Here is a 72,089-nt window from a genome sequence, read left to right on the forward strand (position 1 = left end):
GATAAAAGTAATATGTATACATTTTAGAAATTTTAGAAAATAAAAAGAATCTTTAAAAAATAAGCAGTAAGCTTAATTTCTCTTAATAGTTTGTGTTACTTATATGCTATTGATAAAAATTTTATGTGAATAATATTTCTATTTCTTCTTGATAAAATACGATGATGTCTTGATCCTTTTATTTCCTTTTATGTCTTAGTTATTAAAAAAATAGGTTCAATAGAATTTTATTTCAAAGTAAAATTATTCACATTGTCATACTTGAAGGAAATGTTTTCATTTCATTGTTTGTATTTAACATTCCAAATTTATAAGTATTAATTTAAAAATTCTTCCTATTCTTTTTTTTTAAGTTATAATTTGTAAATACTCCCTTCTTAATTTAAAAGAATCAAGAACTGCTGCTGGATTTTCTTATTCACTCTGTGGATATATACATTCCATATCAAATAAAATTATTTTAACAAAGAAATTTTTCTATATCATTTCTGGTATCAAGTTAGTGTGCTAGATGCGTTGCACATTCATTGCTGAGAAGTCACTGACCACAAGCTGCTGAAATTCTGTCAAGTTTAAGAAGTGAAGCCATTTATATACCAGCCCAGAACTCTTAGAAGCAATATGATTTAAAAAACTGCCCCTTAAAAAGAAAGTATCCGTCATCACCCAGAGTTGTGAAAAAACTAATTCAAGGGTGGTAAAATGCAGATGCTTTCTGACATACGAAGGATCATCTTAATTACAGGTTGCCTGCTTTCTTACTCACATTGAAAAGTTGAATGGAATGGTATGAATCACTTATTATACTTGTTTATTACTAGACTGAATTCTTGAAGGTAAAGAGTATCTTTTATTCCTGATAGGCACAGATTATTAGGTACTCAACAATTAGGCTAAAATGTAGAATAGCGAAATTGGTTTCTTAAAATTCTATGATATAACTGAGAATGCCCAAGTCAATCTACATACAGATTTAAGATTTTACAATAATTCAATAAAAAAATTCAGAGTTAGAAGTTATTATCAACTATATTTTAGAAGAGAGGGTAATGTTTTGATAATATGGTCATACATCTTCTTTCTATTTTTTTGGTTCCCATTTCTATCTTTTCTTCAAGACCCAGGTCAAATTTATCTGCTCCATCATGTATGTGTAATCTCCCACATTTAACTGTTGCTGTATTTTATCTGTACATGTTAAGGTCCTATTTTTATTCTTCCCTAAAACTTAGTTTCTTGACTTCATGGTTCTAATTATATTTATTTATTCTCATTTTTGTTTATCTTAGTGTCTGGAGCATCATACAAATTAAGAGTATATGTATTTTATAAGCATATGAATAAAATGGATAAGCATCACCACATGCTCTCTACTACCAATCAAAGAAAGCATTGGATAATGTAACCATATGCTCATTTAAAAAGGCAATGAAATACTTTTCATCATAGCAGCATTATTAAAGAATGGTTTAGAATGACTCAGTGGGATTTTTCTTGGGTCCTAGAATTGTTATCAAAACCCGAAACTGGAGACCAAAGGAAACATATATCCCAATCTGTAAATTCTGAGACCCATTTCTGATTAGGACCAGAAATCTTCTCATAGGATTTGTTGAAACGTGCAAGCTCAGAGAATAAATTTCACCAGGAATGATATTTATTTGTTATCCAGTCTGGCACAGCACTGGCTATCTCAAATGGATGCTAGTTATAAAAAAATCAGTATAGCTATAAAAGTTAATGATGTTGTCACTTTCCCCCTCCAATAATGTCAGGAGAAGATTAGTAGAGCAAATATTAGCCCCGTGCACTGCAATTTCTTCCCATCAAAACTAATCACTTATAAAGACTGAATGGAGATTGCTTTGAAAAAAAAGGCTGGCATTGATTTGCTCATTGACCAGGAAAATTTGTGATCTTCTCTTGTGCTACTTATGCAAGATCAGATGGTAGACAGATTGCCTACAGAATGTGGACTGAGACTGATCCTCCTGAAGTAAGACTGTTGAGAGGAATAGGAGGTGAATCCTTCTCCTTCCCAAAGGTTGACAATTTGACTGTGCAGATTTGATGAGACTGGAAGTTACCATATTGCCAGAACTGAAAACTTGTGTTGTCAAAGAGGTTTGTACACCAGAGAAAGGTGATGTGATGCCACCAGTTTGAAGCCAAGGGAATCCACAGTGCTTAAAGCAGCTCACAGGAATGAACCTCTTTCTCAGCAGGACAAGTTGGCCACCACCTGTCCACATCAGACCAGACAAGAAGAGGAATGCTACTTGATAGGAAACATCTGCTTCCTAATTCTTTGGCTCCCTATTAGGCCCTTATTCTTAACATCTTCTTCATTTCATCTCCTACTGTCTTTGGTTCATCAATTAAGCTTCTCTTGTCCACCAGCCTATCCCCTGTTTTAGGAGACCTAAATGATGCTTTATCTTGCTATAAACATAGGATCCTCCTTTTTGCACATTCTTCTCAATGATGCAACACCTACTACTCTCCATAGAGCACACCTCTTTCTAAATCATTTTTTAAAAATCATTCCTTTCAATTGAAATCAGGCCCATCCACTCATGGCCAGACAGAGAATATGCCAAATTTAAGCACTACCCTCTCTCTTTCTGAGTGCCCTGTAGTCAAAAATCTGCAAAACGGTACATGGTAGGTAAGCTTAAAATGATATAAAAGAAGAAAAAAATGAAAGTCATTCAAATAATCTTCATAAAAACCTCAAATCTATGAAAACTCAGCATTTATTATGAATTATATGATTTTATATATATATATAAAATATATCATATATACAGTTTATAGAAATAGATTATTCACTCAATTAGCTCTTTGGAAAACTGATTTTTGGAGAATTGGTTTTTGGTAAACTGATTTTAAGCCAACTAATTTCCATAGAATTGACCTTGAGCACTGTCTCAACTTCAGAGGTTAAATTAGAGAAGGAGCAGGAAGAAATGCATGCCAGAAGCTCCTGTCTTTTTCACTCCATTCCAAGATGCTATGATCAAGGAGGGATTTCAGGGAAGGAGTAGAAAGAACTTCAGTCAGACATGAGACTGCTATTTAAATAAGGAAGACCAACTCTCAGCAAGTTAAATGAATTTGTGTGAACACTGAAAGAGTTGTAAGAATTATAAAGTCTATCTGAGATACCATTAAAAAAAAAAAAACTATTTAATTGCTATGTAAGGCCAGGAGAACATAATTAAAGGTGATGTCTGCAAAATAATTTAAACTTTCATTTTGTATTCACAAAAAAAGATTCCCCTATAATCAAGAGAAATCATTTGAAAGTAGAAGCAAATGTGATTTGACCAGCTTCAACAGAGCAAAATTTTATGGTCTGTGAAAAACAGCATTTTACATCATTTAATTATATTTTGTTTACAAAACTCCTTCTCTGTAAAGTGTCTCACTTAGTTGCAATTTGAGAATCATTGAAATGTACTTATGAATTCAAGAGATTAGCTAAAATATAGGGTATTTTTACTTAACTCCCTCCTTAAAGCTGAATGTCAAATAACTTTTTTCTTGTGCATTCATCCTTCTGCAGGGTCATGGCAGTTTCTCCCACTGAACAAGATGAAAAGTCATTGTCAGAATGGTCCCCGCTTCAGAAACACACAATGGCCAAGCTGATGTCAGTACTCGTTGGTGCCTTCCATTTCTACAGCACACGACTGTAGTGAGAGAATCATACATGTATTTAGGTAGCACTGTAAAATTCAAGTGGGTGAACATATTGTCATTATAGATTATTGCCTTTTATCTGACTTACTAAAAAATTCACATAAGTATTAAGCTTATTGTTATTTGCTGCCCTAGAATTTTGAAAGTTTTAAATGTTATACTTCGTCCTCACTTCCTTTATATAAGTAATGTAGTCAAGTGAAATCTATAAAAGTTTTATAATTGCTGTCTTGTCATTTGGAAATGCACCTAGGGTCATGGATATGGTTTTGCTGTGATCCTTGCAACTCTCTTGGGGTGTGGATACAGGGGAGTATCAAGGATTTGGAGAGGGAATCCTTTGATTATCTTTATCTGTGGTCTTTTTGTTAGGGGAAGCACACTGATTGAAACTGCCCACTGCATGAGTTGTTTTATGACAGGAGATCCTGATAAGGAATATGGAACTAATAAGCCACCACCAACCAGAAGAGTTCGGGAAAGGTTGAAAGGAGACACTTTGTGTCCATCCACTTCCCAGAATCCCTCTTGCTAGAATCCATTTTGGCTGAGTGATGCGTGCACCACCAGGAAAGACTCTGAATTAGAATGACTGGCCAAAGACCACCTGGAAACTAATCCAATTACCACAAAACCTGAGACTGTGAATCACGGGGCAGAGGAGTTCTCCTGGGTTCCTTTACCCTCCTGCTCTCCACCCAGGCGCCCTTTCCCAATAAAATATCTTGCTTTGCCAACACATGTGCCTCCTTGGACAATTCATTTCCAAGTGTTAGACAAGAGCCCAGTTTCGGGCCTTGGAATGGGTCCCCTTTCATACAACATTTTCATCACTCTAATTCTCCGTTAACAATATCTCCATCCTTGAAATTGACTTCAAAGAATGAGAGAAAATACAACTCACCATTTACCAGTTACCAGCTCAATTCCTCTTGTAAATATTCACATTTGTTTATTTCAGGGAAGTTTTCAGCAACTGTTTATTTAAAGCTTCCAGGAGTAAAACTAAAATTGCATCCTGTAAGGAAACTCAGGTATAAGAGCTTAATATTGGATAGCCACTCTAATGTTTCACCTATAAATGATTATATAACTTCACTGACCACACAATGGAGATGCACACACAGATGTTTTCTTTTTCTTTTAAACGTGAGCCATTTTTAAAGTCTGTTTTGGATTTGTTACAGTATTGCTTCTGTTCTATGTTTTGGTTTTTAGGCTGCGAGACATGTGGGATCTTAGCTCCCCAAGCAGGGACTGACCCAGCACCCCATGCATTGGAAATTGACATCTTAACCACTGGACCTTAGGGAAGTCCCCACAGATATTTTTTAGGCTAGTTAGTGTGTTCCACTTGAGCAGTTCTCTCTCATAGTTGCTTTGCTCAGCCCATCCAAAAGCCCTTCCTTGCTTTTTAACTTCCTTTCACCTCTCTAAAGCTGGCTCAGATGGTAAAGAATCTGCCTGTAATGCAGGAGATGTGGGTTCAATCCGTGTCAGGAAGATCCCCTGGGGAAGGGAATAGCAACCCACTTCAGTATTCTTACCTGGAGAATTCCACGGACAGAGCAGCCTGGTTTTCTTTTATTTTTGATTCAGGCTCTGGTTGCCTGAACATCTAGATAGATCAAGTATATCTTACACAGAACTGATTAGTTTTTTTTTTTTTTTTTTTTTAATAGCAGCGTCTACAATATAGGACTTGACCTATAAGAGTCACAGTCTTTACATATGACTTGCAATCCTTCCGCCAGTAATTGATTTTATTATGTTCAAAGGTTACTGACGTCTTTTCTGACCTCAAGTTCATTTTTATTAACTTTATATTAGAGTGTAGGGACTTTTTGGTGCCTCAGATGGTAAAGAATCTGGCTGCAATGTGGAAGACTTTAGTTCGATCCCTGGGTCAGGAAGATAGCCCAGAGAAGGGAATGGGTACCCACTCCAGTATTCTTGTCTGGAGAATTCCATGGACAGAGGAACCTGGCAGGCTATAGTCCACGGGATCACAGAGTTCAACATGACTGAGCAACTAACACTTTAACTTTTTTAGAATGCACTCTGTCCAAACCTTAATTCTGTCTTTTGTCCCTTGCTCACTATGGAGAGAGAAGGCATGGACTTCCTTCTCTTCTTAAATAGTTAGCTGGAAGAGAGATAGACAATGCTTTTTTTTTTTTTTTTTTTCTAGGTTTCTTATAAGACTGCAACCTGAATTGGAAGTCATGCTGTAAGAAATGACAGAGGATAATCTGATTTTTTCTTTCCTGAAAACAATAACTACTGTAGAGATGCGTGGAACTATGTTAGTCAGCTCAGAGGGAAGACCTTTTTCGCTATAATGCGTTCTCTTTTTAATCTCAACTGCTTACTCTGTATAAAGGTCTTAGTGCCTGAAGAATAGCAGGTCATTCTTTTTTGCTATGGTTTGTTTTATTGTGTTCCTACTTTGAAAAATCATCACTTCTAAAAATAGATATGTTCAGATTTTTCTGATTGAGATAATTTTGTGAGCACAATTGCTTCATTTTCCTTCTTCCAAATTCCCATGGAAATTTCGAGCAAAATATGAATCATGGAAAATGGTGAGATTATAGTGAGTTTTCATGTTTTCTGTGTGTTTTTACATAGAGATGTTTATTTTAAAATTTATAACCTAAAAGTTTGTACTCTGCTTTACCCTGCTCCCTTCATTTATTAAATTGTTACTTGTGTAACATCTTTTTACACAGTCTTGGTAAATCTTATTAATATTATTGTTGTTGTTTAGTTGCTAAGTCATGTCCAGTGTTTTGCAACTCTATGGGCTGTAGCCTTCCAGGCTCCTGCCCATAGAGTTGCAAAGCCCTGTTGGTGGGATTTCCCAGGCAAGAATACTGGACTGAGTTGCCATTTCCTTCTACAGGAGATCTTCACCACCCAGGTATTAAACCCACATCTCCTGTATTGACACGTGTATTCCTTACCACTGAGCCACCAGGGAAGTCCTGTATATTAGGAATTTTATGTTAAAGACTATTATGTCATTACAAGTATACATTTCAAATATTATACTGCTAAATGCCTGAAACAAAATGATTGTATTAAAGCAAAAATTTAAAAATCCAAATAGACTAGAAACAGTAATCCTTGATTTCATATTTTTAATGTAAGTTTTTTCATAACAAAATATAATCTTTGTTCCCAAATGCACAATAACTGTATTATCTTAAGAAATTTAATTTTAAAATTGAATTTTATAAATTCTCAATGTTGTTCATTTCACAGTGTTTTTATCATATATCTACTGATCTTTTCTCATTTTGGTGCCTATCTAATGGCTTTTCATTTCAGATAATTTTTAATTACTAGTTATCTTAATTGATGATTTTTTCTTGTATTTATTTCCTCATTATATATATGTTTTCCTTTATCTTTTGGGGGCATAATTGATGTTTTGTAGTTTTTATTTGATGTTTTTCTCTTTAATTTTAGGTCTGTTTCTATTAACTGATTCTTTTATGACTAATGATAATATTCACCTCCTTTTTGTTCATGTTTAATAATTTTTTAGATATGGAACATTGGTATTATTAGTTTGATGGATGCATTGATTTTATTATGTTCTTCTAAGCAATATTAGAGTTATTTTGGCAGGATGTTAGCTTCTTGCAGATCATCTTGATTCCATCAAAGCTTATATTTAAGATTTGATAGAGAAGTCTATGAAATCTTGCTTTGAGTAAGTTATCCATTCTACTACATTGTGATTCACCTATCTTAATTGAATGATGTAAGTATTTTACTACATATCTTCACTCTGACTCACTATAAATTCGATGTATACTAGCCCTGCATAAGTTTTAGGACCTGCTAAACTCATAGGCATCCATCACTCTTTGTCTGTCCGTGTGGAGTTTTATTCAATATACATGCTAGTGGAATGTACAGTAGACTTACTGTGATCCAGAGGCAGATTTCTGGAGCTTTCTCACAGTATACGTCCCATATATCATGACTCATACATTTTGGCATCTTGGTCTTCCTGTGCTTGATTTCTGTGTCTTCAATTCAGTGAGGAGACACCTTCTGCTTCAGTTACCTCTCCCTACACTGAGGTCTGAAATTGCTTCAAAGTGTAAAATCAGAGTTATAGGACCTATATCATTTGTTTTCTTTCTCTTATACGTGAAACTCTGGTGTTGCATGCTGTCCAAAGCTTGAAAAAGGCTTTTCATATAATTTATCCAATTTTCTAGTTGTTTATGGTAGGAAAACAAATCTAATACCGTGACCATATGCAAAATTTCATAGGTCATTATTTTTTGTAGTAAGTATTAAGACACTGGCAAATTTCTCTGTCATGTAAATTTTATACCAGATGATTTTTTTCATGGGAAGAGAAATAGACACACCTTTCAATATTAGAATCTTGAAAAGTCAGAAGAGACCCACTGAAGCCTATTTGGAAAGTCCTGAATTTGACATATGATTTTATTTTTATTTCTAACATGGATATACAGATAGGAGCTGTATATTCTGATGGATAAGTCTAGATTCACTCAGAAAACAGAAACCCTAGATTAGATTAAACAGGATAAGTTTAATATAAATAACTATTTAAGCATGGTAAAAGTAACCTTAAGAGATAAGAAAACTCAATATAGTATCTTGGGAATGAGGAAGAATATACATGGTAGATTTTCAGAGCTTGTGGGAGAAGGTGTGTGTGGTTCTACTCACTGGAGAGCAAAGAAGTTTGCTGGCTTGGCTAATGTGAGGTTGATATGTAGTTACTGGGTAAGCAGAAAGTGACCTGGGGCACATGTATGGAACAGGGTGGTCAGAAAATTTTCAAGTCACACACAAGGTGTACAGGGCTTATAGAGGAATGGGAACGCAGGGGAAGTTAAGGGAGGCAGGCTGTGAGAAAGCTTGCCATGCTAGAACTCTTGCTATGACTTTGAGTGTTAATATGTAATATGGAGCCGGTTTGGACAACATTCAGAATAACCGTTTGGGATGATGGTTTCTGGGATGAAATTTACTGACTGGTTATTGCCAGACCAAACTGCAAGTTGGGGCTTCTCTGGTGGCACAGCAGGTAGAAAATCTGCTTGAAGTGCAGGAAACACAGGAGACTCTGGTTTGATCCCTGGGTCAAGAAGATCCCCTGGAGAAGGAAAAGGCAACCTTATCCAGTATTCTTGCCTGGGAAATCGCATGGACAGAAGAGCCTGGTGGGCTACAGTCCAAATAGTCACAAAGTGTTGGACACGACTGAGTGACTGAGCTCAATAAGCACTAATTGCACGTTCACCAAAGGACCACCATTAGAAGACTATTCTTAAGGACAAACCTCCACTAGATGTTCTTATACACACATGACAGACTCACCAAGTACCAGACAGAGTCATCAGGGGAGTCTGTTCTTTCTGGCACCTCTTACTTAGAAAGTTTAACATTGTGCTCACTGGAAAGGAGAGATGCTTAAAGGAGTACCATTATACAGGGCATATACTGAAGGGTATTTTTTTGGGGGGGTGGTCCTAAGATGGCAGAGGAATAGGATGGGGAGACCACTTTCTCCCCCACAAATTCATCAAAAGAACATTTAAATGCTGAGTAAATTCACAAAACAACTTCTGAATGCTGGCAGAGGACATCAGGCACCCAGAAAAGCACCCCATCGTCTTTGAAAGGAGGTAGGAAAAAATATAAAAGACAAAAAAAGAGACAAAAGAGGTAGGGACAGAGCTCCATCTTGGGAAGGGAGTATTAAAAAGAGAGCAGTTTCCAAACACCAGGAAACACTCTCACTGGTGAGTCTGTGGTGAGCCTTGGAACCACAGAGGGCAACATAACTGGGAGGAAAAACAAATAAATAATTAAAACCCACAGATTACGTGCCCAACGGTAACTCCCCCAGTGGAGAAGCAGCGCAGACGCCTGCATCCACCACTAGCAAGAGGGGGCAGGGCAAGGAGGTGCGGGCTCTATTGCTTAGTGTAAGGATCTGGCCTGAATGCCCCAAGGGCAATCTGAGCAAAATAACTTGGGCTAGCAAACCAGACTGTGGGATAGCTACAATGCAAAAGCTCTAACTTAAGACACCACCAGGCCCGCTCACAGCGCAAAGGACTGTACAGAGCTAGTCAGCTGCAGACCATCCCCCTCCAGTGACAGGCAGCCAGAGCCAGAAGGCGACAATTGCAGCCCCAGAGAGACATTATCTACCAAACTGCAAGTAGGTTTCTTTGCTAACTAAGACTTCTTGGGGTTCTGGACAGTCAACATCCGCCTGAGAAGGTACGCTGGTTGTACACCCAGAAAACTGAGTGGCAGGGATGGGGGAGGCAATAAGTCGCAGTGACCGCGCTTGCCAAACACCTCATCACCTGAGCTGCTCGGACCTGGGAAGGGCACAAAATGCAGGCCCAACCGAGTCAGCACCTCTAAGGACTTCCTGAGTGCCTGAACCTGAGCGGCTTAGACCTGGGAGGTGCATGCAGCAGTATACTGAAGAATCAGTATACTGAAAATGAGTGTATGACCCAAAGCAATCTATAGATACAATGCAATCCCTATCAAGCTACCAGTGGTATTTTTCACAGAGCTAGAACAAATAATTTCAAGATTTGTATGGAAATACAAAAAACCTCAAATAGCCAAAGCAATCTTGAGAAAGAAGAATGGAACAGGAGGAATAAACTTGCCTGACTTCAGGCTCTACTACAAAGCCACAGTCATCAAGACAGTATGGTACTGGCACAAAGACAGAAATATAGATCAATGGAACAAAATAGAAAGCCCAGAGATAAATACACACACATATGGACACCTTATCTTTGAGAAAGGAGGCAAGAATATACAATGGAGAAAAGACAATTTCTTTAACAAGTGGTGCTGGGAAAACTGGTCAACCACTTGTAAAAGAATGAAACTAGAACACTTTCTAACACCATACACAAAAATAAACTCAAAATGGATTAAAGATCTAAACATAAGACCAGAAACTATAAAACTCTTAGAAGAGAACATAGGCAAAACACTCTCCAACATAAATGACAGAAAGATCCTCTATGACCCGCCTCCCAGAATATTGGAAATAAAAGCAAAATAAACAAATGGGATCTAATTAAAATTAAAAGCTTCTGCACAACAAAGGAAAATACATAAGCAAGGTGAAAAGACAGCCTTCTGAATGGGAGAAAATAATAGCAAATGAAGCAACTGACGAAGAACTAATCTCAAAAATATACATTCAACTCCTTCAGCTCAATTCCAGAAAAATAAATGACCCAATCAAAAAGTGGGCCAAAGAACTAAACGTACATTTCTCCAACTAAGACATACAGATGGCTAACAAACACATGAAAAGATGCTCAACATCACTCATTATCAGAGAAATGCAAATCAAAATCACAATGAGGTATCATTTCATGCCAGTCAGAATGGCTGCTATCCAGAAGTCTACAAGCAATAAATAATGGAGAGGGTGTAGAGAAAAGGGAAACTCTTATACTGTTGGTGGGAATGCAAACTAGTACAGCCACTATGGAGAACAGTGCAGAGATTCCTTAAAAAATTGCAAATAGAACTGCCGTATGACCCAGCAATCCCACTGCTGGGCATACACACCGAGGAAACCAGAATTGAAAGAGACACATATACCCCAATGTTCATCACAGCACTGTTTATAATAGCCAGGACATGGAAGCAACCTAGATGTTCATCAGCAGATGAATGGATAAGAAAGCAGTGGTACATATACACAGTGGAGTATTACTCAGCTGTTAAAAAGAATACATTTTAATCAGTTCTAATGAGGTGAATGAAACTGGAGCCAATTATACAGAATGAAGTAAGCCAGAAAGAAAAACACCAATACAGTATATAATGTATGTATATGGAATTTAGAAAGATGATAATGTTAACCCTGTATGAGAGATAGCAAAAGAGACACAGATGTATAGAACAGTCTTTTGGACTCTGTGGGAGAGGGAGAGGGTGGGATGCTTTGGGAGAATGGCATTCAAGCATGTATAATATCATATAAGAAATGAATTGCCAGTCCAGGTTCAATGCAGGATACAGGATGCTTGGGGCTGGTGCACTGGGATGACCCAGAGGGATGGTATGGGGAAGGAGGTGGGAGGGGGTTAAGGATGGGGAACACATGTATACCCGTGGCAGATTCATGTTGATGTATGGCAAAACCAGTATAATATTGTAAAGTAATTAGCCTCCAATTAAAATAAGTAAATTTAAATTAAAGAAAAAGAGTATTTTGGGGTCTGAGAGAGCATACACTTGTAACTTTCAAACCTGGACACCTGTTGAGATTTCAGATCAAGAATAACATGTTCTCACACTCCCCCAAAAAGCAAGCTTTATGAGTTTGACTGATAGAGTTTAGGCTGCATTTAAAAGTTTTGATCTGCATTTATTTACCAACACTTAGGTTTATCAACTTCCTGTTATAAATTAAATTAAAATATCTGATCTTTCATACTCTTCCTTTGAACATCAACTATAAATATTCAGCATAGGTTTTTCACAATTGAATTCATTAGAAAGTAGATTTTTAAGTGTTTTGCTTTTTTGCATTATTTCAGTTCTTTTCCTTTAGAGGTTGAAATTTCCTCATACTATAATAGTCAAGTTACCCAAATGTTAAGATAGTTTAATTTTCACAATTTTATCTGTAGACACCAAAATTAATTTGTCCTAAACCAAAACTAGGGCTTCCCTGTTGGCTCAGACGATAAAGCATCTGCCAGCAATGCAGGAGACCTGAGTTCTATCCCTGGTTCAAGAATATACTCTGGAGAAGGAAATGGCAACCCAATCCAGTGCTCTTGCCTGGAAAATCCCAAGAATGGTGGGGCCTGGTAGGCTACAGTCCATGGGGTCACAAAGAGTCAGACATGACTGAGTGACTTCTTTCAAACCAAAAATATGGGATTGAAGAAGAGAGAATTTATCTATTTTTAATTTTTCTTCAATTTATTCTTTAATTGGAGGAAATCTGCTTTCTAATATTGTGTTGGTGTTGTGCTATGTGCTCAGTTGCTCAGTCATGTCTGATTCTTTGAAACCCAATGGACTATAGCCCACCAGGCTCCCCTGTCCATGGAATTTTCCAGGCAAGAATACTGGAGTGGGTTGCTATTTCTTTTTCCAGGGTTTGCACAGTACCACACACAATCAGTCATGACTATACATAAATCACTTCCCTCTTGAGCTTCCCTCCCCTGTACCCATTCCACCCCTCTAGGTCATCATAGAGTACCAAGCTGGGCTCCCTGTGTTATAAAGCAAATTCTCACTAGCTATCTATCTTACACATGGTAGTGTATATATGTTGATGCTGGGAATTTATTTTTGATGTTGGTATTTTGAGTTGAGTCTTCACCTGAAAAACATTGAAGTTGTATTCATCAAGGGAACTGAATGATATGGCCAAGTTTTGAAATATGTTATACAAAGAATCATCTAGAATCACTCTAAATAAAAAACAATGCTTCATTCATCAATCAGACGAAATAGTTTTTATTCTTGTTGTTAAAAAAAAACACACACATTTTTCAGTATATCTAAACCACAAAGACACACTTTCTTTTAGGTTTCAGTATCTTCTGTATTAAAGCAAATCTCATTTGATCTTTTGTGTAAAATTGCATGAGACACTTATGTCTTTCATTTCTCACTGTTTAAAGCTCTGTCCTTGGTGTACTGTTTCTACCGAAGATTTTATTCAATATACTGAAGCTCACCTTTCATATCTACTGTAACCGCTAGTCAGATGGCATTTTAGCCAATCTAAGGAAAAAAAAAAAAAATCACAGTTCAGCACGAAAGCTGTCATTTCAGTTTATCTTGCCTTCTCTTTTGGTAGTCACATTTCTCACTTTGTAAAATAAGTCTCTAATTCCTTTAGACAGATCATTAACTTTAACATAGATAGCATTATTAGGATAATTTATCAACCATTCAAGTCAAAGTGAAGTGAAAATCTATAAGAACCGGAGTAGAGTTAAGAAGAAAGGGCAGCTCTAATGAAAATTTATTTGTAAGGTGGGAAACTACTAGATTTTAATTTTTGGATTAGATTTGAAAGCTTTGCTTAATTCAAAAGAAAATGAAAGTAAAACAGAATACTGGCATTACTGGGATAACAGGAATCATTCATTATAGTCATAGAACAAATTTTTAAAAATATTAAACATCTATGGAAAATTTCTTTAAATGGAAATGTTCACTGGAGAGAATACAATGTTTCATTAAAGTATTTCTAATCTAAATCCAGGAATTCTTCAGGAATTTAAGAGCTAACCAGCGATTGCTCCCCATTCATGGCAAACACTTTTTATTTATGTGTGTGTATGTGTGTATCTTTGTCTGTGTATGAGAGAGAGAGAGGAAACTAAAGAGCTAACCAGCAATTGCTTTCCTCTCATGGCTAATAGTTTTTTTTTTATTTGTGTATGTGTGTCATGAGAGAGGAGTGGGGAAAACATTGGATCTTATTTGTGACATCTTATTGTCTGACTTGTGTGGACTTGGACTCTGAAAACTTAGTGGGACCTTCCCTGCCATCCTCTATGGGCACATCATTTAGACATTCATGTCTACTGGGCACTGCAATCACATTGGACTATAATAAAAATTTAGCCATGTGTGGATAGTGAAAATGTTTCTTTCAGCTTCTGCTTGTGTCTCATTTCCTTACATCACATCAGATCTGACTATTCATAGGTACTTTATTGTATAATATGAATCAACTTATTTTTACCAAAGAAAACAAAAATACCAAAGGATAGCTGGGGACCACTCGTTAGGTCCATCATACTGGAAATGTATATTTAAAATAAAGATATAAGTTGGATCTTGTTTGCTCATTTTGCCCCACAGTTGCAAAAGAAAACACTAAGTTTGCCTTCTCTCAGCTCTTCTGGGAAAGAACTGATCTTCATATAAATCCTAGATGGCAATCAAAAATATGTGTGAGTTACAGATGAATAAATGAATTAATGAATGTATACCTAATGTGATTATTTGCATTTTATCTCCATATTAGTAGGGATATTTTTAAACTCATTCATTTACAATGCCATACAATTCATGTAATTGATTGCTTATACTTGAATGTACAGCAGGGTCTGAGATTTATTCTATTAATCAGATTGTAGTGAATTCAACACCTTGAAGTCATTTAGCCTCAGTTGCACTTTATTACTGAAACAACTTTTTTAAAGGAGTATTTTAAACTCTCAAGGTGTCTGAGCATTTCACCAGGATACATCTCATTAATCCTTATCAAAAAAATCCCCACATGATGTAAGGAATATTATCATTACAAATGTGGAAAATATAAAACCCATAAGCACACAGCTTCTATCGTGGTAAATCCTTTATGTGAATACAAGCAACTTGGTTCCAGCATTGCTATGCTAAACCCTACATTGGCAACTGCTTCAGGGAAAGGGTCATGGAATTTCCTCTGAAAAGAGTCACCCCATTAAGTGTCACATGTCAACCTTTATGGGTCTTAGCTGTAATTGGGTAGGCCAGCTCTTAGTCTTACCTCTGTCCTTCTCTAGTTTTTAAAACTGTGACTTCCAGAAATTGCAGAAATCTGAAAGTTTTTTTTTTTTTTTAATTTTTATTTTTACTTTATTTTACTTTAAGCTACTGTATTGGTTTTGCCATACATTGACATGAATCCACCACGGGTGTACATGAGTTCCCAAACATGAACCCCCTCCCACCTCCCACCTCATATCATCTCTCTGGATCATCTCGGTGCACCAGCCCCAAGCATCCTGTATCCTGCATCAAACATAGACTGGTGATTCGTTCCTTACATGATAGTATACATGTTTCAATGCCATTCTCCCAAATCATCCCACCCTCTCCCTCTCCCACAGAGTCCAAAAGTCCACTCTACACATCTGTGTCTCTTTCGCTGTCTTGCGTACAGGGTCGTCATTGCCATCTTTCTAAATTCCATATATATGTGTTAGTATACTGTATTGGTATTTTTCTTTCTGGCTTACTTCACTCTGTATAATTGGCTCCAGTTTCATCCATCTCCTTAGAACTGATTCAAATGTATTCTTTTTAAGGGCTGAGTAATACTCCATTGTGTATATATACCACAGCTTTCTTATCCATTCATCTGCTGATGGACATCTAGGTTGTTTCCATGTCCTGGCTATTATAAACAGTGCTTCAGTGAACATTGGGGTACATGTGTCTTTCTATTCTGGTTTCCTCGATGTGTATGCCCAGCAGTGGGATTGCTGGGTCATAAGGCAGTTCTATTTGCAATTTCTAAGGAATCTCCATGCTGTTCTCCATAGTGGCTGTACTAGTTTGCATTCCCACAAACAGTGTAAGAGGGTTCCCTTTTCTCCATACCCTCTCCAGCATTTATTGCTTACAGACTTTTGGATCACAGCCATTCTGACTGGTGTGAAGTGGCACCTCATTGTGGTCTTGATTTGCATTTCTCTGATAATGAGTGATGTTGAGCATCTTTTCATGTGTTTGTTAGCCATTGGTATGTCTTCTTTGGAGAAATGTCTATTTAGTTCTTTGGCCCATTTTTTGATTGGGTCGTTTATTTTCCTGGAATTGACCTGCATAAGTTGCTTGTATATTTTTGAGATTAGTTGTTTGTCAGTTGCTTCATTTGCTATTATTTTCTCCCATTCAGAAGGCTGTCTTTTCACCTTGCTTATATTTTCCTTTGTTGTGCAGAAGCTTTTAATTTTAATTAGATCCCATTTGTTTATTTTTGCTTTTATTTCCAGAATTCTGGGAGGTGGATCATAGAGGATCCTGCTATGATTTATGTCGGAGAGTGTTTTGCCTATTTTCTCCTCTAGGAGTTTTATATTTTCTGGTCTTAGGTTTAAATCTTTAATCCATTTTGAGTTTATTTTTGTGTGTGGTGTTAGAAAGTGTTCTAGTTTCATTCTTTTACAAGTGGTTGACCAGTTTTCCCAGCACCACTTGTTAAAGAGATTGTCTTTACTCCATTGTATATTCTTGCCTTCTAGGTCGAAGATAACGTGTCCATATGTGTGTGTATTTATCTCTGGGCTTTCTATTTTGTTCCATTGATCTATATTTCTGTCTTTGTGCCAGTACCATACTGTCTTGATGACTGTGGCTTTGTAGTAGAGCCTGAAGTCAGGCAAGTTTATTCCTCCTGTTCCATTCTTCTTTCTCAAGATTGTTTTGGCTATTCGAGGTTTTTTGTATTTCCATACAAATCTTGAAATTATTTGTTCTAGCTCTGTGAAAAATACCACTGGTAGCTTGACAGGGATTGCATTGAATCTATAGATTGCTTTCGGTAGTATACTCATTTTCAGTATACTGATTCTTCCGATCCATGGACTTGGTATATCTCTCCATCTATTAGTGTCCTCTTTGATTTCTTTCATCAGTGTTTTATAGTTTCCTATATATAGGTATTTAGTTTCTTTAGGTAGATATATTCTTAAGTATTTTATTCTTTTCGTTGCAATGGTGAAGGGAATTGTTTCCTTAATTTCTCTTTCTACTTTCTCATTATTAGTGTATAGGAATGCAAGGGATTTCTGTGTGTTGATTTTATATCCTGCAACTTTGCTGCATTCATTGATTAGCTCTAGTAATTTTTTGGTGGAGTCTTTAGGGTTTTCTATGTAGAGGATCATGTCATCTGCAAACAGTGAGAGTTTTACTTCTTCTTTTCCAGTCTGGATTCCTTTTATTTCTTTTTATGCTCTGATTGCTGTGGCCAAAACTTCCAGAACTATGTTGAATAGTAGCGGTGAAAGTGGACACCTTTGTCTTGTTCCCGACTTTAGAGGAAATGCTTTCAATTTTTCACCATTGAGGATAATGTTTGCTGTGGGTTTGTCATATATAGCTTTTATTATGTTGAGGTATGTTCCTTCTATTCCTGCTTTCTGGAGAGTTTTTACCATAAATGGATGTTGAATTTTGTCAAAGGCCTTCTCTGCATCTATTGAGATAATCATATGGCTTTTATTTTTCAATTTGTTAATGTGGTGAATTACATTGATTGATTTGTGGATATTGAAGAATCCTTGCATCCCTGGGATAAAGCCCACTTAGTCATGGTGTATGATCTTTTTAATGTGTTGTTGGATTCTGATTGCTAGAATTTTGTTGAGGATTTTGCATCTATGTTCATCAGTGATATTGGCCTGCAGTTTTCTTTTTTTGTAGTATCTTTGTCAGGTTTGGGTATTAGGGTGATGGTGGCCTCAGAGAATGAGTTTGGAAATTTACCTTCCTCTGCAATTTTCTGGAAGAGTTTGAGTATGATAGGTGTTAGCTCTTCTCGAAATTTTTGGTAGAATTCAGCTGTGAAGCCGTCTGGACCTGGGCTTTTGTTTGCTGGAAGATTTCTGATTACAGTTTCAATTTCCATGCTTGTGATGGGTCTGTTAAGATTTTCTATTTCTTCCTGGTTCAGTTTTGGAAAGTTGTACTTTTCTAAGATTTTGTCCATTTCTTCCACGTTGTCCATTTTATAGGCATATAATTGCTGGTAGTAGTCTCTTATGATCCTTTGTATGTCTGTGTTGTCTGCTGTAATCTCTCCATTTTCATTTCTAATTTTATTGATTTGATTTTTCTCTCTTTGTTTCTTGATGAGTTTGGCTAATGGTTTGTCAGTTTTATTTATCGTTTCAAAGAACCAGCTTTTGGCTTTGTTGATTTTTGCTATGGTCTCTTTTGTTTCTTTTCCATTTATTTCTGCCCTAATTTTTAAGATTTCTTTCCTTCTACTAACTCTGGGGTTCTCCATTTCTTCTTTTTCTAGTTGCTTTAGGTGTAGAGTTAGGTTATTTATTTGACTTTTTCTTGTTTCTTGAGGTATGCCTGTATTGCTATGAACTTTCCTCTCAGCACTGCTTTTATAGTGTCCCACAGGTTTTGGGTCATTGTGTTTTCATTTTCATTTGTTTCTATGCATATTTTGATTTCTTTTTTGATTTCTTCTGTGATTTGCTGGTTATTCAGAAGCATGTTGTTCAGCCTCCATATGTTGGAATTTTTAATAGCTTTTCTCCTGTAATTGAGATCTAATCTTAATGCATTATGGTTAGAAAATATGCTTGGAATGATTTTGATTTTTTTGAATTTATCAAGGTTAGATTTATGGCCCAGGATGTGATCTATCCTGGAGAAGGTTCCATGAGCACTTGAGAAAAAGGCGAAATTCATTGTTTTGGGGTGAAATGTCCTATAGATATCAATTAGGTCTAACTGGTCTATTGTATCATTTAAAATTTGTGTTTCTTTGTTAATTTTCTGTTTAGTTGACCTGTCCATAGGTGTGAGTGGGGTATTAAAGTCTTCCACTATTATTGTGTTATTGTTAATTTCCCCTTTCATGCTTGTTAGCATTTGTCTTACATATTGTGGTGCTCCTATGTTGGGTGCATATATATTTATAATTGTTATATCTTCTTCTAGGATTGATCCTTTGATCATTATGTAGTGGCCTTCTTTGTCTCTTTTCACAGCCTTTGTTTTAAAGTCTATTTTATCAGATGTGAGTATTGCCACTCCTGCTTTCTTTTGGTCTCTATTTGCATGATATATCTTTTTCCAGCCCTTCACTTTCAGTCTGTATGTGTCCCTTGCTTTTAGATGGGTCTCTTGTAGGCAGCATATAATGGGGTCTCATTTTGTATCCATTCAGCCAGTCTTTGACTTTTGGTTGGGGCATTCAACCCATTTACGTTTAAGGTAATTATAGATAAGTATGATCCCATTGCCATTTACTTTATTGTTTTTGGTTTGGGTTTATTTTCCCTTTTCGTGTTTCATGTCTAGAGAATATCCTTTAGCATTTGTTGGAGAGCTGGTTTGGTGGTGCTGAATTCTCTCAACTTTTGCTTGTCAGTAGAGATTTTGATTTCTCCTTCATATTTGAATGAAATCCTTTCTGGGTACAGTAATCTGGGCTGTAGGTTATTTTCTTTCATCACTTTAAGTATGTCTTGCCATTCCCTCCTGGCCTGAAGAGTTTCTACTGAAAGATCAGCTCTTAAAAAAAAAAAAAAAAAAAGATCAGCTGTTATCCTTATGGGAATCCCCTTGTGTGTTATTTGTTATTTTTCCCTTGCTGCTTTTAATATTAGTTCTTTGTATTTGATCTTTGTTAATTTGATTAATATGTGTCTTGGTGTGTTTTGCCTTGGGTTTATCCTGTTTGGGACTCTCTGTGTTTCTTGCACTTGGGTGATTATTTCCTTCCCCATTTTAGGGAAGTTTTCAACTATTATCTCCTCAAGGATTTTCTCATGGTCTTTCTTTCTGTCTTCTTCTTCTGGGACTCCTATAATTCGAATGTTGGAGCGTTTCATATTGTCCTGGAGGTCTCTGAGATTGTCCTCATTTCTTTTAATTCTTTTTTCTTGTTTCCTCTCTGATTCATTTATTTCTACCATTCTATCTTCTACTTCACTAATCCTATCTTCTACCTCTGTTATTCTACTACTTGTTGCCTCCAGAGTGTTTCTGATCTCATTTATTGCGTTATTCATTATATATTGACTCTTTTTTATTTCTTGTAGGTCCTTATTAAACCTTTCTTTCATCTTCTCAGTCCTTGTCTCCAGGATATTTATCTGTGATTCCATTTTTATTTCAAGATTTTGGATTATTTTCACTATCAATATTCGGAATTCTTTCTCAGGTAGATTCCCTATCTCCTACTCTTTGGTTTGGTTTGGTGGGCATTTCTCCTGTTCCTTTACCTGTTGAGTATTCCTCTGTCTCTTCATCTTGGTTATATTGCTGAGTTTTGGGTGGCCTTTCTATATTCTGGCAATTTGTGGAGTTCTCTTTATTATGGAGCTTCCTCACTGTGGGTAGGGTTGTGTTAGTGGCTTGCCAAGGTTTCTTAGTTAGGGAGGTTTGGGTTGGAGTTCTGGTGGGTGGAGCTGGATTTCTTCTCCCTGGAGTGCAATGGAGTGACCAGAAATGGGTTATGAGACATCAATGGTTTTGGAGTAACTTTGAGCTACCTGCATATTGAAGTTCAGGGGTGTGTTCCTGTGTTGCTGGAGAATTTGCATGGGATGTCTTGCTCTGGAACTTGTTGGCCCTTGGGTGGTGCTTGGTTTCAGTGTAGGTATGGAGGCATTTGATGAGCTCCTATTGATTAATGTTCCCTGGATTCAGGAGTTCTCTGATGTTCTCAGGATTTGGACTTAAGCCTCCTGCTTCTGGTTTTCAGTTTTATTTTTACAGTAGCCTCAAGACTTCTCCATCTATACAGCACCAATGATAAAGCATCTAGGTTAAAAATGAAAAGTTTCTCCACATTGAGGGACACCCAGAGAGGTTCACTGAGTTACATGGAGAAGAGAAGAAGGAGGGTTTAGTTAGAGGTGACTGGAATGAGATGAGGTGGGATCAAAAGAGGAGAGAGCAAGCTAGCCAGTAATCAGTTCCTTATGTGCTGTCACAGTCTGGACCACTGAGAGGTTTTCATGGAGTTATACAGGGAAGAGGAGAGGGAGGAAGTAGACAGAGGTGGCCCGGAGGATAAAAGAGGGAAATGAAAAGGAGAGAGACAGATCCAGCCAGTAACCAGTTCCTTTGGTGTTCTCCACCGTCTGGAACACACAGAGATTCCCAGAGTTGGTAGAGAAGAGAAGGGGGAGGGAGGAGACAGAGGCCACCTGGTGGAGAAGAAGGAGAGTCCAACGGAGGAGAGAGTGGTCAATATAGTAATCTCGCTCTCAGGTAAAATTGGGTAGTGAAGTTTGGGTTTTTAAATGTACAAAATTGACAACAAAAACCAAAAAAACAAAGATTAAAAATCTAGAGTAGAGGTTGGATTTTCAAAAATACAATAGTAAAGAAAAGAAGAAGAAGAAGAAAAAAAAAGCCACAAGAATTATTAAACAACAACAACAACCACACATAGACTATATATGGCATTTGCTTTAAAAAATAGGGTCTCTTTTTTTGAAAAGTAATGGTAGGTTATAGAAATAAAAATTAAAGGAGAAATAGAGACCTTAACAATTTTAAAAAATTAGAAAAATAGAAGAAGAAAAAACAACCACACAACAACATCAACAAAAAGCAAACAAAGGAACAAAAACAAAAAAAGGAAAAGAAAAAAAAAAACGAATGATCGAAAAAATAGTAAAGATATATCTGGCCCTTTCTCTGATGGTGTGGGCAGTGTGGGGTCACTTCCAAGGCAGTTCCCTCTGTTTAACCTTTGTTTCCTAGTCTCTTCAGTGTCTGATTTCCATCCTGACACGGGGGGGTGGTGGTCAACACTGTTTTTTTGTTTTTTTTTTTAGGCTCACTTGTTCAGTCGCGCTGTGGGGAGGGAGTGATGCTGCAAACAAATAACACTGTCATGTGCACGCAGTGTCTCAGCCCCTCTGGGCCTGCCCCTGCTCGAGGTGCACAAACCGCTCAGGCTCTACCGTTGCTCCACCGGGAAATGTCTGAGGCCGGCCCTAGGCTGCATGCACCTCCCCGGTCTAAGCCACTCAGGTTCGGCGCTCAGGTAGCCCTCAGAGGCGCAGATCCAGTTGGGCCTGCGTTTCGTGCCCTTCCCAGGACGAGTAGCTCAGGTGTTTGGTGAGCACGGTCACTGCAACTTATCGCCTTTTCTGTCTCTGCTGCTCAGTTTTCTGAGTGGACCGCTGGCGCCCCTTGTGAGGTGGATGGTGACTGTCCAGAACCCCCAGAAGTCTTGGCAAAGAAGCCTGCTTGCAGTATGGTAGGTAAAGTCTCTCCGGGGCTGCGATTGCCCCCTTCCAGCCCTTACAGCTCTATCTGCCTGTCCCCGACAGGGGATGGTCTGCAGCCGGCTATTTCTGTTCCGTCCTTTGTTCTGTGCGCGGTCCTGGAGGTGTCTTATGTTCGAGCTTTTTGCGTGGTAGCTATCCCACAGTCTGGTTTGCTAGCCCAAGTTAGTTCGTTCTGGTCATGTGTGGGGCATTCCTGCCCAATTCTTAAAAAGCACTGCAGCCCATGCCTCCCGTGCCTCCCTGCCCTGCCCCCACTTGCTAGTGGTGGATGCAGGCATCTGCACTGCTTTTCCGCTGGGGGAGTTACTTCTGGGCTTGTAATCTGTTGGTTTTAATTATTTATTTATTTTTCCTTCCTGTTATGTTGCCCTCTGTGCTTCCAAGGCTTGCCACGGACTCCGCAGGGAGAGTGTTTCCTGGTGTTTGGAAACCTCTCTTCTTAAGATTCCCTTCCCAGGACAGGATTCTCTTCCCAGGACAGAGCTCCCTCCCCACCTCCTTTGTCTCTTTTTTTGTCTTTTATTTTTTTTCCTACCTGTTTTTGAAGACAATAATCTGCTTTTCTGGTTGCCTGATGTCCTCTGCCAGCATTCAGAAGTTGTTTTGTGAAGTTTGCTCAGCGTTGAAATGTTCTTTTGATGATTTTGTGAGGAAGAAAGTGGTCTCCCCATCCTATTCCTCTGCCATCTTAGGACCCCTTTTCCTGAATCAGTCTTCTTGACCTTTAGAAACTTAGGCTGTTGTATTAAGCAAGATTTAAAAATCTGTCCATTTATCTTCCTGGGTGTTCTCTAGATAGAATTGTTGTGACTGTGTTAGAAGAATGAGCAGTTTTAGGTAAGGTCTTGTCTCTGTAATTCAGTGAAATCTGGACGGAATGTAGAGACACTTTCTACACCTATTTGTAGGAAAGAATGACACAGTTGGAGAACAGAACAATAACCTACACTGACATAGAATATAGAAAAATAGGTAAATGGCTGCAGAGATTGGGGGAGGGAAGAGGGCCTAAGTTTAATACAACTTAGGTAAAAGAAAGAGAAGAGAGAGAAGAGAGAGAGAATTAACATTAGCCAAGAAAAAATTAAAAATAAAAGTGACTATGATTTCTAGGTTGTAAAATATATGTATTTTTGGTATTTATTTATAAATTTTAACTCAAGGTGGCCAGATTCCCAGAGCCTTGAAGTCATTATATCTGTTCCTCAACATAAAAAGCATGTAGGTTTTATTTCTGGTAGTGAACTTAAGGAAGTTTTATTGAAGGCAGTGTTTCTGTGGGAAATCCTCTGGTGACTTGGGAACATGCTGAAAACCTCAGCAAGAGTCATCAGAACCATACTAATTACCACATTGACCCTTTTTATTTTCTTTTCCCTTAAGATCCAATTGATTGAATAGAATTCCCTCCTACTTACAGCCCCAGGGAGGAGACTAGTTCCTAAAACTTATAGGGTAGTATTTCTGTGCACACCAGCTTTCCACATGGCCAGTAATACAAAACATTCAGAGAATTACTGGGTTCAAAATTGAAAGAAACTTAAAGGGCTACTGAATCAATCTACTTATCAGGGCTAGACTCTGTCCTCAGCTCATGCTTCACACACTTGGTTGTCTTCCATATTTTTTCATGCAGGGAGGTCTTTGTATCTTTGGAAGAGTTTGGATTTGTTGGAAAGATCTTTACCAATTCAATAGAAATCCGCATTCCTATGTGTTGCACTCACTGGCCCTAGTTCTAACCCCCACCAATGTAGGGTAATCATGCTTTTTTGTTGCACCCACCAGGTGTTCAAACATTGAAAATAAGGTATTAGTATAATTTGATAAACATTATTTGAGCACCTTTTATGTGCTAGGCACTGCACTAAGAAACAGGGCTCAAAAATAAAGGTGACACAATCTCTTTCCTGACAGGTCTCTTGGAGTAACATACGAAGAGAAAAAGTGAGCCACAGTGAAAACACAGCAGAGTTTAACTGAGCTTGAAGAACAGAGCCTAGCTCTGGAAGAAGGTAAGGAGGGCTTCTGAGAAGAAAAGAAGTTTGAGCTAAAATGCAGAAAAGTGACCTGTTTAGGCAAACAAGACTAGCAATTGTGTTAATGTCAGAGGGCTTTGTGCAAGAATATGGAGTCACAAGACCACTGGGTTCAGAGTGCTTTGCTGCAGTTTCCCACATTGAGAGAAAATGAACTTAAGGTGTGGTCAGATTGCAGGGAAAAGGGATTATTTTGACTTGTCAAACATTTGTCCTTTGTCCTTGAGGCATAAACAAATTTACATGGTTAAAAGCACAGTAAGGACATGATAAAAATCTACCATCAAATTTCATATCACTTGTTCACATAATCAAGACTTATCTCTCTCAAGTTAGACTTGCCCTGTTCTTTAATTATCCTCAGATGACACAGCTTATCCCTTCACCACCTGGCCACTATTTTGAAAAATTGCTTAGTTTATTCATATCAGTAGTCTAGAAACTCAAATCCCTACCAGGGGCAGGGAAAGAGAAAGTGTATAGTTGCTGGAAATGAGACACTAGAGAGTGATAGTGCTCAAGGAAACCTGGACAGTCAAGGTTGGCAATCTTCACAGGAAGGCATATTTCAAGATTAAAAAATTTTTTTTAAGTTGAAGTATAGATTTATAGTGTTTCAGGTGTATAGCAAATTGATTCAGTTATATACATCAGTATGTATATATTTTTTTAACTTCTTTTTTAGCTTCTTTTTAAGCTTCTTTTCCATTATAGGTTTTTACAAGATATTGAGTATAGTTTGCTATGCTATAGAGTAAGACCTTATTAGTTTACTATCGTATTAATAGTAGTGTGTATCTTAATTCCAAATTCCGAATTTATCTCCCTTTTCCCTTTTGGTAACTAAAAGTTTGTTATCTATGTCTATGAGTCTCTTTGTAAATAAATTCATTTGTATCATTTTTTAGATTCCACATATAAGTGGCATATGATATTTATCTTTCTCTCACTTACTCCTTTTTAGTATAATAAAGAGCTTTTTTGATGAAAGTCTAAGAGGAGAGTGAAAAAGCTGGCTTAAAACTCTGCTTCCAAAAAACTAAGATCATGGCATCTGGTCCCATCAATTCATGGAAAATAGATGGGGAAACAATGGAAACAGTGACAGACTTGATTTTCTTGGGCTCCAAAATCACTGCAGATGGTGACTGCAGCCATGAAATTAAAAGACAGTTGCTCCTTGGAAAAATAGCTATGACCAACCTAGACATCATATTAAAAAGCAGAGACATTATTTTGCCGACAAAGGTCCATCTAGTTAAAGCTATGGTTTTTCCAGTAGTCGTGTAGGGATGAGAGTTGGACTATAAAGAAAGCTGATGAGTGAAGAATATAAGCTTTTGAACTGTGGTGTTGGAGAAGATTCTTGAGAGTCCCTTGGACCACAAGGAGATCAAACCAGTCAATCCTAAAGGAAATCAGCCCTGAATATTCATTGGATGGACTGATGCTGAAGCTGAAACTCCCATACTTTGGCCACCTGAAGTGAAGAACTAACTCATTGGAAAAGACCGTGATGCTGGGAAAGATTGAAGGAAGGTAAGGGGATGACAGAGGATGAGATGATTGGATGCCATCACTGACTCAATGGACATGAGTTTGAGCAAGCTCTGGGAGTTGGTGATGGACAGGGAAGCCTGATGTGCTATAGTTCATGGGGTCACAAAGAATAAGACATGACTGAGCGACTGAACTGGACTGAACTGAGATTCATCCATGTTGCTGTAAATGGTATTTCTTTTTTCTTTTTTCCATTTGAATAATATTCCAGTGGTGTGTGTGTGTGTGTGTGTGTGTGTACCAATCTTTCTTATTCATCCATCTGTGGACATTTAGATTGCTTCCATGTCTTGATCATTGTCAAATATTTTCATTATTTGTTTTTGGCTAAAAAAATGACATTTCTGGGCCAGATTTGACTAGGCCTGATATCAATAAATAGTGGCCCTTGATCTATAATTTTCCTTCATAAATTATGAGACCTATAAAGTATAGGTCTCATAACCCGGCATAATATATCTATTGCAGTCTAACAATACAGACTAAAGTTAGTTCCTTCACACTACCCTATACTTCTATTCATCTATTTCGCTATTAAATTGACATTATACCTTTATATACTATCTAACCTCTTATATTTTGGTTCCTGAAATATGTCTTTCCATGCTGTGCTAGAATAGTTCTTTTTCTCAGGCATAATTCAATCACCAGGTGTGGTGGGAAATCACCTCTTTATTGTACAAAGAACTTGCCTCCAGTTTTGATTCTACTCTTTGAACTTGACAAAAAGGAGTTTGTGATCTAGGAGACACAGACATAAAGAACAGATTTTTGGACACAGTGGGGAAAGGAAAGGATGGGATGGTTTGAGAGAATAACATTGAAACATGTATATTATCATATGTAAAATAGATGAGCAGTGAGAGTTTGGTGTATAACAGAGGGAACCCAAAGCTGGTGCAACCTAGAGGGGTGGGATGGGGAGGGACACGAGGGGGGTTCAAGAGGGAAGAGACATAGTGTGGGCGGCTGCTACTGGTGCACTAAGTGCAGCCGAGAGGAGCTATCCCACATCCAAGGTCAGGGGCAGAAGCCAGGAGAACCCCATGCATGGAGGGCAGAGGCCAAGAGGAGCTACCCAACATCTGAGGTCAGGGGAGGCGGCCGGGAGGAGCCACCCCAAGTCCGAGGTCAGGGGCGGCCAGGAGGAACCACCCCACAGGTGCAGGAGGGCCTAGAAGAGCTATCCCACCTTGAAGGTCAGGAAAGGTGGTGGTGAGGAGATATCCATCATCCAAGGTAAGGAGCAGTGGCTGCACTTTGCTGGTGCAGCCATGAAGAGATACCCCATGCCCAAGGTAAGAGAAACTCAAGTAAGATGGTAGGTGTTGCAAGAGGGCATCAGAGGGCAGACACACTGAAACCATACTCATAGAAAACTAGTCAATCTAATCACTCTAGGACCACACCCTTGTCTAACTCAATGAAACTAAGCCATGCCGACAGGGCAACCCAAATGGGTGGGTCATGGTGGAAAGTTCTGACAGAAAGTGGTCCACTGGAGAAGGGAATGGCAAACCACTTCAGTATTCTTGCCTTGAGAACCCCATGAATAGTATGAAAAGGCAAAATGATAGGACACTGAAAGAGGAACTCCCCAGGTCAGTAGGTGCCCAATATGCTACTGGAGATCAGTGGAGAAATAATTCCAGAAAGAATGAAAGGATGGAGCCAAAGCAAAAACAATACTCAGCTGTGAATGTGACTGGTGACAGAAGCAAGGTCCGATGCTGTAAAGAGCAGTATTGCATAGGAACCTGGAATGTCAGGTCCATGAATCAAGGCAAATTGGAAGTGGTCAAACAGGAGATGGCTAGAGTGAACGTTGACATTCTAGGAATCAGCAAACAAAAATGGACTGGAATGGGTGAATTTAACTCATGAGCATTATATCTACGACTGTGGGCAGGAATCCCTCAGAAGAAATGGAGTAGCCATCATGGTCAACAAAAGAGTCCAAAATGCAGTACTTGGATGCAATCTCAAAAATGACAGAATGATTTCTGTTCATTTCTAAGGCAAACCATTCAATATCACAGTAATCCAAGTCTATGCCCCAACCAGTAATGCTGAAGAAGCTGAAGTTGAACGGTTCTATGAAGACCCCAAAAAGATATCCTTTTCATTATAGGGGAATGGAATGCCAAAGTAAGAAGTCAAGAAACACCTGGAGTAACAGGAAAATTTGGCCTTGGAATGCGGAATGAAGCAGGGCAAAGACTAATAGAGTTTTGCCAAGAAAATGCACTGGTCATAGCAAACACCCTCTTCCAACAACACAAGAGAAGACTCTACACATGGACATCACCAGATGGTCAACACCAAAATCAGATTGATTATATTCTATGCAGCCAAAGATGGAGAAGCTCTATAGAGTCAGCAAAAGCAAGACCAGGAGCTGAGTGTCTCAGATCATGAACTCCTTATGACTAAATTCAGACTCAAATTGAAGAAAGTAGGGAAAACCACTAGACCATTCAGGTATGACCTAAATCAAATTCCTTATGATTATACTGTGGAAATGAGAAATAGATTTAAGGGACTAGATCTGATAGAGTGCCTGATGAACTATGGATTAAGGTTCATGACATTGTACAGGAGACAGGAATCAAGATCATCCCCACAAAAAAGAAATGCAAAAGCAAAATGGCTGTCTGAGGAGGCCTTACAAATAGCTGTGAAAAGAAGAGAAGCGAAAAGCAAAGGAGAAAAGGAAAGATATAAGCATCTGAATGCAGAGTTCCAGAGAATAGCAAGAAGAGATAAGAAAGCCTTCTTCAGTGATCAATTCAAAAAAATAGAGGAAAACAACAGAATGGGAAAGACTAGAGATCTCTTCATGAAATTTAGAGATACCAAGGGAACATTTCATGCAAAGATGGGCTCGATAAAGGACAGAAATGGTCTGGACCTAACAGAAGCAGAAGATATTAAGAAGAGGTGGCAAGAATACACAGAAGAACTGTACAAAAAGATCTTCACGACCTGGATAATCACGATGGTGTGATCACTCATCTAGAGCCAGACATCCTGGAATGTGAAGTCAAGTGGGCCTTAGAAAGCATCACTATGGACAAAGCTAGTGGAAGTAATGGCATTCCAGTTGAGTTATTTCAAATCCTGAAAGATGATGCTGTGAAAGTGCTGCACTTAATATGGCAGCAAATTTGGAAACAGCAGTGGCCACAGGACTGGAAAAGGTCACTTTTCATTCCAATTCCAAAGAAAGGCAATGCTAAAGAATGCTCAAACTACAGCACAATTACACTCATTTCACATGCTAGTAAAGTAATGCTCAAAATTCTCCAAGCCAGGCTTCAGCAATACATGAACCGTGAACTTCCAGATGTTCAAGCTGGTTTTAGAAAAGGCAGAGAAACAAAAGATCAAATTGCCAACATCTGCTGGATCATGGAAAAAGCAAGAGAGTTCCAGAAAAAAACATCTATTTCTGCTTTATTGACAATCCAAAGCATTTGACTGTGTGGATCACAATAAACTGTGGACAATTCTGAAAGAGATGGGAATACCAGACCACCTGACCTGCCTCTTGAGAAATCTGTATGCAGGTCAGGAAGCAGCAGTTAGAACTGGACATGGAACAACAGACTGGTTCCAAATAGGAAAAGGAGTATGTCAAGGATACATATTGTCACCCTGCTTATTTAACTTCTATGCAGAGTACATCATGAGAAACACTGGACTGGAAGAAACACAAGCTGGAATCAAGATTGCTGGGAGAAATATCAATCACCTCAGATATGCAGATGACACCACCCTTATGGCATAAAGTGAAGAGGAACTAAAAAGCCTCTTGATGAAAATGAAAGAGGAGAGTGAAAAAGTTGGCTTAAAGCTCAACATTCAGAAAACGAAGATTATGGCATCCGGTCCCATCACTTCATGGGATATAGATGGGGAAACTGCCGGGTTCCATCCCCTGCAGGATCCAGGGGAACCTGAAGGAAATATGGCGTCAGTGGATGATTTAGAGAGAAATAAGGAAAGAATATTGTAGATAAGAAAATAGAGGAGAGAAAGAGGCTGATATTCCTTGGTTTACATATAAAGCCAATAAAACTTTGAGACAAGAAGTTTGCCCTGTTCACGGAGGCCACTGGTGCCTTCCGATCTCCCGAGGGAGTGAAGATGCAGAACATCTTCCCCTTCAAGTCTTAGAAAGCCGGGCAGATAAGTGAACGCAGGGAGCCTCTATGCTCCAAGAGATCAGCCTGAAAAAGAAAGTAAGAGAGGAAAAAAAAAAAGAGAGAGAGAAAAAAGAAAAACACAGGGTGACCAAGCTTCTTCAAGGAGGGCCCATTGTTTTTATTTTCAAAAGGGTCTTTTATAACTTTACTTGTACCTAGAGGGAAATGAAAGATGCAAAGTCATACAGAGTCAGCCCAAACATTATATCTGTTTTGTCTTTATCAAAACCAGGATTTTTCTGCAAACCTTTCCCATAAACAATATTGTGTACATTATCTTCTGGCCTTGGAGGCCTGTGAACATTTTATGACCCTCTTTTGATAAAGGCTTCTCAACCAGAAAACGTATTTTCCCTTGAAATGATTTTATATATATATATATATATATGTTTCTAATTTATGTCAGCCTCAAAAAGTATTAAACAGAGTTACGTTCTCACAAAGCAAAGGTGCAGTGAGTTACAAGAAAGAACAAATTAGCTCAAAAGCCTGATGTGGTTAATTTCAAGGCTACACTTGTTTTTCTTACTTTCCAACTATGTTTACTAATGCACTCCCAGGTGCACAGGGGATAAGAGATATGGGAACTTAGCAACAAGCATTGGCCCAATAATGAAATCCTACATTAGCACTACTCTAATAACTTTTAACTCTTTGAAAGGCTCTATGTTTTAGGCTTTCTGTGCCTCTCACAGTTGGGAGGCTGTAAATAATCACATGCATAGCTGCAAGAGTCTGGATATATCTGCCAAGCAAGCTAAAATGCTAACAGAAGGATTTTGATTGGAAATATTCTTTTCATGTCCAGGAGACTTATTAGCTATAGCCCTAAGTTGATTTTCTCCAGAGAAAGGTGGTCAGAAATAGCCCCCTGTTAATGTCAGAGGAGTTGGTGAAAGTCATGAAATAGTAAAACAGACAGGTTCTGGTTTTGGGGTAGATGTTCGAGAAAGCCTAGGGAGCCCGTTGAGTTCTGAAGCCTTGCTTAACAGTTCTCTTACACATGATCTTGTCATGGGTGGGATCTCCCGTGGTGGCTCCTGGAAGGAAACAGTGGAAACAGTGTCAGACTTTATTTTTGGTGGCTCCAAAATCACTGCAGTTTGTTACTGCAACCATGAAATTAAAAGATGCTTACTTCTTGGAAGAAAAGTCATGACCAACCTAGATAGTATATTCAAAAGCAGAGACATTACTTTGCCAACAAAGGTCCATCTAGTCAAGGCTATGGTTTTTCCTGTGGTCATGTACGGATGTGAGAGTTGGACTGTGAAGAAGGCTGAGTGCCGAATAATTGATGCCTTTGAATGGTGGTGTTGGAGAAAACTCTTAAGAGTCTCTTGGACTGCAAGGAGATCCAACCAGTCCATTCTGAAGGAGATCAGCCCTGGGATTTCTTTGGAAGGAATGATGCTAAAGCTGAAACTCCAGTACTTTGGCCACCTCATGTGAAGAGTTGACTCATTGGAAAAGACTCTGATGCTGGGAGGGATTGGGGGCAGGAGGAGAAGGGGATAACAGAGGATGAGATGGTTGGATGGCATCACCGACTCGATGGGCGTGAGTCTGAGTGAACTCCGGGAGTTGGTGATGGACAGGGAGGCCTGACGTACTGCCAATCATGGGGTCGCAAAGAGTCAGACACGACTGAGCGACTGAACTGAACTGATATCTGTTTGGCTTAAGGAGTTTCCTTTTATTTATTATTTTTTAACAATAAAATAGAAAACAAAGAATCCTTTTGGCATGCAATATTTCAGGTTAAATAGTTGGTAAAAAAATCCTCCTGCAATGCAGGAGGCCCAGTTTGATTACTGGGTAGGGAAGATACGCTGGAGAAGGGATAGACTACCCACTCCAGTATTCTTCGGTTTTCCTTGTGGCTCAGCTGGTTAAGAATCCACCTGCAATGCAGGAGACCTGGATTTGATCCCTTGGAGAAGGGAAAGGCTACCCACTCCAGTATTCTGGAGTGGAGAATTCCATGCACTGTATAGGCCATGGGGTTGCAAAGAGTTGGACACAACTGAGAAACTTTCACTTTCATATTTATAGAACTTTCTATTTGGGTGATTATTTTAACTTTGGACTTCCCAGGTTGTGCAGTAAAGAATAAAGAATAAAGGTAAAGAGTAAAGGTAAAGAAGCTACCTGCCAATTCAAGAGATGCAAGAGACATGGGTTCAACTCTGGGTCTGGAAGACACCCTGGAGAAGGAAATGGCAACCCACTCCAGTATTCTTGCCTAGAGAATTCCATGGACAAAGGAGCCTGGCAGGCTACAGTCCATGAGGTCTCAAAAAAATCAGACACAACTGAGCAACTAAGCACAGCACACAGCACATATTAAATTTGTTATGGAATATTTAGCTATTGCTTTAGGCTTTTAGCATAAATTCATTCCCAGTATCTTTAAGATGGATTTCTTATTCTCATCAAACCACAAAAAATTGTCATTAAAGAAATCTAGAATAAATATGATATTTCTTGATAGCATTATTTTATTTTATGTTATTGTTTTCTTTCCTTAAAGTTTTGTTTCAAGCTTAAATAAAATAGAAATCAAGTGAAATTATCATAAAGGTTTATTTGATACCTACAATGATACAACTCAGTGAAGGGCAAAATATGCATGTGATTACTGAAGCTAGTGTATTGGTGCGTTCCCCTATTTATACACACAGCAGTTATCTTTTATATTTATAATTTTGTTATAATGCCCTATAGGGGCTATTACAAACCCAAAATATAAATAATTAGATACATTAAGCATGCAATGTCTTAATTTAAATAAATTTCAGGTTTTAAAAGTTTAACTCATATAAATGGTTTCAAATAAGTGTTATTCTTCATTTTCAGTTCAGTTCAGTTGCTCAGTCATGTCTGACTCCTTCCAACCCCATGGACTGCAGCATGCCAGGCTTCCCTGTCCATCACCAACCTCCGGAGCTTGCTCAAACTCATACCCAGTGAGTCAATGATGCTATCCAACCATCTCATCCTCTGTCATCCCCTTTTCCTTTAAACCCTTGAAATTGTAAACAATATAGCTTCCTGGAGCTTGAACAACAAGAAGGAATTCCTAGTTGCCTTCCTGGCAGTGTTCCATCTGCCTGCCTTATTAGAAGGAAGAATTGGTTACACAATACTGATCATCTACATGACTATTAATTCCCACATTTGTTACACATTTAAAGTGAAAAGTAAAAAAGTAATTACCATGCAATCTCCCCTTTCAGTATGTATGTAAAATGTTTTTCAATTATTCTTTTAAGAATCATTCAACAGGAAATGAGCAAAGCACTATTTTATATCAGGCGCCATGGCAGGCATTGGAGATCTTTTCATGAACAAGATACAGTGAGACTGCCATCAAACAACTCACCCCTGGATTAGTGATAACACCATAAAAAAAGAAACACAAAGAGTTACATAAATATAAATTAGGCAAATGAACTTGTCTGAACATTAGAAAGGCTTCTTAAGTAAGAGATTTCTGGTTTGCATTGATTGAAGTTTGGAGGTGAAGAAGGAATAGGTTTTGCAAGTTTTTTGGTATGGGAGTGAGCATAACTAATCTGAACAACCAAAAGAAGCCATGGAATGCATTTGTTCTTCTCTCCAAGTTTTATTTAGCCCCACTTAGGGTCAGCTCTGTGCAAGGTCCTGGAAAGAGGTAGATTATTAACATAGTCCACTGGGGGAAATATATCAGAACATGAACCTTTTCAATTGAGTTTATTTTATTTTTATTTTGGCAGTTTAGTGGGATGGGTATCCTGAATTACCCTCCTGTTTGAAACAAAATGCTGAGCTGAACAGGCACAATAAAATAAGGAAAATTCAAATTTGGAAAAAGAAATGATGTAGCGACAGACTCCTGGGAGATAAATTAGACTCTTTTGATCACTGCATGGGGTAGAAAAAAATGGAAGATAACAATTAGGATGCTGGCACAATGGGGGAAACTGAAACCAGACTCCTACACAGGCAGTAGAAGCTGTTACCCTTGGTATAGGATGAACTGAATCCTGCCAAGTGGAGAGATACAACATGCTGTAGCTTTCAGCTGTGTTGAAGAGATCTATGCTCAGAATCCATATCATTGAGTGTCTTTCATCAGTTTTGGTCTACATTCATACAACCAGAGTAGACTAACAACTTTAAGCTAATAGTTAAATTGGAAAAGGCTCTACATTAGAAGTGTCCCCCTAGACTGGCTGATGAAAGTACAGTCTCTGAGAAGCTCAATTTCAATTCACATCTTCACAAATTCCCAAAAATCAAGTTGAAATGCATGTTTTGCTTAGAGTCAGAAATCACAAAATGAAACTATAAATGAGAATCAGTAGAACAATACAGAGTTGAAATAGACCCATAAAGACTTTAGATACTAAAATTATCAAAGTATGACAGTTACATTTAATATGTTTTAGAGAAAAAAAAAATGAAAGTGTGACCAGAGAATAAGTCACTACCAAAATAAATAAATAAATAACCAAATCAATCAGACAAAGCACTTCTAGAAATGGTATGCATAGTAATTGCAATTAAAAACCCCATGGACATCCCTCTCACTTCCCCCATATGGCTGATTCACACTGTTATACAGCGGAAACTAACACAATACTGTAAAGCAATAATACTCCAATTTATAAAAAGGAAAGAAAAATCACAAAGACATGAAAATCATTAAAGGCTCTGAGAGGTCCTGCAAAAAAAAAAAAAAAAAAAAAAGCAGATTAAACCACTAAATAGAAACAGCTGAAGGAGGAAAGAGCAGACATCTAGTGTTACTATAGCATTCTATGTGGGAGTATATTTATTTTTCCTTCTTTACATGTCTTTCTCTCACCCTTTTATCTGTCTCTGTGATTCTATTCTTCTTTGGATTCAGTTTTATCATGGCTTCAGGCAGCTGCCTTTGCTCTCAGGCATGAGGCTGAATTGCTGAATCAGGCTTGGTTCTGCTCCATTTCTCCTCTGTAATGTGATGCATGGGTGAGTGATACAAGTTTTCTCTAGTTATCATCCAGAATCTGAACTGATGATGTCCCTAGGTGACCAGTGAGTAGCAGAACTAAAACAGTCCTGTGGAGAACCACTCTCTTCCTGTTTAAGTGAGAGAAGAATTTTCATGCTATATGACCTGACAGGAATTTTCCCTCGTAGGGTTTTGAACAGACTGATCTCTGACCCATGGGACGGAAGACTGTGACTGACTGCTGACTCACTGTGGTTCTCCTGTGTTTCCAGTGGTCCAAATGCATTTCATGCTTCAACTTATGCTGAGCTATTTTAAAAATGCAAATAAATAGGACCTCTGTGGGAGGCTTGAGGATCCTAGAAAATAGCATTTTGAATTATTACCTACTTATATAATGTACATGAGTTAATATTCCCCAAAGGATCTTATATTTTTAACTCCATATTTTCTGCTACATTGGAGTCTCCTCTTGCATTGCTACATTTTGTTCTTGGCCAAAAAGATTTGAAACCGCTCTTCACATCAGAGTCCAAACTAAGAGCACCCAGTAATTTAAAAAGCCTAACTTTAATTGGCAGGTACCCATCAGATCCCTTGAAGATAAGATGGGGAATTTTCTTCAGTTAATTTCTAAGCTGATTTACTAATAATGTTATAATATATAAAAGTCCACATCCACAGAGAATAGAATAAATAGAATAGAATAAATTGTGCATGAGTTCATTCATGTACTATGTATATTTCAACTGATCAGGATAACTACAGATTGCTTGTCTTTCAATGTGGATATTTATCAAACTTCTGCTATGGTTCCAAAAAAAAAAAAAAAACACCCTCTTTGTGTATGATTCTAATCGTGAGACATGTGTTAAGCATAGGAAATATCATTACCACATGCAAAATCTGAGTCAGGTACCATAAATGACTCAAGTAGCTGACTAACAGTGGAAATATTTAAAATACATGGAATCAGTAGTGGATTTCAAAAAGAATCATTGTTTTCTCTTTTTTCTCCAGGTACTGTCTTCAATTTTGCTATGTCTAATTCTTCTTATTTTCCTTATAAGTCCATTAAAAATCATTTGGACAAGTCTGGGTAAAAAATGTTCTTTTAGGCAGAAGGTGAGTCAGTATTCCATGTTCTTAGACTAGGATGGATGCACTTGTATTTACCCTCCCTCATATAAGGTGTTTTGCACTCCACCTTCATCCCCCAGCTACATGAAGGAACCCCTAAGGAACCACTTGCTTGTGGAAAGTGGTGTGTTTGCAAGAGGGGCCACCTGGAGCCTTACTTAGGAGAGGTGGTCTGCTCAAGCTGTATCATCAAATGCTGGGTCTCCCTGCTTCCCCACCCTCTCCTCTCATTTTGGGCCAAGAGATTGAAGAGACCTGGGAAAGAAAGGACTCAGAGTACCAAGCATTCTTGATGTGCTGGGAGGCCTGCTTTTTATAATAAGGAAGAAACTTGTTCGCACCACTTATAGACAGGAAGAGCCAAACAGGAGTTACAAGTAGGAAGAGTGGAATTGGAAAGAAAAAAATATTTTTCATGCTTGAAACTTTTCATTCAACCTGCCTAAAATGAAGTGCATGAGCTACACTTGTTCAGAGGCATGCAGCTAGAAGCTGAGTTATCATATAGAAAGAATACTGCAGAGATCCTTCTAATATCATCTAAGAAGGGTCTAGATCAATTTTTCATTTATCTCTGAATTTGAATTCTACACTATCAGATTTTTTAAATGGCATTTGTATTTCTCTTTATCAAAGTCAAAAGCAAACAAACAAAAAAAATCCATAGAAATCTGCTCAAAAATCTCAACTCAAAGATATTACTGTTATAATTGTATACTATTCTATATATGTTTTCTTATGTATTTCAGGGATGCAGAAATACCATATACATGAACTATTGACAGAAAGAAAAATGCACAACACAAAGGTTTTATTTGGGTATCTTACTAAGGACTGTAGCCTGGGAGACACCCTTTCAGAGGAACTGCTCCAAAGAGGTAAGGAGGGAGCCGAGATGCACATGATTTTTGTTGTTGTTGGAAAAAAAAGACACCCAAAGACTACTGCTAATCACAAATAATTTCAAGTTAATGGTTGTAGTGCTTTTCTATATGGGAAAGTGAAAGTGAAAGTCGCTTAGTCAAGTCCGACTCATTGTGATCCCATGAACAGTACAGTCCATGGAATTCTCCAGGCCAGAATACTGGAGTGGGTAGCCTTTCCCTTCTCCAGGGCATCTTTCCAACCCAGGGAAGGTCTATAGAAAACGGAAGATGCACAGAAACATTTTTCTCCATCTTGAGTTTGCCTCAGGTTCATGGAGGGTCAGTGGGTGACTACAATGGCGAATAGCTTGATCCTTATAAAACTTGAATGGCAGGTAATATTTTCTTTTTCTTCTCAAATTGAACTCTCTCTCTTTAATAGGATTTTATTGAAATAATCTTTTTTTAATGTAAGAGACAGTGCACATCTTTCTTGACCAATAAATCAACTCTAACATTTTAAATAATGCATAGTATCTCACAGAATGAGATGATTAAATTTTATTTAGCTAGTTGCTGTGCTTTGTACTTTGACTTTTATTTGAATTTTTTTGCCAGTTGTAATAACAATAGGATTAACATTTTTAAAGGAAAATCTTTAGGTATATACTTAAAAAAATGCAATGGATTGAATTAATTTTCTCCAAATCATTAAAAATAGTTTTATAACTTCAGTCCAGTTCAGTTCAGTCACTCAGTTGTGTCCGACTCTTTGCGACCCCATGAATTGCAGCACACCAGGCCTCCCTGTCCATCACCAAATCCCGGAGTTCACTCAGACTTGTGTCCAATGAGTCAGTGATGCCATCCAGCCATCTCATCCTCTGTTGTCCCCTGCTCCTCCTGCCCCCAATCTCTCCCAGAATCAAAGTCTTTCCCAATGAATCAATTCTTCACATGAGGTGGCCAAAGTACTGCAGTTTCAGCTTTAGCATCATTTCTTCCAAAGAAATCCCAGGGTTGATCTCCTTCAGAATGGACTGGTTAGATCTTCTTGCAGTCCAAGGGACTCTCAAGACTCTTCTCCAACACCACAGTTCAAAAGCATCAATTCTTCAGTGCTCAGCCTTCTTCACAGTCCAACTCTCACATCCATACATGACTACTGGAAAAATGATAGCCTTGACTAGATGGACCTTAGTCGGCAAGTAATGTCTCTGCTTTTGAATATGCTATCTAGGTTGGTCATAACTTTTCTTCCAAGGAGTAAGTGTCTTTTAATTTCATGGCTGCAATCACAATCTGCAGTGATTTTGGAGCCCCCCAAAAATAAAGTCTGACACTGTTTCCACTGTTTCCCCATCTATTTCCCATGAAGTGATGGGACTGGATGCCATAATCTTCATTTTCTGAATGTTGAGCTTTAAGCCAACTTTTTCACTCTCCTCTTTCACTTTCATCAAGAGGCTTTTTAGTTCCTCTTCACTTTCTGCCATAAGGGTGGTGTCATCTGCATATCTGAGGTGATTGATATTTCTCCCGCAATCTTGATTCCAGTTTGTTTTTCTTCCAGTCCAGTGTTTCTCATTATATACTCTGCATATAAGTTAAATAAGCAGGGTGACAATATACAGCCTTGACGTACTCCTTTTCCTATTTGGAACCGGTCTGTTCCATGTCCAGTTCTAACTGGTGCTTCCTGACCTGCATACAGATTTCTCAAGAGGCAGGTCAGGTGGTCTGGTATTCCCATCTGTTTCAGAATTTTCCACAGTTTATTGTGATCCACACAGTCAAAGGCTTTGACATAGTCAATAAAGGAAAAATAGATGTTTTTCTGGAACTCTCTTGCTTTTTTCATGATCTAACTTAGCACTTCTTATATAAAGGGGCTTCCCTGGTGGCTCAGACAATAAAGAATGCAATGCAGGAGACTCAGGTTTTATCCCTTGGTCAAAAAGATCCCCTGGAGAAGGGAATGGCAACCCACTCCAGTATTCTTGCCTGGAGAATTCTGCCTACAGAGAAGTCTGGAGGGCTACTGTCCGTGGGGTCATAAAGAGTCGAACATGACTGAATGACTAACACTTTCACTTCACCTGTATAAAGTGAATTTTTTCCTAAACAGTAAATCATACAGATGAAGGCATCTAGAACTAGCCTACAGACTATTTCATTTTGACTGATGCTGTAAAAGGGAGCACTGTTTTCTCTACTTTTCAACTGCTTGTTAATCAATTACAAGCTGTTTAAATTCCTACTCTCCCTTTTATCTACTAATAGTATCCCTTCTACTCCTTTAAGTTAAATATATTGTTCTCAAATGGCATTGTGTCTAGAATTCTAACTGAAAGCTTTTATGAATAGATATACTATGTCACTCCCTTCACTCAATTCCTGACATTCTGGAAAGCTCTTAACAGGCAAGTTTATATGTTGAACAAAGAAAAATCAATAATAATTTGAAGACTTGAAACTGATTTTACCTTGCTACATTTCTAGGGAAAGCAGCATTATTGACAATATCCCTGAAAGAAGGAGCTTGCATTATAAGAAAGATCCTATTAGGGATTGCTTTATATTTGCAACATTCTTAATTCTTATAACTCAGTCAAACTATTGGAAGCAATTTATAAAATCTTTAAGCATTCAGTGATTACTTTGTTAAGAATGCACTGAAGAGATAGTTGTATGGCTTCTTTCTTATATCGTTAATTCTTTTTATAATATTCTCTCTAGAATTCAGCATGCCATCTTAAGGATCTTTCCCAGTTTTCCTATTTTTTTTGTTTTGTTTTGTTTTGTTTTTGAAAGTGTCTCTTTTTATATATATCTTTAACTTCACAAATTCCATCATCTCATTTTTTCCTCAAAAAAAAAAAAAAAAACAAAAAAACCTTATATCTTTCTATGTTCGGTGAATTCAGGTTTACTTTGTAGGCTGATATATTTCCTGTGGCCATTGTTAATAACAAGCTGAAATGATTACTTTTTATAATTAGGATATAAGTAATTTATTTTTTAAAACTTCTGACAAAAATAGATCTATAGATGCCCAGTGGACTAAGCATAAAGTTGCTAATAAAGACACACTAGTGCTCATTTTCGGAGAAGGCGATGGCACCCCACCTCCAAGTACTCTTGCCTGGAAAATCCCATGGACAGAGGATTCTGGTAGGCTGCAGTCCATGAGGTCGCGAAGAGTCGGACACGACTGAGCGACTTCACTTTCACTTTTTACTTTCACGCATTGGAGAAGGAAATGGCAACCCACTCCAGTGTTCTTGCCTGGAGAATCCCAGAGACGGGGAAGCTTGGTGGGCTGCTGTCTATTGGGTCGCACAGAGTCGGACACGACTGAAGTGACTTAGCGCCAGCAGCAGTGCTCATTTTTGGTGACCTTAGACAAGTTTTATGGTTTTCAAATCCCAAAGGTGCTAATTAACTTTACTCTTTCCATGTTAGAAAATAATGCTTACTGCTTGAAGGTTTGTTGCTTGATGCAATCAATGCTGCATACGAATTAATACCAGGAAGAAATGAATACACATAAGGGAAAGGAAAACTTGATTAGCCACCTAGCCGGATGTGCAGAGCATAGAAATGAAACAGGAATTTAAGAATTACCACTGCCAAAGGGTTTGTCCTTTTCCCGTATGTTTAAACTTTCATCAGAGACAAGACTTTCTCTGAATTTCCTTTACCACAGTTAACCATCATTTTCTCTATGCATGCAAAACTCACTCATTATTTTCTGTGCCTGCTGCTTATCTCTGCATCCTAGTCTGATTCTCTTCCATAAGACTGGTAGGAGGTTCCTCGCATTCAGTCAAACCATGGCTCCAGTGTAGGTGTGTTGTTGTTTAGTCACTAAGCCATGCCTGACTATTTGTGACCCCATGGACTGCAGCACACCAGTCTCCTCTGTCCATGGGATTTTCCAGGCAAGAATACTGGAGTGGGTTGCCATTTCCTCCTCGAGGGGATCATCATGTTAAACACCCTCCAAGTTAATGTATGAAAAATTCTTAATCCAAACCTTGCTTTTCACCTGTGATAACTGTAATACTGAAGAGCCAATGCCTTCATCTACAAATAAGAAAACACTATTTTGCAGTTCCCTGAACAAACGAGATCACAGTTGACTGACACTCAAACTGCTCAGGTTCACTTATACAGATTTGTTTTCAATAGTAAATACTACAGTACTACAGGATCCAGGTTAGTTGAATCCACAGGTTTAGAACCTCAGATATAGAGGAATTGCATCTGTTTAGGGTAAACTACAAGTTACATGGATTTTCAACTGCAATGAAGGACTGGCACCCAAGCCCAAACAATGTTCAAGGGTTAATTGCATTTATGTCCACTGTTCTCATCATGTTTCCTTTTTTTGAAAATCAGTACTGTTGCCGCTGGTCACAAATGGCTGCTGCCATCCATGCATCACATCTGCATTTAAATCACTAGCCCTTTTATAATTACCTTCTATATTTCTACTACCCATTTCACATCTTTACTTTCAGCTATCAACAAGTTATTGTCATTATGCCAGACTTACACTTTTTTATCAGATTAAAATCACGGCTACACATATGAACATAAAAACTATCTGAAAATGTTCTGATTGTAACATTTGTCATGTGTACTTCCTATATGTAGGCTGTATAAATCTAAAGACAGAAAATATAGTGTTTTAGTTTATTAGTTGATATTTATCTTTATATAGAAAAACCCATAGTTTATTCAAAACACCAAAATAAGAACAGAAAGGATTTCAATGTAATTCTGCCTTCCAGCATGGAAGCACCTTTAGGCATCTTAACTACTCATCTAAGTGTGTGTACCTCAATTTTTTTTAGACATCACTGTCATTACAATGCTAATTTCCAGGAGAATAGGTTCTCTCTCTTATTTTTCACTTTATTTTTGGCACCTAAAACCTACTGGCAAACTTTGCTAAGAGAATGAATAGATGTGTCATTTTTCCATTAATGCTTTTAATCATCTTTTTTTCTCCAAAATTCACTGTTTTATTTACAAGTTTATGTGTGTGTGGAACTAGCTCAGTGGTAAAGAATCTGCCTGCCAATGCAGAAGACATAGGAGATGTGGGCTCAGTCCCTGGGTCAAGAAGATCCCTTGGGGTAAGAAATAGCAACCAACTCCAGTATTCTTGCCTGGAAAATTCCATGGACAGAGGAGTCTGGTGGGCTACAGTCCACAGGTTGCAAAGAGTCAGATGTGACTGAGCACATGCTCACATTCACGGAGCCATTTACCTCTGCTTCCATGGTCCTGATATTCTTTTTTTTTTTAATGCCAAAGTAAACTTAATTGGCTAAAGAGAAACTGTTGGACTAGAAGAAAACTAAGTGCAGTCTTGATTTTGTGCATTTGTGGGGAAAAAACCCTGAGACTGCCAATTGTACATTTCTCAGATCTAACTAGTGTTTTTTTTGTTTTTTTTTAAGTTAAAGGACTTACTGACTTTGAAACATATATCTATACATTTGAAAATTAAAGGCAAACTATACAATCTTCTCTATTGGCCACAGTTCATGGAAATGAAACATTATTATATACTGAAAATTATTTGAACTAAAACATAGAAGGTAAGTATTCATCTTAATTTTTAATGTAACCAAAAGCAAGATGAATATGCCACATGAGAAGAAAGGAAATACATTTTCATCTACTTTATGGCATACTAATTTTCAGATTGAAAAGACCAGACATTTATATATCCTTTTTGAAATCTTCCTAAAGAGTACAGGAAATCACAGACTTAAAGTGGATATAATTTAAAATGCACTAAGTGTGTTGAGACTTTATTCTCCGTACCATTTTCTAATATATCTTTCTTATATTCAGCTTGTCCCAGTTGACATTAAAAGTCCAGTTGAAACCATTTCCTTTCAAATTAGTGCTTTGGGCCATCAAGAGATCTTTTACTTGAAGGACCCCTCTGAAAGACTATGACAGTGAATAAGCTGAGAAAAAAACTATAAGGAATTGACAATTCACAGTTAAATATTTTTATAAAAACATAAAGTTTTGCCTTTCTTAATGAATGGCAACCCACTCTTGCCTTGAAAATCCCATGGGCAGAGGAGCTTGGTGCAGGCTACTGTCCATGGGGTCGCAAAGAGTCGGGCACGACTGAGCGACTTCACTCACCATGTTATCAATGGTATTGCCTCATTTACTGGCAATAGAATATTCTCTTGGAACTGTTAAAAACAAGGCAAAACAAGCCAAACAACTTTTAACTTAAATGAAAATGAAATAAATATTCAAGTTTGAGATGTCTTCTGCTTGGAAATTGACATGACAACTTGTTTTCTGTGTGGGCGTTTGTTTTGGAGTGTGACTTATCTATAGCATATGGTTGAAAATTTTGAAGATGAAGTATTTCAGAAGAGCTGTCTCTATGATAACATAGTAATCATGACTGGGAACTGAGCAACAGATTGTTTGGTCTTTTTTTCTGTTTTCCATGTTATATATGTGCATATGTGTATATATATATACATAAATGCATATATATATATATGTATATACGTACACACACATATATATGTACATATTCTCAGTTGCTTCAATTGTTTGTGACTCTGTGTGACCCTGTGGACTAGAGCCCACCAGGCTCCTCTGTACATGAGATTCTCCAGGCAAGAATACTGGAGTGGAATGCTGTATATATCTATGTATATGTCTCTGTCTATCTATCTATATATGTTTTATTAGTAATAAACATAATACATGTTTAAAGAGTGGTTGGTAAAATTTTGTAAGGGCTTACTCTGATTTAGCAACTGCCTCTGTAAAGGATATTACATGTTTTGATTTTGTAAAACTCCTAGTCTAAGTATTGCTTTATCTCCACCATGTGGAAAAGAAAACCAAGGTGCAAAGTGGTAAGGAAACTTGCCTTCTAAGGTCTCACAGCCAGTAATTGGAAGAACACAGATTTAAACCCAGCTCTGAGCTCTTATTTTTCACTCTACAAAAATGAATACATGCTAAATAACTCTACCAAATATTTTCAGGAAATTTAATGTTAAAAATTAATAGAAATGTTTCAGTAATTATGGTACTGCTACCCAAGGGGTTAAGACAAAAAAAAAAAAAAGTGGTCTCTTGATAGTATAGATGAAATCTTCACACTTTCATGTATTGTTTTTTCAATCCTATAGATTGTAATACAGGTAATGTTCAGGGATACTGGAAGAGACAGACATATGTAAAATAATAGAAGTAACTTGATGGTTGATAATACAGGAAGCACCAAGATGCTCAGGATGGTAGTTCTGTGCAAAAGCAGATGTGGGTTGTGAAGAAGAATGGATTATGATGCAGGAATTATGTGAACCTCTGTTAAGTACAGTTGTTGCAGGTTTTCAAGTTCTCTAAAACTAGTAATATATATATATACACACCTTGGGCACTGTGGTTATTATTTTCTATGGTACAAGGCTGGAAAATGCTCAGTTCCAATTCAAACCATTTTAGAGAAAGCTCTCTCCAGTCTACAAATTGCAGGTAGTTGCTGTGACTAAAAATCAGTATCATTTTTATAGCAGCCTGCTTATTTTAACATTTATTGATTTTTTACAGATATGTTGAGAGGAGTTATTTTTCTCAGAATCTAGTCACATGCTAAAATAATAATGTAAAACCAATATTACTTTAGCTATCACCTTAGGAAAAACTGATTACCAGAGCAACCTAGTTGTGATTGGAGTTGAAGTTATTTCATTTGATTTAAAGGCAGAACATACAGAATATACTTAAAAGTTTTGCTTCTCCTTCCCCAGTTATATCAACCAAGGAAAACACGGTATAACTCTTTCCTTTTAGAATATTTATACTTTACTTCTAAAGTATACTAAAGAAGGGAGCAAGTTACATGCAAAGTTCAGCAGCAGCAGTCTGAAAGCAGCCAAAACGGCCTTGTTGTCTGCAACAAGGGGCCATGCTTGTTGTCTAGAAGCTTGGGGCCTGTTCTGGACGAATCAACAAAAATTAAAATAGCAAAATTTTCAGAGTGTACTATGTTAGGGCTTTCCACTTAGTGCTAGCTGTAAAGAATCTGCCAGCCAATGAAGGAGATGCAACAGATGAGCATTTGATCCCTGGGTAAGGAAGATCTTCTAGAGAAAGAAATGATAACCCATTCTAGCTTTCTTGCCTGGAAAATTACAGGGACAGAGGAGCTTAGTGGGCTACAGTCCATGGGACTGCAGAGAGTCAGACACAACTGAACAAAGGAACACATATACTAGATTTTGCTAGGAAATGTGGTGATTAAAAATATTCTTGAGAATGATCATGATTCTATCTTACTAAATAAAATTCCACTCAACATTCTGACACTATTTGCAACCTACTTTCAAGCCTTTCAGCCCCATTCTTCATCTTGATTTGATTTCTCCCTTGGCTGTTTCCTTCATTAAGATCTGGGCTATACTTTGTACCTATTTTCTTCTCTGCCATACACCAGACCACTCTAAGGCAATCGAGTTATGTTTCAAAGTTTTATTTTATTCTCTTATCTGGTTTCTCTGTAGATTGGAGGTATTTCCTTTCACTTACTAGAGACAGACAGTCCAGAGGGAGTACAGTGCCTCTATGATATTGTCAATACCTCAACCTTCGTTCATCTTCCTTCTCCATTATCGTTAGAACATGTTTTTCACTTTCTAGTTACGAGACGGTGGCTGCAGCTCCAGCCATCATATTTGGCTTCCAGAAAGAAAGAAGGAAAGAGGAGGTAAAGGCAATATGGATTTCAGAGTCAGCCCCCTTAAAGAGCTTTCTTGAAGACCTCACTCTACAACAACTTTCCTTTTCATAATATTGGATACCCTAGTTTTCAAGGGAAATGACACATTTTTTATTTGTTAAAACAGCCACTCTAAAAATATAGATTTCTCTCAATGAAGAGAAAGGGTTCAGTTCAGTTCAGTTCAGTCGCTCAGTCATGTCTGACTCTTGGCGACCCCATGGACTGCAGCACACCAGGCTTCTCTGTCCATCACCAACTCCTGGAGTTTGCCCAAACTTATGTCCATTAAGTCAGTGATGCCATCCAACCATCTCATCTTCTATTGTCCCCTTCTCATCCCGCCTTCAATCTTTCCCAGCATCAGGGTCTTTTCAAATGAGTCAGCTCTTTGCATCAGGTGGCCAAAGTATTGGAGTTTCAGCTTCAACATCAGTCCTTCCAATGAACACCCAGGACTGATCTCCTTTAGGATGAACTGGTTGGATCTTCTTGCTGTCCAAGGGACTCTCAAGAGTCTTCTCCAACACACGGTTCAAAAGCATCAATTCTTCAGCACTCAGCTTTCTTTATAGTCCAACTCTCACATCCATACATGACTACTGGAAAAACTATAGCCTTGACTAGAGGGACCTTTTTTGTCCTGCTTTTTAATATGCTGTCTAGGTTGGTCAAAACTTTCCTTCCAAGGAGTAAGTGTCTTTTAATTTCATGGCTGCAATCACCATCTTTAGTGATTTTAGAGCCCCCCAAAATAAAGTCAGCCACTGTTTCTCCTGTTTCCCCGTCTATTTCCCATGAAGTGATGGGACCAGATGCCACGATCTTAGTTTTCTGAATGTTGAGCTGTAAGTCAACTTTTTCTCTCTCCTCTTTCACTTTCTTCAAGAAGCTCTTTAGTCCTAGAGAAAGGGTTATTAGATATTAATCAGGTATCTGGCTTTACATAATTTTAACAAAGATAATTTTTTTCATTCATTCATGTAAAAACTTTTATTCCCAAACTCTTCATCTGTAAAAAATTAAGAGTTTAGGATTAAAGTGTACTCCCAGACTATTATATATAAAATAGATAACAAATAAGGGCCTACTGTATAGCATAGGGAACTATATTCAGTATCTTGTAATAACCTGTAATGGAAAAATCTAAAAAATAATATATATGTATAACTGAATCACTTTGCTGTATGCCTTAAGCTAACAAAATATTGCAAATTAACTATATTTCAACAAAAAATTTTAAAGACACAAAACTTGTATTCATTTTAAATGTTTAAGATACTTGGAAAGATTGAAAGCAGGAGGAGAAGGGGAAGACAGGGGACGAGATGGTTAGATGACATTGCTGACTCAATGGACATGAGTTTGAACAAGCTCCAGGAGATGGTGAAGGACAGGGAAGCATGCTGCAATCCATAGGATCACAAAGAGTTGGACATGACTAAGCGACTGAATGACAGCAAAAATACTTGGAGACCAGAGATTAAAAAAGACACAATCATTGTCCTAGAGTATATCACAGATAACTCTCAGTACTGGAAAATTAAACAGATAATTGTAATGCTATGTATATATATGTATGTATGTATGTGTATGTATATATATATATATATATATATATATATACACACACATGTATGTATATAAAATGGAGCTAACAGGAAAGTATTTTTAAACATGAGGCTACTGCATTGGGATCACAAAAGAGATGTCATAAATCTTCACTTGTGGGTATGTGCTCAGTACTCAGTCATGTCCAACCCCTTGTGACCCCATGGACTGTAGCCCACCAGGCTCTTCTGTCCATGAGATTTTCCAGGCAAGAATACTGGAGTGGGTTGCCATTTCCTCCTCCAGGGGATCTTCCTGACCCAGGGATCGAAACCACATCTTCTGTATTGGCAGACAGATTCCTTACCACTGAGCCACCCAGGAAGCCCAGCATGTTGGTAGTGTTTGGTAAACATTTGCTTTAAAAAAGAATGAAATTTGGGGCCTCAAAAAAAAAAAAAAAAAAGGAGTGTGTGGGGGAGGATTAGAGAGCAGGCCAGTATATAGGAGAAATATGTGCTAATAAATAGGATGGTGACTTTAGGATATTCAGGCAAGTTCAAGATCTTGGTGTGATGGACACATAATGACCCAACTGGAAACACAAAATAATTAAGGTTCAGACAAGAAACACCAGGGAACTCCTATGAAAGCACCAGGAAGTTTCTGTAATAAGAGAAGATGTGCAGCTTTCAACCTGAAAGGAAAAATCAAGTCTTTGAAGAATATTAAGCAAAGCATTAATTGCTATGATTTTTGCATTTGGAATATAATTAATGTGGTGGAATGGAAAATGGCTTGAAGTGGATTGGGTATGGAGAATGGAGGCAGTAAGACCAGCACCACAAAGCCATACAAGACGTAGTAAGAATTTGACCTAAGGTGATGGTGGCTGTGGGAACAGAGTAGGAGGGAAAATTTAGGAGGTGTTCACACCCTCTGTTTCCCGTGTGGAGTCCCCTTCACTATTCCTTCTTTCCTTGCCTTCTTGCCCCACCTGTCCAAATTCCATGCATCTTTTAAGATCTATGGAAATATTTACCCTCAAACTTTTCCCTATCCTAAATTCAGATTATCTTCCCTTCTAAACCTTTTTCTTTCTTTCAAATATTACCTGCACTATTATAAATATGAGATACATTTTATTGATTCCCAATATATTTTAAGACATTCAAGCACAAGGAAGTGTGTCTTACCCATCTCTTTGTATTCCCAGATTCATGAAGAGTTTTGAGGACACTGTGGGCAGTCAATACATGTTTAAAAATGAATGAAGACCATATGATTTCATAATGCACTATATCAGAGAGCTCTGTTCTAGGATTTAACCAATGCTAACTCTTGTCACCCTGCTTATTTAACTTCTATGCAGAGTACATCATGAGAAACGTTGGGCTGGAAGAAGCACAAGCTGGAATCAAGATTGCCAGGAGAAATATCAATAACCTCAGATATGCAGATGACACCACCCTTATGGCAGAAAGTGAAGAGTAACTAAAAAGCCTCTTGATGAAAGTGAAAGAGGAGAGTGAACAAATTGGCTTAAAGCTCAACATTCGGAAAACGAAGATCATGGAATCTGGTCCCATCACTTCATGGGAAATAGATGGGGAAACAGTGGAAAGAGTGTCAGACTTTATTTTTTGGGGGCTCCAAAATCACTGCAGATGGTGACTGCAGCCATGAAATTAAAAGACGCTTACTCCTTGGAAGAAAAGTTATGATCAACCTAGACAGCATATTAAAAAGCTGAGACATGTTGATGTATGGCAAAGCCAATACAGTATTGTAAAGTAAAATCAAGTTTTTAAAAAAGAACATATTAATACCTATTTAAAAAAGGAAAAAATTAATAAAAGCAGAGACATTACTTTGCCAACAAAGGTCCATCTAGTCAAGGCTATGGTTTTTCCTGTGGTCATGTATGGATGTGAGAGTTGGACTGTGAAGAAAGCTGAACGCTGAAGAATTGATGCTTTTGAACTGTGGTGTTGGAGAAGACTCTTGAGAGTCCCTTGGACTGCAAGGAGATCCAACCAGTCCATTCTGAAAGAGATCAGCCCTGGGATTTCTTTGGAAGGAATGATGCTAAAGCTAAAACTCCAGTACTTTGGCCACCTCATGCGAAGAGTTGACTCATTGGAAAAGACTCTGATGCTGGGAAAGATTGGGGGCAGGAGGAGCAGGGGACGACAGGGGATGAGATGGCTGGATGGCATCACCGACTCGATGGGCGTGAGTCTGAGTGAACTCCGGGAGTTGGTGATGGACTGGGAGGCCTGGTGTGCTGCGATTCATGGGGTCGCAAAGAGTCGGATATGACTGAGCGACTGAACTGACTCACTGACTGACACTTTTTAACTTGATAACCTTGCCAAATAATTCTCCTTTTGGTCAGCAGCTTGAGAATGAAAGGAGACTGTGATGTTTTTCCTTCCTCAATTCATTTGTGTCACAAATATTTATTGAACATCTGTCTATGTCTACTTTGTTCAGTGTTGGGTAAACAAGCGTGAACAAAACATACTCTCCACCATAAAGGAAGATCAATCTAGCGAGGCACATAAGCTGATAAGAGGAAGTAATGCTTATAGAGTCTTGGATATCATTAAGGGGAAGGGTGTGTGTGTGTGTGTGTGTGTGTGTGTGTGTGTGTGTGTGTGTGTAGGTTAGAGTTCAAAGAAATAACAGAAGTAAGAGAGAGAGGGAGGAAAGTTTTAATATGTCCTTGAGTCTGGAAAAATGAGTATGATTATGCTATATAAGAAAAGGAAAAGAGCATTTCATAAGCATGAACAAAGCAGCAGAAACATGAATGGGCATAGCTGGCTGTCAGAACCCTTGTTTTGGCCTGGCCCCTTGTATAGAATGGAAGACTGTCAGGAACAAAAAACCTATGCTAAGCCTTGAAAGATTCATGGAAAGTGCTAAAGATTCATAGACTTAAGTTTCAAGCTTGAAGTCCCAGAAGGTTCTTACTATCCACTGATATGTTTTCTAGCTGAATTTGAGGTGTCCAATGTTAAAATAATCATACTTGTTGATGTAAGGCAACTCTTTAAGTTTTCTCCTCATCCTTCTGTGGCAATTCTAACTCCTTCCCAAAGCATTATGCCACCTAGACATAAACATTAATGCTGTAATATTAACTAATGGACAGTTGTATTTTAATGTCCTCAGTTCTACCAAAATGCCTTTTATATCTGTGTGGCTGTGCATGTTTCTGGTCCAGAATATCTTCAAGGCCCATACATTGCAGCTGAAAGTCCATGCCTCCTTTCTCTAATTGCCTGTAATCTAAAACTGTCTTCTTCTGCCTTTTTGTTTATTTTTCATAATATCAAATCTTTGATGAGAACAGGTCAGTTTTCTTCTAGAAAGCCCAACGATTTACTTTTTATGATTGTTTCTTCTTGGCTAGGTTCAATTCAAAAATTTTTCAAGAATGCTATGCAGATAGTATTTTTCAATATATGTCTTCTGTATACACAGCAGTAGTACTGTTGATCATTCAGTCTTTGACTCTTTGCAACCCCATGGACTGTATCCCTCTAGGCTCCTCTGTCCATGGAATTCTCTGTATACATATATGACATGTTGGGAGTTAGTTTCTTATTCTTCTCCTTCAACAAAGATTTGAAAATCTACCATGACTGCTACATATACCTAGTTTCCCTGCCTTTGGCCTCAGGAAATGCTTCACACTGTGCTGTATTTCTCAGCATACCACCTATCCATGCCTCAAGTGATGGGGATACAGGTTGCATCTAGTTCATGGTGATCAAAGACGATACCAGGTGAATAGCTGCGTTCATATTCCCAAAATATAGGTTTTTGAGTGGAGGAATAATATGATTAGATACATGTTTTTGAAAGATCACATTTGTACTGGTATCTAAGATCTAGTCGAGGGGACAGAGTAGAGCCAGGAAAACAGTTCAGAGACAAATAACACAAGCAAGGTGGGCTTAGGACAGCACTAGTCATTGTCATGGTGAGAAGGAGAACTTGTTTAGTTTCTAAGTTGTGTTCAACTCTTTGTGACCCCCATGGACTGTAGACCAGCAGACTCCTCTGTCCATGGACTTTCCCAGGCAAGAATGCTGGAGCGGGTTTCCATTTCCTTCTCCAAGGGATCTTCTTGACCCAGGGCTCGAACCCAGGTCTCCTGCATTGCAGGCAGATTCTTTACTGCTGAGCCACCAGGGAAGCCTGAGAAGGGGGAAGGGGGACACGAAAGAAGCAGAATTAATAGAGCTTTACTTAAGGTTCCATTATTATTCAAACCTATTTATTAAGCTCTTTCTCCATTTGGGAAAAAGCTTCCCTTTTCACTTATCACCCAGACTCTCTTGTGGTATTGAAAAGGAAATGAGTATTGGAACTGAAATTTTTAAGGGAAAGTTAGAAAATAAAGTTAGTATCCTTAATTATTTGCATAGTGGGACCTATTAACTCCAGGAGTAAGGAATGACTGGCAAAGCAGTGGTGCTCCAGGAGTAGGTTCTGGAAAACTCCAAAGCGTCCCAGACTAAAAGAAGCTTGACCCTGGGTTGCAGTCCATAGTTTAATTCATTTGGAAATGTCCAGACAATTATGCTTTTATCTCATGCAACCTATGTATAAGGAAGCCAAATGGCAAACTTTGGTCAGAAGAGGAATAAAGAAATCTACTGGAGTGTGGTAGTTAAGAACATTATCTCAAGAGTTAAAATAGATGAGTAGCAAGGACTAAGAATCTGATTTTCCACATAAATAACATTTGTCTGATGTAACTACTTTGGAGCTATAGGCTGTTAAAAGCTTGCAACATCTACAGGATGTCCTGGATAGTTAAACACCCTTCATTTTGGTCAGTTTCAGATCTTGGGGCAGCACAGCAGTAGTAGATACCTCTCCTATAGCCCATAGACACATGGCAGGCCGAATTCACTTATTCCTGGAGCAGTTTGCCAGCAGCTTGCGGGAGTCAGAGTGAGCAATAAGGATTCTGTCCTCCAAATATCGGGGATCCGTTTTCTGATTGCTGATGGCTGCCACCTGATTGTGGAGGTCAAACACATTGAAAGGCAGAAATTATTACAAACCTTTCCTCTTGCTGAAGTGACTTCCAGGGATTTCAAGATCCAGTGTTTGTTTTTTAATTTAACTTAATTTTTTTTTCTCTTTGATTTTTCTCTTTGTCATCTTTTGGGAGCCAGGCAATTAAGGATTAAGACATTCAATAGCAATTGCATATAAAGGGGAATTTAACAAGTCATTGCACATGCCCAGGGAAACGTGAAGATTTAGAAAATACCTAAGACCTTACGTTTCCATCTCAGGCTTATTGTTGGTCAAGAGAAACCCTACAATAAGAAAACATGTAAACCAAACAAACAAGCAGAAAAGAAAACAAGAACCCCCCAGCATCCTGGGAAAGGGAAAATCTCTAATCTCTAGCTAAAAAATTATTCAAAAGTACATTTTTAAACAACAACCACAACCACCACCACAACAAAAGCAGAACACAAATAAAGAAACATTAACTGTGGCATATTCAAAGAAAAATAAATCAACAGAAACTTTCTCTGAAAAATACCAGATAACAGACATAAGAGACAACAGCTTCACACTCAATAGGGTGATTAGTATAAAAAATAAACCAAAAAATGAAAAACTGTCAGATAGTAATAAGTGTTGGTAAAGAGGGGAATTTGGCATTCCTGTATGCTACTAGTAGTAATATAAAATGGTGCAATTGCTGTGGAAAATACTATGGAAGTTTCTCCAAAATTTTAAAATAATGAATTACTATATGCTCGAGCAATTTCACTTCTGAGTATATACTCAAAAGAATTGAAAGCAGGAACTTGAAAAGATATCTATATTCTCATGTTCATAGCAGGTCTATCAATACAACCAAAAGATGGGGGCAAAAAGGAACTCATCAGGAAATGAACAGATGCACAAATTGTAGCGTATACATACAATGGAATCTCATAAGCACAGCCTTAAAGAAGAAAAAAATCAGATAGTGAATGAAAGTCCCTCAGTCGTGTCCAACTCTTTGCAACCCCATGGACTGTAGCCTGCCAGGCCCCTCTGTCCATGAAATTCTCCAGGCCAGAATATTGGTGTGGGTAGTTGTTTCCTTCTCCAGGGGATCTTCCCAACCCAGGGATGGAACCCAGGTCGCCTGAATTACAGGAAGATTCTTTACCATCTGAGTCACCAGGGAAGCACAAATCATATACATGCTACTAACTGGATGAACCTTGTAAAAAAAAATACGAAACTAATAGCAAAAGGACAAATACTGTGTTGTGACACATACAACAAGTACCTAGAGTAATCAAATTCATAGAAACTGAAAGAAAAATGAAGGTAGTCATGGGAATGTGTGGAGTTATAGTTTAATGTCTAGAGTTTCAGATTTACAAAATGAAAGCAGCTTTGGAAGTAGATGGTGATCATGGCTGCCCAACAGTGAAAATGCTCTTAAATTTATTGGAATGTTAAAATAGTAATTTTTATATTATTTTTTATCATAATTAGAAAATTAGAACATATTTTCTAGAGACAGAGAGCCTGGGTGTGACCTTGACTCTCTCACTCACCAACTGAGTGACCATAAGCACATTACTTCACTTCTGGCCTCTTATTTGCTTATTTGTCAAATAAAGGAAATAATATTCCTTGATTTATGTTATTGTGTGGATGAATTGAGGTAAAATATGCAAAGCACTTAGAAGTTCACCCATTAAAATGCTCAAAAAGAACTAGAAAGTAATTTATCAAGAAAATTATATAAAAAAGAAACACAGTTGCTAGCAATTTGGATTTAAGTAAGGATTGCTTCACATTCTTATGGTGAATATTAAAGACATATCACACTCATAAAACTATTATAATTTAGACCCTTTTTTTTCAGAAATAGGTTTATTTAACACCTTGTGTGTGTAAAATTGGATGTGATGTTAGTTCACCCATTCCAGTTATCTCATGGCTCTGTAATTCAATTCGTTTCTTAATGTAATAATATTTTCTTAGAATAGGTCATTAGGAAAATAAAAATATTTTTCCACATTCCCAACCTCTTTGCCCATCCATGGAACAATGTTCTTCAAGCTGTAGAGCTCAATCTTTTTCGGCAGGACAATAGTTATTTTTTAATGGTAGAATATCATTAATAAGCTTATGTCTTCATTACGGTAATTGTTAGGTTTGGGGATATCTTGTAACGGAAATCTCAGTCTATTAGGATGTAATTTAAAAGATGTATAGGTTATGAGAATGGGTTTATATATCATGAAGTGAAAGTGAAGTCGCTCAGTCATGTCCAACTCTTTGTGAGCCTATGGACTGTAGCCTACAAGGTTCCTCCATCCATGGAGTTTTCCAGGCAAGAGTACTGGAGTGGGTTGCCAATTCCTTCCCCAGGGGATCTTCCCAATGGAGGGATCGAACCTAGGTCTTCTGCATTGCAAGCAGACACTCTTACCGTCTGAGCCACCAGGGAAGCTCCTAGAGATGTTCTAAATTCAGGCAGGGTCTAGGAGTTCTTTGATCTAGGAACCTCATTTTGTAATCTCTTGAATACAGTGAATAATAGTATTAACATGGCTTTAAAATTTATAAGAAACTATAAATGTACATAAATCTCTGCAGTAGGCTACATTATAACCACTATTCATAAATAACCATTAATTATCTCTGAAGGAAGATTATGTCTTCTGAATCTGATGACATCAGACTTAGCCACACGTCTTGACTTGCTTTCAGTGTATGTGAGTGATATTTGTTTCATTTGGGGTCAATGCCTTACAAACCAGCATGTAGTTCTCCACTTGCCACAAGAAATGGCAATGTTCTAGACAGAATCTACTGCATCATCTTAGGTTCTGGGTAAAGAAAACATGTAGCAGAACCACAGCTGACTTAGAATGAGAATGTATGCTTAGTGTGAGCAAAAATTAAAGCGCTCATGATTTTACAGAACAAATAAGTGGAATAAAATAGTAAATAATAGAAAACATTAGGCTGCATAATGCTAAGTATGAGTATTATTCTATGATGCTTTTGTTCATGCTACAGTTTTGTGTGTGTGTGTCTATACCAAGATGTGATTAAAAATGTATATATTCTGTGTCAATGAAAAATAATTTTGAAAAACAAGATGGGGATTTAGAGGTCAAGAGGAATCATTTCTATTTATAATGCTACTCAGAAAACAAAGTGTGATTGATTCATATAATAATGCTTGTTGTTCAATTACTAAGTTGTGTCTGACTCTTTGCAACCCCAAGAACTACAGCATTCCAGACTTCCCTGTCCTTCCATATCTCCCAGAATTTGCTCAGACTCAAGTCCATTGATTCAGTGATACCATCCAACCATCTCATCTTCTGTCACCCCCTTCTCTTGTTGCCCTCAATGTTTCCCAGCATCAGGGTTTTTTCTAATGAATTGGCTCTTCACATCAAGTGGCCAAAGTATTGGAGTTTCAGCTTCAGCATCAGTACTTCCAATGAATATTCGGGGTTGACTTCCTTTAGAGTTGAATGGTTTGATTCACATAATACAATGTATGAAAGAGTTCACGTATTTTAGGCAAACTGTATTTTTTAACTCAGTTAGGTCATTGCCTCAATAATTCAGTTTTAACTCAGTATATTACAAATGGATTTCTCCACCCTTCAAAAAGGGTTAAACTAGATGTATTTGATCACTTGGCCTCAATTATCACATATAGTTCTGGAAAGATTTATTCCCAGGATCAGAGACACTGCACATTTCTTTCAGTGGAAATGTTTCAGGATGACCTTGGGTGACCTTCTGCCCTGTCCATGCAGAAGGAGTATCTGTATGGAAAAAAGAAGGTTCAGACTGACTTATGAAGTCCTAGCTCTCTCTCAGGTCCTGGGATTCTGTAGATATGCAGGCTTCTGGCTTTGGGCAGCAGGCACGGGAGGGCTCGTGCTTTCATTGACCTGTTCCTGCTGCATTACATTATTGACATCGGCACTTAGTTGGGTTTCACATCTTGATGTCATGCTATTTTCAGCTACTTGGCAGCAAATGCCAACCCCTGTCCATCCATTTTCCACTTCTTAGCTATTTAGGACATGATTAAATTGGAGGAAGCTCAGGGGAGAGAATTTAAGGAAAGCATTCCATATGAGGCTGACATGGCAGAAATACTAAGGGACTGAGAATCAAGAGAGAGTGGCCACTGATCTGACTGATCTTGGCAGTTGTTTAACTGCCAAGTCCCACTCCCTGTGCCTAACATGCTGAGCAAGGCACTGCACGGCATTGTACCAAAGGCAACATTTCATGGAGCTGAGCTGTAGGTCTCCATGTAGAAAACCCAATTCGTCCCCATGACCCAGTTCCCTCTCTACAAGCAGGTCTAACCACCTACATTCGGAAATGCAAGCAAAACACTCTGCTCTGCTTAGAGGAAAACACAGAGGCAGTATCTAGTGTTTCAAATCTAGTCTTATCCTGGCACTTAAGATACAGGGAAAGATGTAGTTCTAGGCAGCAAATATACTGAAAGTCTATTATGCATCAAACGTTTTTTAATCACGCTGGATGCAAAGATAAATAGACACCACATCTGCCTGTGTGCATGAGCTCATACTCCAATTTGGGAGTTGGGCCTAGAAATGGATAATTTTACCACTAGATGGCAAGAACTAAGATATTCATGTATATAAAGTGCTGTTGAAAAGTATATAACTGAAATCTGAACTTTCTCTAGTGAAGAAAATCTCACCATTCTCCAATTATATGTAGTCAATTTTTCTTTCCCTTTGCTTTTTGAAAGCAAAATGAAAAAAAGTTACTGAATAAAATACCTGAGAATTACAAGCAATATAATTGCTCTAATACTAGTAAGCTAGCATCAACAAAAGTGCTTCTAATATAAATCATTATTTGTGAAATACAATGTTTTTCTTTAAAAAAAAAAAGTTTCTTGAAGTATCCACTTGCATTTTCTGCACTATTTGCATTTTCATGGTGTTTTCTGTTTTGCTTTGTTTTAGGCCATGCCATGCAACATGCCCCCTTCATGGATCTCTGCCTTGTGGTGACAGGGCTTGTGTAACTCAATGAAGGTATGAGCCATGCTGTACAGGGCCACCCAAGACCGATGGGTCATAGCAAAGAGTTCTGACAAAATGTGATCCACTGGAGGAAGGAATGGCAAAACACCCCATATACTTGCTGTGAGAACCTCATGAATTGTATAAAATGCCAAAAAGATATGACACCAAAAGATGAGTCCCCCAGGTCTGAAGGTGTCCTGTATGTTCTTGGGAAAGAGAGGAGGAGAATTACCAATAGCTCCTGAATGAATGAAGTGGCTAGGCCAAAGTGGATAGAGTTCTCAGCTGTGGATGTGTCTGGTGTTGAAAGTAAAATCAGGTGCTGCAAAGAACAGTATTGCGTAGGAATCTGGAATGTTAGGTCCATGAATCAAAGAAAACTGGACATGGTCAAACAGGATACAGTAAGGATAAACATCAGCATCTTAAGAGTTAGCCAAATAAAATGGATCAGTCAGTTCAGTTCAGTTGCTCAGTCGTGTCCAACTCTTTGCCACCCCATGAATTGCAGCACGCCAGGCCTCCCTGTCCATCACCATCTCCTGGAGTTCACTCAGACTCATGTCCATCGAGTCCATGATGCCATTCAGCCATCTCATCCTGGGTCGTTCCCCTTCTCCTCCTGCCCCCAATCTCTCCCAGCATCAGAGTCTTGGGAATGGGGAATTTAGTTCAGATAACCATTATATCTACTGCTATGGGCAAGAATCCCATAGAAGAAATGTAGTGACCCTCATAATCAACAAAAGAGCCTGAAATGCAATACTTGGGTGCAGCTTCAAAAATGACAATGATTTTGGTTCATTTCCAAGGCAAGACATTTACATCACAGTAGTCCAAGTCTGTGCCCTTACCACCCTTGCTGAAGAAGCTGAAAGTGATGAGTTCTATGAAGACCTAGAAGACCTCCTAGAAATAACACTTAGAAAAGATGTTCTATTAGTTATTGGGGATTGGAATTGCAAAAGTAAGAAGTCAAGATATACCTGGAGAAACAAACAAGCTTGCACTTGGAGAAAAATATGAAGACAAAGACTAACTGAACTCTGCCAAAAGAATGCACTACTCCTGAATGCTGCTACTGCTGCTGCTAAGTCACATCAGTCATGTCCGACTCTGTGCAACCCCATAGATGGCAGCCCACCAGGCTCTCCCATCCCTGGGATTGTCCAGGCAAGAACACTGGAGTGGGTTGCCATTTCCTTCTCCAATGCATGAAAGTGAAAAGTGAAAGTAAAGTCACTCAGTTGTGTCCAACTCTCAGCCACCCCATGGACTGCAGCCTACCAGGCTCCTCCATCCATGGGATTTTCCAGGCAAGAGTACTGGAGTGGGGTGCCATTGCCTTCTCCAAGAGAATGAACTAGCCATAGGAAATACCCCTTTTCAACAATACAAGAGACAATTTTACACATGATCATCACCAAATGGTTGTTACTGATATCAGATTGATTGCATTGTTTGTAGCCGAAGATGGAAACTGTATACAGTCAGCAAGAACAAGAACTTGAACTGACTGTGACTCAATTCATCAGTGTCTCATAAAAAAATTCAGGATTAAAATGGAGAAAACCAGGAAGAAGAGTAGGCAAGACAGGCAAGACTTAAATCTTGTATGAATTAGCAGTAGAGGTTGACAACAGTAGAGGTTGAGTAGAGATTCAGGGGACTAGATCTAGTTAGCAATGTGCCTGAAGAACTATGGACAGAGGTCCATAATATCATACAGGAGGTGATGAATAAAACCATCCCAAAGAAATATAAAAGCAAAAAGGTTAAGTGGTAACCTGATGAGTCTTTATGAATAACAGAAGAACAGAGAGAATTGAAAAGTAAGGAAGAGAGGAAAATGTACATCCAATTAAATTCAGAGTTTCAAAGAAAGGCTATAAAAGACAAGAAGGACTTCTTAATGAACAGTGTTTAATAATAGAAGAAAACAGCAAAAGGGGAAAGACTAGAGATCTCCTCAGGAAAACTGAAACATCAAGAGATCATTCACCCAAAGATGGGCACAATAAAGGATAAAAATGGTAGACATAGTAGATGCTGAAGAGATCAATAAGAGATGGAAAGAACACATGGAAAGAACATGAAGAACACATGTTCTTCATGGAAGAACTGTATTAAAAAAAAAAAATCTTAATGAACCAGATTACTACAATGGTGTGGTTAGTGACCCAGAGCCAGACATTCTAAAGTGCAAAGTCAAGTGGGCCTTAAGCCCTGCTTTTAATAAAGCTAGTTGGTGTGATAAAATTCTAGCAAAACTATTCAAATCCCTAAAGGAGGATGCCATCAAGATTTTACATTCATTATTTCACAAAATTTGGAAGACATAGCAATGGTCACAGGGTTGGAAAAGGTCAATCTTCATCCCAATTCCCAAGAAGGGTAGTACCAAAGAATGTATTAACCATCAGACAGTTACATTCATCTCCCATGCTAGTAAGGTCATGCTTAAAATCTTGCATGCTAGGCTTCAGCATTATGTGAACCAAAACTTCCAGATGTTCAAGCTGGGTTTAGAAAAGGAAAAGGAACTAGAGATCAAATTGCCAATATTCATTGGATTATAGAGAAACAAGGGAATTTCAGAAAAAAAAAATCTATCTCTGTTTCATCAGCTATGCTAAAGCCTTTGATTGTGTGGATCATAACAAACTGTAAAAAGTTCTTAGAAAGATGGGAATACCAGATCATCTTACCTGTCTCCTGAGAAACCTGCATGTAGGTCAAGAAGCAACAGTTAAAACCCTGGAACAACTGATTGATTCAAGATCAATAAATGAGTATGACAGGGCTATCTGATGTCATCCTATTTGCTTAACCTATATGCTGAGCACATCATGAGAAATGTTGGTCTGGACGAGTTACAAACTGGAATCAAAATAGGTGAGAGAAACATCAACAACCTCAGATATGCAGATGATACCACTCCAATGACAGAAAATAAAGAGAAACTAAAGAGCCTCTTCATGAGGGTCAAGGAGGATAGCGAAAGAGTGGGCTTAAGACTAAACATTAAAAATAAATAAATAAATAAATAAATAAAATGAAAATCATGGCATCTGGCCCAAATACTGCATTGCAAATGTAAGGGGAAAAGGTGGACGTAGTGACAGATTTCCTCTTCTTGGGCTCCAAAATCACTGTGGATGGTGGCTACAGCAATCAAATCAGAAGATGATCACTTCTTGCCAGGAAAGTGATGACAAATCTAGACAGTGTTTTGAAAAGCAGAGACATTACTCTGCCGACAAAGGTCCATATAGTCAAGGCTATGGTCTTTCCAGTGGTCAAGTATGGTTGTGAGCACAGGGCCGTAAAGAAGGCAGAATGCCAAAGAACTGATGCCTTCAAACTCTGGGGCTGGAAAAGACTCCTGAAAGTCCCTTGGACAACAAGGAGATCAAACCAGTCAATCATAAGGGAGATCAATCCTAAATATTCACTGGAATGACTGATGCTAAAGCTGAAACTCCAGTAATTTGGTCATCTGATGTAGACAACTGACTCATTGGAAAAGTCCCTGATGCTGGGAAAGATTGACAGCAGAAGGAGAAGAAGGCATAAGAGGATGAGATGGTTGGATGGCATCAATGATGGAATGGACATGAACTTGGGCAAACTCTGGGAGATAGTGAGGGACAGGGACGCCTGGTATGCTGCCATCCACGGGGTTGCAAAGAGTCGGACATGACTGGGGGACTGAACAACAACAAAATTGCAACATCCAGGATTTTAGTTCCCTGACCAGGGATTGAACCCATGCCCCCTGCATTGGGAATGTAGAGTCTTAACCACTGGACCAGACTGCCAGGGAAGTCCCACAGTATTTTACTTTTGATATATTTTATTATATATGCAACTGGTATTATTCTCAAATATATATTTATTGAGTGAAATAATTTGTACATAGCTCTCTACAACTAAAATATGTTTCAGAAACATAAGCAAATTGTGTTAAAAATCTGTGTCTAATCTCAGACTCAGAAGAACAGAATGTTCAAAGATTATGTAGAGAGAAGCTCTACATATGTATTTAACTATTGTAAATGTAACCTCCTAGAGGGCAAGGATTGTTGTCTGTCTCCTTTTCTGACGCAAGTTAGCACAAAAGGTATGTTGCTGCTCAATAAATTATGAGTAAATAAACAGCCTGTAATGACTAGTCATATAACAGTATTATTTAAAATAAATTAATACACACAATTTTACTGCATCCACAGACACTTAAAGTTTTATTGCCTGGAATGATGACATCGAGTCGTATAAATTTCAGGTACAAAATATATGTGTGCATTCCATGCAGTATTGAACACTGTTTTAACTGAAGTTTCTGTCATATCGTTATACATTCCCTTATTCACATTCTTATTATCATTAATTACACTTCCTTCTCCCTCACCCCACTGCAACCACCTAATGTATATCATATTTAATGTCCTTCAAGTAAGAAAACCAAATGGGGGTGGCAGGGAAGAATTCAGGAAATATTATTCTTATAGACCTTATGAGAAAAGTGGGGAACATTTAGCCAATAGTTTCTATTTTCAGGAAACTAGAGCAAAAAGTCAGGGACAGAATCTTAACTAGGCTGAAATCTAAGGAAAAGTAAATATAGAATGAGTGACAGAATGAAATATACATGCCATATAAAAAAGAGGAAATGAAACAACCATCAAAAAATGAGAAACAAAGGGAAAGAGATTTTGTTAGGTCAAGTGATATGGTTAATTTCCATATCTTTAATAATTGAGAATCAAACATCAATTAAAGTTAGTAAATGCAGCATATTGTGACAGAGATAAGATCAAGGAAATATGATTTCAATAAGTGTAGTTAGAGCGTATATCTTCTTTTTATCTGCTTTTAGAAAATATACAAGGAATGATCAGGGCTTCCCTGGTGGCTCAGTGGTAAAAAAAAATCCACCCGCCAATGCAGGAGAGACAGGTTTGATTCCTGATAGGAGAAGATCTCACATGCCTCCGAGCAACTAAGCCCGTGGACGGCAGCTATTGAGCCTATGTTCTAGAACATGGGGAACTGCAACTACTGAGCCCATGTTCTGCTACTACTGAAGCCTGTGAGCTCTAGAGCTTGTACTCCACAAAAACAGAAGCCACTGCAATGAGAAGCCCTCACACTACAACTAGAGAAAAGCCCACACAGCAATGAAGACCCAACACAGCCAAAAATAAATAAATAAATAAAATTATAACAAAAAAGACCAAATAGAAAAGCCACATAAATAATTCAGTATTAGTAAATTCCAAGTGAACAAAAATAAATAAATCTAATATTCTAGTAAATAAAAATAGAAATTGCATTTATAAAAGGAAAAATCCTCCTAGTTAGAGATCTTAAAACTTCATAAGAAACTGCTGATGCAGAGGGAAGGTCAAATAAATTTTATAAGATTTATAGAAAAGAATGACAAAGAAAACAGTATGTATCAGAATGTCTGGGATACATGTAAAACAGTACTTATGGGAGCATTCATAATATTAAATTGCATTAAATTGTATTAAATGTATTCATGCAGATATAAATTAAGCATATAATTGTAAAATATTACAATAAAGCCAAAATCAACTGAAAGAATGAATTAATAAGAGATAAATATAATAAGTTAGAAAAACAGTAAAACAAATTTTAAAAATCTACTTTTTTGAAAGTTGGAAAAATAGTTGAACCACTAAGTACTAGATTATGCAATCAAAGAAAAAAATAAGACAAATTACAGATATATAATGTAATAAATAAAAAATGGAAAAGATCACAGAAATTGACTAAAGTTTGAAAACTCATAAAAACTACTTTGCACAATTATTTGAAAAGATATCTTGAAAGAAATGGAAATTTTCCAAGGAAAATGTAATTTATTAAAGCAGTCTATAATTTATTAAAACAGATTAGACAGTGTATGTTTCCATAGTAGGACAAGAAAAGTTGCAAATGAGCTAAACCTCTCCTTTCCAAAGTGCTTGGTTCCAGGGTTACCGAGGGGGCACTTTTATTGAATGTTTAAAGATCAGATTCTAATATTAAAGATGTCTAAAAAAAAATGCAATGTTTATACCCAATAATTTCTGAAATAGTAAATTATGATTTGCTAACAGCAAAATTCTCTAAGAAATTATAAAAGATCTTAGAATATGGGCAGGGGGAAATATATAAGATACAAATTTATTATTTTGATATATTACCCTGCTGCTGCTGCTGCTGCTAAGTCATTTCAGTCATGTTCGACTCTGTGCGACCCCATAGATGGCTCTGCCGTGCCTGGGATTGTCCAGGCAAGAACACTGAAGTGGGTTGCCATTTCCTTCTCCAAGGCATGAAAGTGAAAAGTGAAAGTGAAGTCGCTCAGTCGTGTCTGACCCTCAGCAACCCCATGGACTACAGCCTACCAGGCTCCTCCGTCCATGGGATTTTCCAGGCAGGAGTACCGGAGTGGGGTGCCATTGCCTTCTCCATACCCTGCTACAGATAGTAATATTTGTCTGAATCTTGAAAAAATGTGTTAAGATCATGCTGTCATTTTTTTCAGCATATATTTCCTTCCAGATCCAAGTTTTATACTTTTAAATGTTATCTTGATTTATAATTTCTTATTAAGTCTCTTTTCCTCTCGTTTCTGTAATTATTTAGGCCTCTTCCTGACAACTCTTTGGTTCCAAGCAAAAAATTTGAAATAATGCCTTAAGACAGAATCATGCAAAATGGTTTATTGTTGAGTTCATATTTGACACACTTAAACTCAATATTTATTATATTTTAGGCATAGATAATTGAATATAAAAATAAAATATGACATCAGTCTTGCTACTTCAAAGGTTGGAGGTAGGCTGTTGTACTGCTTTTAGTAGAACTTAGCTGTTTGTTAGAATATGGTGTCATATTTAAGGAGAGGTCATTGTGGAAAGCTGTAAATGTAAATTTAAATGATGCAGCTTTATATTCCCAAAGATTTTATTTATGAGGTTTTTAATTGTATTTTAATTGTAGCACAGGAGGCTGAGACTGGCACACTAAGCGCGGCCTAGAGGAGCTACCCCGCGTCCGAGGTCGAGGGGGGCGGCCGGGAGGAGCCACCCCACGCCCAACGGCAGGGGCGGTGGCCAGAGGGGCAACCCCATGTCCAAGGAGGGGTGGCTGTGCAGGCACAGGAGGGCCTAGAGGAGCCATACCACGTAGAAGTTCAGGAAGGGCAGCAGTGAGGAGATACCCCTCATCCAAGGTAAGCAGCAGCAGCTGCACCTTGCTGGAGCAGCCGTGAAGAGATACCCCACGCCCAAGGTAAGAGAAACCCAAGTAAAATTGTAGGTGTTGCAAGAGGGCATCAGAGGGCAGACATACTGAAACCATACTCACAGAAAACTAGTCAATCTAATCACACTAGGACCACAGCCTTGTCTAACTCAATGAAACTAAGCCATGCCCACGGGGCAACCCAGGGTGGGTGGGTCATGGTGGAGAGGTCTGACAGAATGTGGTCCACTGGAGAAGGGAATGGCAAACCACTTCAGTATTCTTGCCTTGAGAACCCCATGAACAGTATGAAAAGGCAAAATGATAGGACACTGAAAGAGGAACTCCCCAGGTCAGTAGGTGCCCAATATGCTACTGGAGATCAGTGGAGAAATAACTCCAGAAAGAATGAAGGGATGGAGCCGAAGCAAAAACAATACCCAGTTGTGGATGTGACTGGTGATAGAAGCAAGGTCCAATGCTGTAAAGAGCAATATTGCATAGGAACCTGGAATGTCAGGTCCATGAATCAAGGCAAATTGGAAGTGGTCAAACAGGAGATGGCAAGAGTGAACGTTGACATTCTAGGAATCAGCGAACTAAAATGGACTGGAATGGGTGAATTTAACTCAAATGACCATTATATCTACTACTGCGGGCAGGAATCCCTCAGAAGAAATGGAGTAGCCATCATCGTCAACAAAAGAGTCCAAAATGCAGTACTTGGATGCACTATCAAAAATGACAGAATGATCTCTGTTCATTTCCAAGGCAAACCATTCAATATAACGATAATCGAAGTCTATGTCCCAACCAGTAATGCTGAGAAACTGAACTCGAATGGTTCTATGAAGATCTACAAGACCTTTTAGAACTAACACCCAAAGAAGATGTCCTTTTCATTATAGGGGACTGGAATGCAAAAATAGGAAGTCAAGAAACACCTGCAGTAACAGGCAAAATTGGCCTTGGAATGCAGGGAATGAAGCAGGGCAAAGACTAATAGAGTTTTGCCAAGAATATGCACTGGTCATAGTAAACACCCTCTTCCAACAACACAAGAGAAGACTCTACACATGGACATCACCAGATGGTCAACACCAAAATCAGATTGATTCTATTCTTTGCAGCCAAAGATGGAGAAGCTCTATACAGTCAACAAAAACAAGACTCGGAGCTGACTGTGGCTCAGATCATGAACTCCTTATTGCCACATTCAGACTTAAATTGAAGAAAGTAGGGAAAGCCGCTAGACCTTTCAGGTATGACCTAAATCTAATCCCTTATGATTATACAGTGGAAGGGAGAAATAGATTTAAGGGCCTAGATATGATAGAGTTCCTAATGAACTATGGAATGAGGTTCATGACATTGTACAGGAGACAGGGATCAAGACCATCCGCATGGAAAAGAAATGCAAAAAAGCAAATGGTTGTCTGGGGAGGACTTACAAATAGCTGTGAAAAGAAGAGAGGCAAGAAGGAAAGGAGAAAAGGAAAGATATAAGTATCTGAATGCAAAGTTCCAGAGAATAGCAAGAAGAGATAAGAAAGCCCTCTTCAGTGATCAATGCAAAGAAATAGAGGAAAAGAACAGAATGGGAAAGACTAGAGATCTCTTCAAGAAAAGTAGAGATACCAAGGCAACATTTCATGCAAAGATGGGCTCTATAAAGGGCAGAAATGGTATGAACCTAACAGAAGCAGAAGATATTAAGAAGAGGTGGCAAGAATACACAGAAGAACTGTACAAAAAAGATCTTCATGACCCAGATATTCACAATGGTGTGATCACTCAACTAGAGCCAGACATCTTGGAATGTGAAGTCAAGTGGGCCTTAGAAAGCATCACTACGAACAAAACTAGTGGAGGTGATGGAATTCCAGTTGAGCTGTTTCAAATCCTGAAAGATGATGCTGTGAAAGTGCTGCACTCAATATGCCAGCAAATTTGGAAAACTCAGCAGTGGCCACAGGACTGGAAAAGGTCAGTTTTCATTCCCACCCCAAAGAAAGACAATACCAAAGAATGCTCAAACTATTGCACAATTGCACTCATCTCACACACTAGTAAAGTAATGCTTAAAATTCTCCAAGCCAGGCTTCAGCAATACATGAACCATGAACTTCCAGATGTTCCTACTGGTTTTAGAAAAGGCAGAGGAACCAGAGATCAAATTGCCAACATCTGCTGGATTATGGAAAAAGCAACAGAGTTCCAGAAAAACATCTATTTCTGCTTTATTGACTATGCCAAAGCCTTTGACTGTGTGGATCACAATAAACATCTCTGAAAGAGATGGGAATACCAGACCACCTGACCTACCTCTTGAGAAACCTGAATGCAGGTCAGGAAGCAACAGTTAGAACTGGACATGGAACAACAGACTGGTTCCAAATAGGGAAAGGAGTATGTCAAGGGTGTATATTGTCACCCTGCTTATTTAACTTATATGCAGAGTACATCATGAGAAATGCTGGGCTGGAAGAAGCACAAGCTGGAATCAAGATTGCCAGGAGAAATATCAATAACTTCAGATATGCAGATGACACCACCCTTATGGCAGAAAGTGAAGAAGAACTAAAGAGCCTCTTGAAAGTGAAAGAGAAGAGTGAAAAAACTGTCTTAAAGCTTGACATTTGGAAAACTAAAATCATGACATCTGGTTCCATCACTTCATGGGAAATGGATGGGGAAACAGTGTAAACAGAGGTTGACTTTATTTTGGAGGGCCCCAAAATCACTGCAAATGGTGATTGCAGCCATGAAATTTAAAAAAAAAAAAAAACACTTACACCTTGGAAGGAAAGTTACAATCAACCTAGATAGCATATTAAAAAGCAGAGACGTTACTTTGTCAACAAAGGTCCGTCTAGTCAAGGCTATGGTTTTTCCAGTGGTCATGTATGGATGTGAGAGTTGGTCTATAAAGAAAGCTGAACACAGAAGAATTGATGCCTTTGAATTGTGGTGTTTGAGAAGACTCTTGAGGGTCCCTTGGACTGCAAGGAGATCCAACAAGTCCATCCTAAAGGAAATCAGTCCTGAGTGTTTATTGGAAGGACTGAGGGTGAACCTGAAACTCCAATACTTTGGCTACCTGATGCAAAGAACTGACTCATTTGAAAAGACCCTGATGCTGGAAAAGATTGAAAGGAGGAGGAGAAGAGGATGACAGTAGATGAGATAGTTGGATGACATCTCAACTCAATGGAGATGAGTTTGAGTAACCCTGGGAGTTGGTAATGGACTGGGAGGCCTGGTGTATTTTGGTTCATGGGGTCATGAAGAGTTGGACATGACTGAGTGACTGAACTTAACTGATATATTTTCAAGGCTACTAATATCCTATCATCTAAGACATTTTATTCTAATGGAAAAAAAATAATTATTTTAGGAGTGTATAAAAAGTATTTCTAACTAAGTTACTAAATAAAATTGTCATGAAGTACATGGCATTTTTGCTTGGCCATACAGAAATAGAAGATAGACAGGACATCCCTGACTTTTTGCAAAAAAAAGTTGATTTTAAAAAGTTGAAGTGAATAAGTCAGTTATCAGTGAATTGACTAAGGGTGAGACAGGAAAAGGATATTTAGAAATAAGTTTTAATGATTGGCCAGCTCAAAATACTGAGAGTTCAAAACACTGAACTAGAGCTTATTGTTATTATTCTGTATACCAAGAGCAATAGTTCAGTGAACTAATCCAAGTGTATTTCATTAAGAAAATTTGACAATGTGTTTGAGACTGTAATTGAAAATAATCTGGATGTAAGAGCACATTTGAAATAAGAAACTCTTAAAATGCATTCCTCCATAAAATCAGTGAGATCAAAGGTAAAAATTGTCTCAGTCAACGTTTTAAAAATCAGTTCCAAAATTAAGAATCGTAGAAATTAGCCCAAGACTTGGAACAATCTGAGGAACACTTATTCCAAAAACAAATGGTCATATCTTGGTAAGAGCAGTACATTTTCTAGTATTTTAACCTGTGCTAGTCCCATCCATTCTTCCAAACTCCATGATAGTCTTGATACCAGTTACCTTGCAAATATAACCTTTGCTTCTTCTAGAAGAGTTTAGCAATGATACTTAGAATTTAAAATCTGAAATTTCACTTAGTAAATTGTAAAAATCAACAGCCTAGCAACCACTGTAAGGGGCAGCATGTGTTTGAGGAATCCTGGAAAGCCGCATGCCCAGAAAACTGTCACTATTTGATTTGTTTGGAAGGCCTATAAAAAGGTCCATTCTCTTTATTTGGGCTGATTCAGAGATTGCTTTGTACAAATAGTAAAACCTTATAGCATGTGTCAAAAATAATCAGTGAGAATCACTTAATTTTATGGCTATCTTCAGGAAGATTCTAGTTGGGACTAAAAAGAAGCAGATAAAAACCTTAAAAACACACATTTGAAAAAGATATATGCACAAAGAAACTTTCAAAATTCTGAGATATTTTGGGGAACATAGACAATTATGCATATGATCAGGACTGTGGGCATGCCCAGGATAGACTTGAGAAGGGCCTAACTTCTCGTGTCTTACTGACCTTGACGCTCAGTGTAAGTGAGTAGTGAAGAGAAAAGAGTTGGAAACCGCCTGCTGACCTATAGCGAACCTCTCTACTAAGGCAGGGAGATTTATTGGTATTTAAAGAAGGTCACTTCATGAGAAATAGATGAGGAAACAGTGGAAATAGATGAGGAAACAGTGGAAACAGTGTCAGAATTTATTTTTGGGGGCTCAAAAATCACTGCAGATGATGATTGCAGCTATGAAATTAAAAGACGCTTACTCCTTGCAAGAAAAGTTATGACCAACCTAGATAGCACATTCAAAAGCAGAGACATTACTTTGCCGACTAAAGTCCGTCTAGTCAAGGCTATGGTTTCTCCAGTGGTCATGTATGGATGTGAGAATTGGACTGTGAAGAAGGCTGAGCGCCGAAGAATTGATGCTTTGAAACTGTGGTGTTGGAGAAGACTCTTGAGAGTCCCCTGGACTGCAAGGAGATCCAACCAGTCCATTCTGAAGGAGATCAGCCCTGGGATTTCTTTGGAGGGAATGATGCTGAAGCTGAAACTCCAGTACTTTGGTCACCTCATGCGAAGACTTGACTCATTGGAAAAGACTGTGATGCTGGGAGGGATTGGGGGCAGGAAGAGAAGGGGACGACCGAGGATGAGATGGCTGGATGGCATCATGGATTCTATGGACGTGACTCTGAGTGAACTCCGGGAGATGGTGATGGACAGGGAGGCCTGGCGTGCTGCGATTCATGGGGTCACAAAGAGTCGGACACGACTGAGCGACTGAACTGAAAGTAACTAAGCAAGACTTCAATGTCCATATATGTGAAAAAAATACACACTTAGAGAAATTAATTGAGAAAGTTATTATGCAAACAAATGGCAACAACAGTGAATTCTGGTTTATTTGAAAATCTAGTTTTCAACACAAGATTATGAGGCAAGCAAAGAAATAGAAAATTAGTATGACTTATATACAGAAAAAGCATGAGTCAAGAGAATTACACCCAAATGCTGGACTTATTCAAAATGAACTTCAAACAGATCACTACAAATATTGAGAATTGTAAAGGAAACCATTCTATATCTTTAAATAATATATGAGAACAAAATGTCACCAAATATCAAGGTCACTACATAACACTTTTTAAATAACCAAATGGTAATTCAGGAATTGAAGATTATAAGTGAAATGAAAAAGTCACTAGAGGAGCTCAACAATAGATTTTTTTCTTTTCTTTTTTTTTTGTATCAACAACAGATTTGAAATAAAAGAAAAGCACTTCACTAGGCAATATGTCAATTAAGATTATCCAAGCATGAGAATCAGAAAGACAAAGAGTGAAACAGCTTAACCAGACTCAGATTATATACTGTGATCTGATTTGATTTATCACAGGAATGCAAATTTGACAATATATGCAGGGAAATCAATGCAATATAACTTATTAATGAAATAAAGGATAAAAGCAGGCAATCATCTGAATAGACTTAGAAAAATATCATTTGATGAAACACATTACTCTGATAAAATATTCAACAAATTGAAAGTAGAAGGAAACATCCTCATCCTGTTAGGTGTATCAGTGAAAAACTCAAGTGTAACATCATCTTTAATGGTAAGGACTGAATTCTTTTCCCCTTAGATAAAAAAGTAAGACAAATATGTATACTCTCACTATTTCTACTGAAGATTGCATGCGGAGTTCTAGCTAGTAAAGAAAAAGAAATAGACATTCACGTTGGAAAATAAGAAGTCACATATTTCCCTATCTATGGATGATGTGTGGGAAATACTACAAGGAATCCATAAGAGAACTATTAGAACTAATAAATAATTCAGCAACATAACAGTTCAAAGATAAAGTCAATTTTATTTCTACATACTAGCAATGAATAATTGGAAAATTAAATTAAGAAAATGATTCCATTTATAAACCATCAAAAATAATATACTAAGGGATACATTTGATAAAAGCAGTACCAGACCTACACATTAAAAACCACAAATAATCACTGAAAGCAATTAAAGACTATCTAAATAAATGGAAAGACATTCATGCCCATGAATTGTTCCAGATTAAAACACTCTCCAAGTTGATCTACAGTTTCATGCAAACCCTATAAAAATTCCACCTTTTATTTTTCTTTTTAGAAATTGAGAAGGTGTTCCCAAAATTGATATAGAAATGAAAGGAACTGAAAATAGTCCCCCAAAAAATGAGAAATAAAAGTTAGAGACTGACATTTTCTGACTTCAAAATTTACTGAAAATCTACAGTAATCAAGAGAATTTGTACTTACATAAAAATCTATGGTCCCTTGGACTGCAAGGAGATCCAACCAGTCCATCCTAAAGGAGAGCAGTCTTGGGTGTTCATTGGAAGGACTGATGCTGAAGCTGAAACTCCAATACTTTGGCCACTTCATGTGAAGAGTTGACTCATTGGAAAAGACCCTGATGCTGGGAGGGATTAGGGGCAGGAGGAAAAGGGGATGACAGAGGATGAGATAGCTGGATGGCATCACTGACTCGATGGACGTGAGTTTGGGT

This window comes from Capricornis sumatraensis, chromosome 13, assembly GCF_032405125.1.
Source record: "Capricornis sumatraensis isolate serow.1 chromosome 13, serow.2, whole genome shotgun sequence".
Taxonomy (NCBI): domain Eukaryota; kingdom Metazoa; phylum Chordata; class Mammalia; order Artiodactyla; family Bovidae; genus Capricornis; species Capricornis sumatraensis.